At 44.2% G+C, this 72,089-nt stretch overlaps 4 long non-coding RNA genes and 1 other non-coding gene across 8 annotated transcripts; 2 read left to right on the forward strand and 3 right to left on the reverse strand.

Moving 5' to 3' along the window:
- The first annotated feature begins 4,851 nt into the window (after positions 1–4,851).
- Positions 4,852–7,608, forward strand: LOC120665883. Its single transcript, XR_005671413.1, has 5 exons — positions 4,852–5,394; positions 5,528–6,412; positions 6,506–6,537; positions 6,608–6,709; positions 7,342–7,608. It is a non-coding gene; the product is annotated as an uncharacterized LOC120665883 (long non-coding RNA).
- A 21,805-nt stretch (positions 7,609–29,413) lies between these two features.
- On the forward strand, positions 29,414–30,139 carry LOC120668150. The gene is made up of 2 exons (XR_005672259.1): positions 29,414–29,473; positions 29,847–30,139. It is a non-coding gene; the product is annotated as an uncharacterized LOC120668150 (long non-coding RNA).
- Positions 30,140–33,143: 3,004 nt separating this feature from the next.
- On the reverse strand, positions 33,144–33,250 carry LOC120668191. The gene has a single exon (XR_005672290.1). It is a non-coding gene; the product is annotated as a small nucleolar RNA R71 (small nucleolar RNA).
- Positions 33,251–36,834: 3,584 nt separating this feature from the next.
- On the reverse strand, positions 36,835–38,324 carry LOC120665885. The gene is made up of 2 exons (XR_005671418.1): positions 38,172–38,324; positions 36,835–37,178 (listed from the first exon to the last, which is right to left on the reverse strand). It is a non-coding gene; the product is annotated as an uncharacterized LOC120665885 (long non-coding RNA).
- A 67-nt stretch (positions 38,325–38,391) lies between these two features.
- LOC120665884 lies at positions 38,392–40,059 on the reverse strand. 4 transcript variants are annotated; one of them, XR_005671417.1, is made up of 5 exons: positions 39,905–40,059; positions 39,342–39,465; positions 39,158–39,272; positions 38,768–38,846; positions 38,392–38,476 (listed from the first exon to the last, which is right to left on the reverse strand). It is a non-coding gene; the product is annotated as an uncharacterized LOC120665884 (long non-coding RNA). The 4 variants fall into 4 exon arrangements; XR_005671415.1 differs by having other exon boundaries at positions 39,158–39,465; XR_005671416.1 differs by having other exon boundaries at positions 39,342–40,050.
- Between the last annotated feature and the right edge of the window lie 32,030 nt (positions 40,060–72,089).

The following is a 72,089-nucleotide window of genomic DNA, read 5'->3' on the forward strand; positions in this document are numbered from 1 at the left end:
GCCACCTTTTTCATCTTAAGCCCCAGCCAAGTTCAGCTAGATTAGATGTAGTTGGTGGGGCAGGGATTCAACTGTGGCAGAGGATGGATAGGGTTTACATCACTGATAAATTGTCACAAAAGGTAATCGACTGGAATCCAATATGGTTTTAAGTCAAAAATCATGGAAACAGCCTTCCACCCATCCTAGCTTGCCCTCCTGTACAACGAGCTGAATGGCTGAAGAAGCATCTTGATATGAGTCAAATTCCAGAACTTCTGGAAATGATTGCAAGTCTGAAGCAAAAAGGAATAAGTGGAGAGGCTGTGGCTTTTGACTAGATGAAGCGTAGAATTCAGCCTCTCCAAGCTCGAGTAACTTTTGGTTTCGAATATCGGGGGAAAATGATCTGTCACGGTGTTCAGAGGAAGAGATCTCCAACGGAGAAGCTCTTCATTGAGTACAATGACTATTCGAGAAGGTGGAACATGTTCCGCACCTTCTCAACACCTACTCAGTGTTGAATCCTCCTAAGGAGGTAAGTGATAAGTAGTCGATTTGTAATATCGAGTACTTGTTTTTATCACTAACAATTTTTCATTCCTTTAGTAGGATGATGTGAATGTGTATAGGAGTAGTCCTCCTCTTCCAGGCATATTTCGCCCATCCCATCTTTTTCCGAGTGCTCATGCTAAACTTTTTCCTGATTCTGAAGATTCGTCAGAAATTGAAGGATTTAGTTCTGATGATGAAATTACTGATGCAGAAGCTGGGGAATCACCCATGGATGATGACAGGGCACATAGTTGTTGGTGTTTCTTAACGTTCACAGAACAATCCGCAAGCGCACGGAAGATACCGTTGTAGCACTTTACTCGGAAGTATTCAGGGTATCGTAATTTCCACAGGGAACGGACGTGTAATGACCTTCTGGCTAGCTTAACCCAGGAGAACAAGAAGTAGGAGAGCTTTGGGTAGTGTGGTTTATCTAAAGATAAGGATCAAGGTAAGATAGACTTAGGCTTTCACTCGTTTACTTCGGGCACCGGTCTGACCCAGGTACTGTTAGGGACCTCCGGCTTGTTGCTCTATGCCGTACCCGGACAGGGGGGAGTGCACTAACCACGAAGCAGCTTCGTAGCGGACCGACAGTGCTGTCACCACCTACGGTCTACCCCGCAATATTATAGAGTATGAGGCAAACAAAGGCAATCTAGGGCCTAGACACCACGTCTAATCCTTCGATTACTACTCTAGCGGCGTACATGGTTACCCATATTTATCAGGGCCCTCTACCAGAGTATACATTACAAGAACATACAATGAACCCGTAAATGAATGAATAACTTAAGAATACTGAACCAAGAACTTAAGAGAAGATGAACTCCGGATACTTACTCAAGTGATTCGTACCCGTCGAGGTAGAACACGAAGAGAGGCTGACAAGTCCGGCTCTTCTCCGATCCTCCTCCTCGCACACTCCCTACTATAAAAATACAAGTGGAACACTACTACTACTTCTCCTCCTTGAAGTGTATGAGATTGGAATGTGAATGCCTTGAGAGGGTGTGTGGAGGCCCCTTTTATAGCTCCAAAGGTCGTTTCCCGCCATCTTCTAATATGGGAACATGCCAAACCGACATCAGGAGAATAAGATCAGCCTTCCCGCCAAATTTCACCGGGAAACACCTCCATGTTGGGTCGGCCGACTCCCTATGGCCGCGTCTGGCCACCGCCTTCATCTGGGTCTCTGCTTGGTGGGTCCTGATGTCAAATGGTCGGTGTCAGGGCTTGGTTGGTCGGTTTGGTCTGGTTTGTGGGCCTCCTTTTGCATGTGTGACGCAACGTTGGATATTTTGTTCAATTGTGTTGCGTCTTTTGTCTGTTTTTGCTCTATTCTGGGTATGGGTGCCTGCAATTCAAGAATCACAAAAACTCGTGGAAATGGTTAGAAATAAGCCCTATAACTACTTTTGGTGTTTGAAAGCTATGAAAAGATGCAGGAGTTGACGGCTTTATTTCTGACTTAAGGACCGTCAACAACACCCCCACACTTAGCCTTTGCTCGTCCTTGAGTAAAGAGGCGACGACTAAGGTGGATGCAACTCCTTTGATGTAACCTGTACACAAGTTATTCCAAGCTTCTCCCAGATTTGTGAACTTTTATGTGTCTACCATACTTATCATGGATTCATGGTAATTGAAACTTGGAATGACTTAAACTTTAGGTTTCTTAGTCTCCCTTGCTCAGAAACTTGGGTTTTATGAATTTTTAAAATCAAACATAGCCTAGCTCCTCAGTTTGTTCTCTCAGATCTCTCTTTTTGCTTTTTGGGTTCCTCACCAAGGCAAATTGTTGCCTTGTTTTTCTCCAACCTCTAGAAAGGCTTTTATGTGGAGCTCAGGGTAGGGAGAAAGTTGAAGGCATACTTCACTACAAGAAATCATTTAATTTGTGACAGATTTCCCGTGACATTTTTCAGAGAACGTCACAGATATGCTAATAGCCCATTCGTGCTTAGACTTTGGGCCCAGATTCTATGACAGACCTCTAATATCATCATAAAGTGAATACAAAAATCGTCACAGATTTAACATTATACTTAACTACAATAGTGATAGAAAATATCATCATAGTTCAACATTTTTGTGATCTCAGTCTGCTTCCCCCGCGGCGGTAGGGAAAAAACAAAAAAAAAATGATGGCCACTACCAGCGGCGGCAGGGGAAAAAATGGATGGCTGAGAAAAAGAAAAAAAGGGGGTAAAATTAAGGAACGAAGGGAATCGAACCCAAGTCTCCACAATAAAACGCGCCCACTTGACCACTACACTGCATCTTCTTTTTTGGTGATACCTGATTATACAGTTTATATACTAAAGTATCTGGTGTTTTAATTCGGACAAAAAGGAGGCATGTGGTGTAGCGAGCTTCGAACTCGGGTCACGGAGACAATACAGTGGAGCAATACCACTACAAAAAGGAGGCAAACCCATTCGGCCACAGAAAATTGAAAAGGAAAATTGGGGGGGGGGGGGGTGAGGATTCATAAAAATGTGAAAAATTGCGGAAAAGACAGGGTTCGAACCCTGCACATGAGGCTTAGAGTGGACAGCACCTACCACTAGACCACGGTTTTCTTCATACCAAGGCTTGTTATAATAATATTTGTACACATCACGTGGCTGAGTAATAAAACTAAAAATAGCTGAAAAATTGAAAAAAAAAACTGCCAAAAATTAAACTCGAACAGAGACCTTCACGGTAGGAAACATTGAAGCCTTACCACTGGGCTGATAGCGCACAAGTTGTTGATTAGCGCATTATTTATTTTAGTACACATTAAATAGTCGTTGAATTTCTAGAAAATAAAAACAAAACATGTGCTCCCAGGGAGTCAAACTCGCGACCTAGCTGAGGTAAAGATGGGGCATTACCACTGCACTACGTTCTCATTCCCTGATGGCATAATTTTTGCTCATTATTTTCAGGTTTTATTTTCCCTCCCGTTCAAAAAACATACACTAAAAAAGGAGCACAAAGCAGGAATCGAAATCACCACCTAACAGCTGAGAGGACGCAAACAATACCAGTTGAGCTAATACTATGATGGTGTTGAAATGAAGATGCCATCTTATATATACGAAATAGACATCTCGTGACCACGTGGCAGCACCCGGTTGGTTGGTCTGCTTCGCCACGGATCAAAGCCCCGAGCGGGCGTGATGACTCTGGCGCGTTGAGCCACGTGGCGCGCAAAGCTTGCTGCCCGCACCTTCTTTTTTTTTAATCTGTAATTATAATTTGTAATTGGTACTTCTTGATCATACAAACTTCAATTTGGAGATTTTTTTTGAATTTTTATAAAATCATGACCTTTCATGTAATATCATATGTTTTCATACTAGTTCCTAGTTTCTTCCCGTTTTCAAAATGCCTTATTTTCTTGCACCGAAAGAGAATTGATAAACCAAAGTTTTCTATAACAATTGGTTATCTAACTTCATATTCTCTAATGGTATGATAAGCATAAGGTTCTATCCAAGTTTGAGTTCCATATGAGTTCGAAAATGTAATGTTGTACTTAACTCTAGAAGTTTGACTTGAGAGTTACTAGAAACTATGTGAGGCATGTGTCTATTGTGAACAATATATGCTCCAACTATACCAAAATACTTTAAATTTAATTTAGGGTAGTTGATGAACCAAAATTATGTTACCACGTCAATTTTTAGAATTTTTGATCAAATTTGAAGATATTATTGTAATTATATATGGTAATTTGAAGATAGAGTTTGAATAGTCTAAAGAAGACAATGTAATTTTTTTTGTCGTATCTTCAAGACATGGCGTGCAGTGGAACATAAGAGGCTACAAAATATTTTCTTGAAAGTTTTTCGAAACTGTTTGAAGGTACATATATTTCTACTTGGGATTATTTTCCAAGATGTAGAAATTCAATTAAATGATATAAAATACAAAATCTACTAATAAATTCTTCAAACTCCTACCAGGTACATATATGTTGTCCAATACATGAGTAAAATGTATTCACGTATTTAAGATAGTTTATCTGACAATTTACTTCACAAACATGGCTTAATTTGTTAATTAGAAAAGAAGATGCTTCGGGAGTGGTATATGGTGTGTGGGCCAAATTCAATGGAGGGAACCTGTGCAAAGGCCTATCGACGGCAATCTAAAAAATTTACAGAGCATATTGACGCTCCTATCCATCTCCTCCAAACAATTTACCAGATTCTATACTGCATCCACCAAATTTTAAAGGGTACCTTGGTAAATATACTACTCGCATCCCACGCAAAGGCCTCAGATATCCTAAAAACCCTAGGTCAACTGCCGCACCCCCCATCTCCTCTAACCTCTCCACAGCCGCCACGCCTCCATCACCTCCACAGCCGCCGCACCCCCATCTGCCCCCACCGCTGCCGCGACCACATCTCCGACACCGCCGGCGGCCTTCGCGCACCCATCTCCTCCTCCGTATGGGGCGGCCAGCACGCCCCATCTCCTCCGCCTCCACCGGTCGACGCGCAGCCTTCTCCTGCACCTCCGACAGCCGGCGCGCCCCATCAATTGCACCTCCGACGGCCGGCGCGCCACATCTCCTTCTCCAGATCCGGCGCGTCCCATCTCCTTCTCCAGTTCTGGTTGCCGGCGTGCCCCATCTCCTCAACCTTCGACGGCTGGCGCGACCCATCTCCTCCACCACCGATGGCCGGCGCGCGCCATCTCCTCATGCGGCAGGCGCTAGCGCTAGTCCACGCGGAGCCCCGGGTGCGCCGGCCGCCGTGCCCTCGGACGCGCCATGAGGCTCCATGGCTTGCCTGCCCGCCGCTGCTTATGCACCCCCATGGGCCCTCCCCCGAGCGCCGCATTCACCGCATTGACCAGGTAAGAACCCGATCTGTTCTTAGAGCTAGGGTTAGGGTTCACCACAGTATGGGGATTTTCCTTATGCACTGAGTATTTCGGCTCCTCGCTCCCAAAGCCTGGCGGCGGTACTGACCCATGCTCGCGTGCGCAGCTGCAGGTGTTTGATGAGATGAAGCACCACCTCAAGGAGATGAAGGAGGCCGCCACGCTTCGTGAGATGCAGGCCAAGGTCACCCAGGAGATGCAAGGTTCGGGCCCCCTTCCCTCCCCCGTGTGCACTACTTTCCCCCTTGAAATTGACAATATCTGAAGAAGGGTGCGAATTAGCTGATTGGATTAGAACCTGGAAGCGATATGATGTGCTGGGTTGCTTATTTTTGTTGATGTGTGGAATGCAGGGTGGTTGGGAAATCAACTTGCATATGCTTATGGGTAGATGTGTTTTGGCTGATTGAGTTAGAAACTAGTAGTTATATGGTTGGTTAGGAATCTTGAATTAAATTGTATCCCACTATTTTATCATGGTCTCCCTATCACTTTAACAAAATTTTAAGATTCCTTTCTATTTGCACATAATAAACTGCCACGTGCATCTTGGATTGCCACTACCAACTTGGATTTGCTAATTTGTGCACCTTGCAGATAACTCCATGTTTGTGTAGATCAATAGCTAAGTAGTATATTGCTAAGGCTAATTTTCATCTGTACCTCACAACTAACCATGAAAGTATCTTTGATATTTTTTATCCTTGTATGTCAACTCTAAGTGTCTATTGCTTGAAAGCATGGATATATAGAATCTAATTTCTAAGCAGCGGTCCTGCATGTCAACTCGCTGTGGTAACTAGTACATTTCTCCCCTGTTTGCTTTGCCATTCATGCTCCATGGTTGAATTATTCTGGTTCTGGTACCTTTTAGTACTAGCTGTGTGGATGTGATGAGATAAAATTTGAAATCTGAGCATGTGTTTTCATCTTGTTGCGAGGCCAATGCTGCTCGTCTCCAAACCAGGGTGTCATGTGCCAACAAAGAGAGGTACTAGTTCTGCACTTTGACTGATTCACTTCTACCTTTCTGATTATTTTCTATGCTTCTGATTATTTCAGGGGTTGTTTTGGTGTTTTGCAGATGTGCAGCAACGGCTCAAGCTCTGATTTTAGGTGAGAAGCAATAGTTCAGCAAATTGATGTGCAGTTCTATATTCTTTTCTCTGTCATTCAATGCGTGCAGATAATCAACACAAGCAGTGAGGCTTTGGGCAGCTAGCCAGGGATGGTATCAGATTGCTGAGGTTCAGATCAACAAGAGCAATGCATCAGCTCAGCTTGTCAGGTTTGTTCAGAGATACATAGAGGTAGTTAACGGCATGAGCTAATTGTTTATTCCCTTGCAACAATCAAGTAATCACAATCTACTTGTTTTATATTTATATTCTGCTAGCACTAGTTTAATTGTAGTGTTTTCACGAGCTTTGGACAGCTGCAAGCTTCTAGCTTTCTTGTGCATCTCTGTTATTTGTATCCAGAAGCAAATTAGATAGATGGTCAAGCTCAGCTAATGTTAATTTTGTGAAAGGTCTTTTCTTGCAATAATGAAAGTACTGCTTGCTCAAGGATAACTTGTTTATCTTTTTGTTTGGTTCTCACGCATGATTAAGCAACTGGTTAGTCATTTCGTTGGCTCTGTTTACTTGACAAGCTCGGCACATTAACAATTTCTTTTGTGCGACTGCTTCATGATCCTGTTAGAGCTTCTGTAGAGCAAAGCATCTTATCTATTCATGTTTGAGCTTCTCTTTGGATAATAGCACTAATTTATGTGGATTGTCATACTTATTAGTAGTGTTGTGTTGCAGTACTATATGTTCTTTTGGTTCTGTCTAGTCTCAATTCTCCATGTCTCCTTTCTTTATTCACATATGTTCAGCATTTAATTTGTCTCCATGTTTTCTCTGGTTCATGCAGAGAGGGAGACAGTGAACAAGGTGAGAGGGAGGACAACACACCCCATTGCAAGAGATTGAAAATTTGAAGATGGCAACGAAGGGGTTGATCCATTACTTTTTTTTGTTACCTTCTAATTTATGATGAAATGCCACTGCATATTGTCTTGTATCTTGTGAAAATTGGTATTGTAATTCTGAAAATGGGTTTGTAATAGCTTATTGTGACTTCTGGATGGAACTTTTCTTTAATAAGTGGGCTGGAAAAATTGGTGGGCTGTTTTTTATATGGGCTGTGTATAAAATTGAATCTGGTTATAATAATGAATGTTGAGCTGAAATTAGGCCCACTCTGATGGGCCTTTCAAAACTGGGCTGCGAACGCCACATCACCTGCCAGCTGCCATGTTAGTCGCTACGTCATTAGCCACGTCAGCGCCACTACATTAGCCACATCAGCCGCCACGTCAATGTCCATGTCATTGATGGTTGAACACGTGGCATTATTTGTGACAACATATGTGACATTTATTTTTGTCATAGATATTGGGTTTGGGTTGGGCTAAGTGGGCTTCGGGTCGTTTTGTGACGGTTAAGAAACGTCATAGATCGTGTTAATCTGTGACGTTTATGCAAAAAGCATTGATCGATTGAATCTGTGACGCTCATTCCATGACGTTATTGAAAATCATCACAAAATCGTCATAGATATTGTTTTGCGACATTTTTTCAACAATCTGTGACAAATTTGTTTCGTCATGGATTAAATGATTTCTTGTAGTGCTTGTTCCCATATGTTGCAAAGTCAAAAACCGGATCCAAAGGAGAAACAAGTCATAAACCTTGATCAAGATGTGCATGTGTGTGAATATTTTTGTATGGATGGTTTGTGGACTCCTTTCATGAACTATCTCTCTCTCTTTCTTTCTTTGGACATGGGCTATCTTTCTCTCTCTCTCTCTCTTGAATACTTGGACCTTCATGTGTCCAACTCTCTTTCTTTATATATATATATATATATATATATATATATATATATATATATATATATATATATATATATATATATATATATACTTTGGACCTTCATGTGTCCAACTCTCTTTTTTCTTCATCATGCTTTCTTGAGCATGGCATTTATTTCTTTTTGCATAGCCCATGTCCTTCATCTTGAAATGATAACTTGGAGAGAGTAGTCATGAATAAAATGGAGTTTTATTTACTGGGATGATAATGGATGGATGGGTGAAATGTTCTCACACAACTTCCAGTGTAGAAGTTGGCAGAATATATGTGGAGTGTATGTGATCTTGATCATGGGAGTATGAAATGTATCTCACAAAGGGTCAAAACAATTTGACAAAGCTCAATGAGATAACAAGTTGCATATGTAGAGAGTTTTCAATTTTGAACAACATATGGCCTTGGATAGGAATTTCATAAACAAATGAGGAGCCATGCTATTGATTTTTTTAATTTTATAAAAGAAATCCCAAGTACTTTGCAAGGAAGAATTAGGTTCCATTCGTTTTAACCATATCTCAAAAGTCAATTATTAGATAGCATGGGTTCCCTATCATATTTTAGTTCACAAGAACAAGGTGAAAGTCAAGGAATAAAGAGTATGCAAGTTTATCATGAAGTGCATGGAGTGCATGAGATTAGCAAGGTTTGTTGAGTTCAATTTTAGTGATTAGCATTAAATTCAATTAAACTCAAAGACTTAGGGAGTATGAGGAGTGTTTTGCACAAACCATCGTTTGAAGAGGAAGAAGTGGAGATTGCGGGAAATCAGAGTTGGTTTGATCGAACCAGAGGTTCGGTCATCCTTCTCTGGATCCCATCTGTCCGGTTCTTCAGCTTGCTAGACCATCGATGTTGTGCAACATGTTGGGGGAGGGATCTCAAATGACTTTGTAAATGGTGTTTGAAAGATCTCCCCCACACTTATTCTTGTACCTGCTTTTTATTCAAAAGAAAAACAATACAAACAAGGACTCTGCCAGTTTTGGATCACCGGGAGTCAAATTTTTATTGAGGCAAGGTGCATGAAATGCTTAAGTGCCTATGTTTCTTTTTTTATTATTTTCATTATATGTATGTTTTTTACACTCTTTTTATGATGGCAAGCTAGGCATCATGGGTAACTTTGCAGGGTGAAGAAATGAACGAGGATGCACAAGGTATGTGGAATCTTTACCTGATGGAACTTACCAATCCCTGAACAAAGATGCAAGAGTTAAGCTCTATATTCACAAAGCCAAACCTTGCATTTTGTTCTGCTTGGCTCCTTGTGCGTATGTCTCCTTCTTGGACCAAGGAGGGCTGTCTGAGTGTTTATGTCTTCACACTACTCCTTAGTTGTTTTCTTTTCATTTCCCTGCAAAAGGTTAGTGGACAACAAATATTCGAGAAGGTCTAAAGATCTTTTGAAAGAATTTCATCTTCATTTTTTTTATTTGTTGTTCACATCCATGCTTAACTAAAATCAGAGTCCAAGGTTCAAATGGCATGGATCCCAGGCATGCTTGCCATTACTTTATTTTCAACAAATTTTTTTTCAAGAGTGATATTTTTTCTTTTTGTTTATCAAAAGGTGTTTATCTCTTTTTATTGTTGTTCACCAAATTTGTATTTTTTAAACAAGGCTGGGATAAAACTTGCACAAACATAAAGGAGCATTTTGATAATATACTCATAGTGCACCTTGGAAGGGTGATCTGTGCTTCCCTTGCATGTTGTGCAACTTTTGCTGACGTGCCTCCCACACCTTCATTTATCTCCGACATGAACTTGAGGACTTTCCCATCAAATTTTGAAAATTTCCTGCATGGGTTAGTCCACAAAAGATATGCATCCAATGTCTGTGATAGTATTAGCCCAACGTTCATTAACCAAACTCGACACCATGTCTAATTTGATTAAAGAAGGCTATTTTAACCTAAGCACCATGCTTAATTTAAAAAGCCTATGGATGTACCAATTGAATACATCCAAACTAGAGCATACGAGCATAAACAATGGAAGCATGAATTTCAAAGTTCAAGCTATGTTCAAATGGAGATTGGTGAACTCGGGGTTACATACCTGAGTGCACTTACCACCTGCATGTAGGATGGATGTCTTGATATTACTACAGAGGTGGCATGGTCATATTTGATTGTCGATGACTTTTCCATCTTTGATGTGAGCTGAAGCAAAGGAGGACACATAGACCATGCTGACTCAGGTGACTGCAAGGCTGGGTCACACACACAACTAGTGTGCACGAACCCTGGTCCTTGCTGGCAAGCTCCATTGGCACGATGATTGGAGGAACAAAATACGTCTCCTTTCATGTGTGCGAGTGAGTGCCAAATGGACTGGAGTAGCAAAGCCCCGTACCAGAAGAGGAGCATTCCTCTGGTGTGTGAGCTCGGGCTGCTAGAGTGGCACTTTGCAAAGCTAGAAGCGGATGAGGATTATAGCGAGGCTTTGTAAGCGTGCGCGAGAGCAAGGATGGGTGGAGCTAGGCAACAGAATGATTTTCTGTGTAAGGCCAAGGCTTAAAGGCAATGCACATGAAGCCTTTTGACTCGTGTGGATCTTACAGGTTCACTCTTACTCCCCTCCTTGCTCACTTCTCTCTCTTTTTTTTCTTTTCTTTTCTTGTCTTTTTTTTCTATATTTTTTTCTTCTTTTTTTCTTCTCTCTTTTTCTTTCCTTTTTTTAAGTAAACCAGAGCTGATCCTTCTGTTGACTAGGATACTCTTTGAATAGAACTTGCGGTGATTTGCTTACCAACTTCCCCCACACTTGGACTTTTGTGTGTCAGGACACCAAGAGTCAACTGCGTGGAGTTGGTGTTCCCTTCAGCATGTGTTCTATAACCAGTGAATACCCAGTGTATAGTTGGAGCAGTTCTCATGTTCTCGGGCATCTTAACCTAAAAGGGTTAGCGACAAAAAATACCCGAAGGTCCATACTATCCTAGAAACATGCTAAAGCTTATTATTATTTTTTAAGAAGGAATTATAAATATTCTTTTCTTTATATATCTCGGGCTATCTCCCGGTAGTGCTTTGTTTAAGGTCATAAGCTCGACCCTGGGGCTTCTTCCTGCAGCTATCAATTGGTGATGTAGCCCCCACCTTCACCACCATTCATCAATTGTGCTTAAGCTGTAGGGTTAGTGCGATAGTGCAACCACGAAATTTACAATGCTTATGATAAACAAAGGCGTCTACAACCAAGCTTCCAAACTTTTTGCTAGAGAGAGCTTTAAAGAGGTTGCAGCTCGCAAAGGCATTCATGGTGCAATGAGTGGCTGACTCTGGAGGGGTGCTAAAGGAGCATGGTGGTGATGTTTCGACGATGAAGCTACCATGCTCGTCTATAGAGTTATTTTCTTCGAACTCCAGAGTTAGTGCCTCACTGGATTCCCTAGCCCAAGAGTTATCTATCTCAAGAGGTCCATCATGGAAGATCATGGTTGTATCCCAATTGTGATTGAGAACAACACAATATGGGCTAGGACGAAGAGGCTCAAACTTGATCGAGGGTGATGAGGTTTGCTCATGCATTTCCTTGAGCGGTTTTTGTTTGGGACGAAGCTTCGCCAAAGGGTTCACTAAGCAAGGTGAGGCAGAAGTCATTTCCCCAAGCTTTTCATGAAGGCTCCCTAGAGGTGAATGATGAAAGTTCTCTAGGGGGTAGCCTATCAAGAGATCAAAATCGAGGATATCAAAGATGTGAAAGTCTAGGTTGACCTCGATTTTGTCTATTGTGACAGGCACGGCACTTACAATCCCCTGGCACTCAAGAATGTGTCTAAAGGGACAACTTTCAAAGAGCTTGCCGGATGGCTTCAGTGCAACACTACCCAAAAGGGTGTATGCTAAGTGCCATGGCATAATATTGCCCTTTATGTTGGGAATAAGTTGTACTTCTACGGCAATTCCCTGTATAGAACATGGAATGATCATGGAGGGCGTATTACTCCAAACTGCTTCGGAGAAGTGCCTTATTCCATCCGTCCATTCCTCCCTCATGTCCTCTTTGAGGGATGCTTTATTGAGAGGATCGGGAGGTGAAGCAGTGTTTGGGAAGACGAATGACGACTCCTATACCATCTCTTCAAGTGGGTTGCGGTCGAGATGATGCTTTACCATGGGAATTTTCGGGCAAGAGATAGGAGTGGCGCAAGCAGTTTTCCCGGAATCATGGTTGAAGCTCCCTTGCAAAGATTTTTCTCGGAGAAGGTTTTCTAAAGGGTAGCCTATGAGAATTTCAAAATCGAGAATCGGATAGATGTGAAAGTCTAATTTGACCTCGATTTTGTCTATCTTGACCAACACTGCCCACGCGATCCCTCGACATTCAAAGAATAGTCCCGAAGGACTTCGGAAGAGTATGTCGGTCGGGTCTAGAGGCATGCTTCCTATGAATGTCTCCATGAGGAATTCAGACATGATGCAAGCCTCGGCAGTGGAGTCATGAAGGGTGTCTACGGAATTTCCCCCTATAGAGCAATAGAATGTCGTGGATGATGAGCTAACTTGAATTGCCTTGGAGGAGCGTCTCACTTCCTTCAACCATTCTTCGGTCATGGATTTGCTAGAAGGATAAAGGGTGCCGTAGGTCTCCTATAACAAAGGTAATTCGAGGTGTTTCTAAGGTCTTCATAAGGATCATCCTCGAATTGGAAAGAGAACTTCGAAGGTTGAATTTCTTCTTCCTTCGATGTTCGTGGTTCGGGAGAGGGCTCAACAGACGAATCTTGGGATGTGCAAGGGTAGAATTCGGCTGATGAGGGACTCTCAAGGTGCGATTGGGACTCTTGTTGGGGTTCGCAAGGATAAGCAACAAAAGAAGAGTTTCCTAAGATGTGATCTAGGATTTCTCTTCCTTCTATTGGAGTTCTATGCACAAACGAACCACCAGCGGCGATGTCGAGATCGTCGGCCGAGTCCATGTCTAATCCCGTGTAAAAGATGTGCAAGGATATGTCATCGGGTATAGACCAGTCTGGGCTTGACGCTAAAAGGTGTGAGAATCTAGCCCAAGCTGCACCTATGGACTCCTTCTCTAATTGTTCAAATGCAATGATGTCACCTCGTCGAGATGCTTCGTCGGATAAGGAAGAGAACAAGAGACCATCTCGGAGCTCTTCCTAATCACCATTCGCATTCCCCACGTTGTGAGTGTACCATTGTTCCGCCTTCTCTACGAGAGAAAAGGGGAACAACTTCCACCTCAAGTTTTCCTATGACATGCTTGGGATTACCAAGTACGAACACAGTTCCTCGAACTCTAGCAAATGATGGTAGGGATCATCAATTCCTAGACCAAAGAAGGTTCGTCCTCGAACCATGGCGATGATGTCAGGATCAAGTTCATAGCCAAAAACCATGAAAGGTTTTGGAGAGGTTGATGGCTCTGAGAACTCATCCTCGGAAATAGAGAATTGGTGGATAGAGGGGTGTGACATGGTATAAGGATGAAATAGAAGAAGGGATAAAAGAAAAGAAAAGGTAAAAGAAAATTTACATGGGCAAACTAGGTTCGAAGATAACTACAGCAACCGTTCCCCGACAACAGCACCAGAAATGCTTGTTGGTATTTCTTAACGTTCACAGAATAATCCGTAAGCGCACAAAAGATACCGTTGTAGCACTTCACCCGGAAGTATTCAGGGTATCATAATTTCCACAGGGAACGGATGTGTAACGACCTTCTGGCTAGCTTAACCCAGGAAAACAAGAAGTAGGAGAGCTTTGGGTAGTGTGGTTTATCTAAAGATAAGGATCAAGGTAAGATAGACTTAGGCTTTCACTCGTTTACTTCAGGCACCGGTCTGACCCAAGTACTGTTAGGGACCTCCGGCTTGTTGCTCTACGCCGTACCCGGACAGGGGGGAGTGCACTAACCACGAAGCAGCTTCGTAGTGGACCAACAGGGCTGTCACCACCTGCGGTCTACCACGCAATACTGTAGAGTACGAGGCAAACAAAGGCAATCTAGGGCCTGGACACCACGTCTAATCCTTCGATTACTACTCTAGCGGCGTACAGGGTTACCCGTCTTTATCAGGGGCCCTCTACTAGAGTATACGTTACAAGAACGTATGATGAACCCGTAAACGAATGAATAACTTAAGAATACTAAACCAAGAACTTAAGAGAAGATGAACTCCGGATACTTACTCAAGTGATTCGTACCCGTCGAGGTACAAGACGAAGAGAGGCCGACAAGTCCGGCTCTTCTCCGATCCTCCTCCTCGCACACTCCCTAATCTAAAAATACAAGTGGAACACTACTACTACTTCTTCTCCTTGAAGTGTATGAGAATGGAATGGGAATGCCTTGAGAGGGTGTGTGGAGGCCCCTTTTATAGATCCAAAGGTCGGTTCCCGCCATCTTCTAATATGGGAACATGCCAAACCGACTTCAGGAGGATAAGATCAGCCTTCCTGCCAAATTTCACACGGAAACACCTCCATGTGGGGTCGGCCGACTCCCTATGGCCGCCACTGGCCACCGTCTTCGTCTGGGTCTCTGCTTGGTGGGTCCTGATGTCAGATGGTTGGTGCTGGAGCTTGGTTGGTCGGTTTGGTCTGGTTTGTGGGCCTCCTTTTGCATGTGTGACGCAACGCTAGATATTCTGTTCAATTGTGTTGCGTCTTTTGTCTGTTTTTGCTCTATTCCGGGTATGGGTGCCTATAATTCAAGAACCACCAAAACTTGTGGAAATGGTTAGAAATAAGCCCTATAACTACTTTTGGTGTTTGAAAGCTATGAAAAGATGCATGAGTTGACTGCTTTATTTCTGACTTAAGGACCGTCAACAATAGTCCCAGTCGAAGCGAGGATACCCGTGCGAGTCATCCAACGAGTACTCGCTCGACTTTGATGAAATGAAGCAGCTCCTCGCAGACTACTAGCAATAGGTAAGTAGCTAGTTATTTTACAATCGAGTACTTGTCTTCGATTCGCTGGTTTTGACTTGAGTTTTTCCTTTTTAAGTGCGGTGGCTAAAGTGCCGCGGACCTCAGTACCTAGGGATGATGCTGTGGTGGGACAATCCATCCCTTCCACCACAGTGGACCCCATCAAAGGGGACTAGAACTACTCTTCCGGCGAGTAGTTCCAATGTAGATAAAGTCGGTGATGCGGGTAAACAGGCCGTGATTGTGAGGCCTACCCATAAATTTGGCGTCAAGGCACTTGCCATCAAGAGGGCTCCTACGTAAGTTTATTGAAAACTTGTAGTTGTAGGATTAGCTTTTGTGCCGAGTAGCTAATTCGTCTTTTCAGTAACACAATCTTGGGGAAAGATGCTGAGGACACCTCAGCTCCCAAATCAACAATGGAGAAGCCCCCGGGTACTCCAGAGATGAGTGCCCGTGAGACTGAAGACATGGTGAATTCCATGCTTCGGGATTCTCCTTTGCCTGATACCGAGAGGAGCGATGAAAGGCTCCCGGAGGATGGTGGAAGCAACAAGCTTCTGGAGGAGAAGGATGGCGAGAAGCTTCCCGAAGGAGGCGACAAGAAACTGTCTGAGGAGGCTCCTGCAGGTAAACTTGTATCACCTTGTACTGAGGAAGTACTTTTCCTTGCTCTTAACTTAATTAAGTAGCGTATTTTCCATTAGATTCCTAAAATCCAGGGAATACTGTGGGGATGATTCAAGATGTGCCGGAGAAGGCTATCTCTGAGGTGCGGGCGATTATTTCATCAGGAAGTGTCTTGCCGCAAGAGAAGTTGAAACTCGCATTCAACCTGATGAGGGTAAGTAGTCGAACACTTCGGGTACTTGAGTATAGATCGAGTAGCATACTGATCCTTTTATTTTTTGCAGGAGGCACTAGGGCAGGAGGTTGGCCAAGCCCAGGACGATACAGAGCGGAATGCTCTGAGAGAGCGGGTGAAGACGCTATCGTCTGAAAAGGCTGCTCTCCAGGGAAAGCATAAGAAGCTCTCCCAAGCCAAGAAAGGTTAGTCTTTGGCATACAAGATGCAATCGACTAGTTGTTCTGCTTGGTGTTTATAAGATTTTCTTTGTATCGAGTACACAGCTTGCTTGAAATCATTAAAGATTGAGGAAAGCTTGGTACTGGATCTAAAGATTTTTATGTACCGAAATGCAGATGAAATTGAAAAGCTCAAGAAGATCAAGGCGGATTCTGACCAAGAGATGGTGGGAGCCATGAAGCAACTGAAAGAGCTATCAGAGTCCCGGGACTCGATGCAACAAGAGCTTGTCACGCTGCGGGAAGTCAGGGATGCTGCCCAAGAAGTGGCCGAGGTTATGGAGATCCCGGGAGGGAACAAAAATGAACCGATCTCGCTTGCGGGTAAACTTCGTAAAGTGCCCGAAGCCTTTGAAAGTTACGTCTCCACAACCACCCGTCAGTACGTGGGTCATGTACTCGGGTTGGTGAAATCTTACTGGCCAACTACTCCTCTTGATGCACTTGGGAAGGGCGCAAGGTTTGATTGTACTGATGATCAGTTCAGTTAATACTTGCGAGAGACCTCCGTGGTAGTAGACCAAATAGTGGAGTCTCTAAGCAAGCCCGAGTCCCCTTCAACTTTGAATGTAATATTTGTTTCGCGTGTGGCCATAAGTACTTTTTGAATAAATGTTGAATATTTGTGTAATGTTTATGTACTTGTTCTGTGTTAGGATTGTGGAATCCTTTGATGTGTCGAGTAGTTGTACTCGAAAATCCTAAGTTTTGGCAGCATCGTGCCTACTCAGTATTGATAGTAGATACGAAGAATTGTATCCGTGGGTGCCTTAGGGGGCAAAGTATTCTCGAATAGGATCGAGTTTGTATGGTTCTGAATCAGAACTCTAGTGCTGACCGGTTAGGATTGAATCCTGCAGGATTAACCAAGTGGGAAAAGCACTACAAGAATGTTTGAAAAGCCGTAGCTTAAAGAGATTTCCTTTTTAAAGGAAATGCTTTGTTAGAGCGAAGCTCGTATGGACTTTGTTGTCCAATCGGGGGGACAACTCTTATAGAGTATTTGGAGAGTTAGGAGCTTTAAGATATTCCTTGATAGATAGGTGGACAGGAGGCTCTCGACAACTACTCAGAATACTAAGGGAAAACAGAACTCTTTTTATATCTCGAGCAAGCGAGTAGCACCCGACAAATACTCGAGGCAAAAAGATTTTATAGTGAAGCTCCCTTGGTAGTCTAAGCAAGCAGGAGACTCGTGTCAACCTGTTTTAGAGTATCAAGAACTTGTTTATGCTCCTTGAGGGATTTTCGTAGTTGACCAGTTAGGGTAGACCTTGCTTGGTCACCCAAGTAGCGTACAACTATTTATGAAGGTATCCCAGACTACTCGATCTATCGAGTAGTATGTCCTATACCAGGACTGGATTGATTTCTTAGAATAGAACTGTTAGAATTGAACTCCGTCGAGTTAACCAAGATGTAAATATTCTGGAAATATCCCAAACTTACTCGAGCAAGGCGAGTAAGGTGTCCTACCCAAGAACTGGAGTAACTCTTAGGACAAGTATGTTAGGTACGAACCCCGTTGAGTTGTCCAAGACGAAAATGTCGAAAGAGTATCCAAAACCTACTCGAGCTAGCGAGTAGGGTGTCCTACCCAAGGACTGGAGTAACTCTTAAGACAAGTCTGTTAGGTACGAACCCCGTCGAGTTGCCCAAGACGAAAATGTCAAAAGAGTATCCAAAACCTACTCGAGCTAGCGAGTAGGGTGTCCTACCCAAGGACTAGAGTAACTCTTAAGACAAGTCTGTTAGGTACGAACCCCGTCGATTTGCCCAAGACGAAAATGTCGAAAAAGTATCCAAAACCTACTCGATCTAGCGAGTAGGGTGTCCTTAACCAAGGGCTGGAGTAATCCTTCAGACAGAACTTTTAGGTGTGAACCCTGTCGGGTTATCCAAGACGTAACTGCCGAAAGGATATCCAAAACTTACTCGAGCGAGGCAAGTAAGGTGTCTTCAACCGAGGACGAGTGATTCTTAGAACAGGTCTGTTAGGATGAACTCCATTGAGTTACCCAAGACGAAAATATCATAAGATCACTTGAAGTAAACTGTAAAAACTACTCAATTGCTGCTCCGAAGCAGCTACCTGAGTAGTGTTTGGGATGGGATGCTTGCCATATGAGCGAGAGCCAAGTAGTCGATTTGCGGAGGAAATCAACTTTTATTTTGGATTTGTCGAAATTACGGTAATTGTAAAATGACAGACTCTGACTCTTAAGACCTACCCCTTGCCCGTTAGGCGTGAACAATGGTTTACATAACTGAATAGTATTATTCGATGATAGAACTAGTCGATACAGTGGTCGACTAGATCTTAGGTAGAGTCTCCTTGAAGAGGGGTGCCCCAAGGGCCTTGCGGAGTGAGTCACACTCGAAGATGGTGTGAGAGCCCTTAGGGTGGATGAAGCACTGGAGTAGTGTAGCCTTGTTGATCCTGGCTCCACCAGTAGATGTTTCCCCATGATGCGGGGTGCGCGATTTACCCTGAGGACGGGTGCTTACCGGCTTGTACTTCTTGAAAGATGCGGAAGCTATTGGTGGGATGCGGTAGTTGGAAGAAGGGCTGTAAGTCTCTATTTCTTTGCGCTCCTTTCTCCTTGAGATGATGACATTGCGCGCGTCACGACCAACGTTGATCACATTGCAGAGGTCGCAATTGGAGTAGTCGTAGTTGTCGCCCTGCTGTTCCTGTTGACTGCTGGCGAGGCGCTGGCGCCTGAATGCCCTCTTCTGGTTAAGCAGGCGACGACGCTCGTAAAGACCTTCTACTGGGGGTTGTTCTTCCAATTGCACAGTGACTGTCACTGCTGGAGGAGGTGCAGGCGGATCTTGCTTGATAGTAGCTTGGGATTCTGTGATTGTGGGAGGAGTAGTTTCCATGTAGTCGGAAAGGTACTCGTCAAAATCATCAGAGTTGTAGTCGTCGAGGTTGAGACACTCCGTGGGATCACCCTCAGGTTCCTGGACTTCGGAGATGCAAACCATGAGGATTTCACGGCAAAGATCTTGAATCTCTTGGTCTTGTTTGCTTGAGGACGAGTCTAGAGGGGTGCTCTGCTGGAAGGGCACATCCATTGGTTGCGAGCCAGAGGTGTTGGGATCTTGTGTCTTCCTTAGGTGCACTGTCCGTCCATGCGGCGTTGCATATATGATAAAGTTAGGGAGGGAGTCCTGATCGGACTTGGGGTTCTTAGTCGAGTTGGACTCGACTTATTTGCTGTACTGGATTAGTTCATCTGGTTCGTCCTCCGGGTTGGAAGAGTACTCGGATTCGGAGTCAGCTAGTCCACCGATTTTGGAGTACGTGTGCTTTGGGTGAGCGAGAAGCGGAATGCCCATCTCTACACGGAGGGCGCTCTCGTTCATCCAGTGTAGCCATGATTGAGTGGAAGTCAGCCCTTCAGGCTCCTTGATCCAGGGTTTGTCGAAAATCGACTCGCTGGATTGTTCTGGAGTTTTGGCTTTTCCCTTTTTGAGTTTGGACAGTTCCCAAAGAGCATCAGCGCATTCGGGTGGATTGGCCATAGCGTCCATGAACAAGTCAACGTTGTCGGACCAGTCTTCAAGATCATCGAATGGTTCAAAGTTGTCGAGACTGTTCATGAATTAATCAAAGTCTTGATCGAACGAGGACTCGACTGGTTCAAGAGTCTGAATGTGAGCAGTTTTCGGTGAAGGGTTTTGAGGTATCCTGGTGATAGACGGTCCCATCTGAACAAGCCGGGGGTTTGTCTCACCAGCTCTCTCGCAGATTCCTCCTCCCGACTTCTGCTTTAAGTTTTGCAGAGTGTCCTCAGCCATCTTAATGCAGTCACCGATCTTGGAATCAATTCGATCGATCCCTGAGAGTATATCACCCGACCTTTTCTGTGGTGGGTTCAACACTTCTGGGTTCTGGTGTGATGTGGATGGACCAATGGCAGATTCTGCAAGTTTGATGCAGCCCTTTTATTGATCGTGAAACTCGATCTACTCCAACGAGTAGTTCTGAGTTGTTGATCTTAGGACGTTTGATTGTTTTTAAATCAGTCACATATTTTTCGAGAGTTTCAGAAAAGTGAGGTTTTTCGGAATCAGAATTTGTGCCGAACTTGACTGACCCAAGAGTTCGAGTTGGAGTTGACACATTTTCTGCGTTGTCCGAGTTGAGCCTGAGTAGAACTCTTTTTTCGTCGGGATCCGCAGATCTGCGGATGTCGACGAGTTGGGAGGTACTTTCGGTTTAGGCGAGTCGGGCGTAACAAGGTGGCTGGAGGAGCCGCTCGATCCGTCAGCCGTGCATGCCCATGAACCGAAAACAAGGGTTGTACCCTCGGGCACGTTGTTGGCGTCGCTTGATCCGGCCATCGAATTCGCCAATGAACTCGCTGAATCCCCTACCTGGCGCGCCAGCTGTCGGTGTTTACCGCCAAGCCTGCTCAGGGATACCCTTAGCAGTAAGGTTTGTAGGTAGGGATCGACTGCTCTGGAACTCGATGGTGCAAGGAACACAAAGATTTAGAAAGGTTCGGGCCGCGAGTTTGCATAATACCCTTCGTCCTGTGTGGTTGTTTGTATTGCCTTAGGTGTTGATGTGTTTTGAGGGGGTCCCTGCCTGCCCTTATATATCCGGGGGGACAGGGTTACATGGAAAGTCCTAGCTGAGTACAGTTGGAGTCCTACTACAACACAATTGGGTAGTTTCCTTTGTACTGCAGCTAGTTCTATGTCTATTCGGGTAGTTACAAAAGAGGTAAGGTACATCCATGATCTATCTCTTACTCTACAACATTCTATGCCTATAAGCAGTCCCGCTGCCCTGGGTCTGACACCAGGGCCTCACCGCGGCCGCCGCTTTCGCAAGCCACTGCCGCCGGCATGAGCCCGCGCGGCCGCTGGCGCGCCAAGCCCCCCACATCGTGGCCGCCAGGGGGCCCAGCGCCGCCGCGGGATCTATGCCGCTCTTGCCCACATGCCTCTAAGCAACCTCGTGTGCTTGCTGATGCGGAACTTGTTCCACTATAGGCCATCCTCGTCGCTCAGGTCAGGCATGTCTGTCTCCCTCCCTTTCCCTCTCCCTGGTTTCCTCAAATTGAGGTCATGATCTAGGGTTTGGGCCATGGAAGCTGGTGCTGGACTACAGGGATCCCCAACGACTGCTCAAGCAGTGAAGGTTAGTTTTGTTGGATTGATCTCTTTCCTAATAGACCCAACGGTCTATTGGGCCCTTGATTTGCGCCCTGATCGGGGGCGCCCAACCCTTAATGGTTGGTGGGCCCCCGCTGCACAGCGCTAAAATAAAAAGGGGTGAAGGGGCCGGGCACGCTTAACGAAGTTCATCGCGCCGCCAGTACCCTCTCCCACATACTAAACCCTAGCCGATCTAGAGGGGCACTGGAGCAGCGGGAATCCCCACCACTGCCATCGATGCTGGTTCACCGGCGTCGCCGTCACCGTTCTCGACTCCGACGCCACGTCCACGACGCCTCTGCACTGCTCGTCGCCGCCTTTGAGTGGATCTCCATCAACGAACCTGTGATGGCCGGGCCAAGTTCTTCTGCAGGCACCGAAGGTCCTCAATCTTGCTCCTCTCTCTCTCTTCTCTGTGTTATTGTTGTAGATCTAGGACTTTATTGTACTCAGATTAAGGACAGAAGAGAAATCCTACTCGATCTGTACACTGTTTGATCCTAGAAATTTAACAATTGTATCAGTCGCCTACACACGTGTAGATCGAGGTCAGGAAAGATAGTTTCGAGTGTGAATCGAAACAACAGTCAAAGAAAAGCAACTCGATCTCGGATCGAAAAGTTTCAAACCCTATCATTCGAACTCGAATCGATAGAATCAAAGCAAGAACAGATCGAATCGATGGCAAGTCGAACTCAACAGTCAAACCCTAACCCTAACCCTAGAGATCAAAGGGCGCATGACCTACCTGGTTCGCGCGCCACTGCCATCGCCGGTGCGTGTGACGCGCTTGCGCCACCGCTCGCCGGACTTTGCGGCACAGTGGAGCCGCTTGCTCCCTGCTCCGGGACGCCGGGGTCGCGTGTGCAGGGCTCGAAAGCGTGGCTCCGTCCACGGCCGGCTCGACGGTGGCGCGCTCACCCTCTAGCGAGCGCGCGCGCCGGCGAGCAAGCCGCGACGGCGCCGTCCCGCCCGCTCCGCCCGGCCACCATGGCCAGTGGCCGTCGCCGCTGCGTAGCGTGGAGAGAGAAGGGGGAGGAAAGAATGAACTAGGGTTTGGGACGCGGCGACATCGACGCGGTTTTGATCTGGCGAAAACCACGGACGACCGTCCGATCGTGATCAATGGCTGCGAGATCGTCTCGCCTCCTGGGCTGGCAGACGGCCCATGCGGGCGGGGGAGGGGACGCTGCGACGGGCCGATTCGGCGGCCCAGCCGTTGGCTGTCGGGCCTCGGGCCCAAGGAAAGGTGGCCGAGCAGGCCGCGGGCCGGTTTTGCTTCTGGGCCGCCTGAACAGTGCCTAGTTTTATTGTTTTTTCTATTTTTCCAGAAGCAATTTCAATAGTTTTTTGAATGGTTTTGATTATAGTTTGATCTCTATTCAATTTTGCACCAACATGTTTATTGTTTAGAGATAAAAGTTTATAGTTTTGCTTCTGGAAATAGAAATTCATACATGTTTCCGCTGCTAAGTTTATATAGTTGCTTTTATACTTTAATTCGAACTAACGAGACAATTAAAGTTTAAGAGCATGATTAAAAGGTTATTTTTGAGGATTATGGCATTGTTAATTTTCTGACCAACGTTGTTAATTACAATACTGTAATTTCATAGTTTTTGTGCATTTATTTCTATTTCTGCCCAATGGTGATATAGATTTAATTGCATAAACAGTTGTATGTTCTATTTTGACCAACGTTGGAATTTTACATGCAATTGTTGTTATTATGTTCTCACTATTTTTTGAAATTTTCAGCGGGGATGAACTTGATGGGATTCATCAGTCACATCCCGACTCTAAAAGGAGACAACTATGGCGAATGGATCAAGAAGGTTGATCTTGCTTTCGTCTGTGGAGAGGTGGATGAGATGATCACCACTCCGAAGCCCACTGAGCCACCTGCTCCAGTGAGAGGGGAATCTGATACTGATACTGAGTGGCAGGAAAAGCAAAGGGACTATGCTCCCATAAAGATGGCATATGATCTCCAAAAGATAAAGTGGAATAATGCCAACAAGAAATGTGCGGCAGTGATAAAGAACACAATTGATCCTAACATTCTGGGTTCAATTGGAGAGTGTGATTCAGCTGCAGAGTACCTTGAAAAGATAAAGAACCAATTTACTGGTTCTTCAAAGACATATGCCACACAGATCATAGAGCAGTTGGTGACAAAGAGGTACTATGGCAATGCCGGTACTATAAGAGATCATATCATGGGGATGTGCGCCTTGAACTCCAAGCTCAAACCAATGAACTTGGATCTCAAGGAAGAGTTTATGGTGCACCTGGTGTTCGCCTCTCTGCCAAAAGAGTTTGCAACATTCGTTGTAAACTATAACTCACAGCCAGAGAAGTGGAACATGGAAAAGGCAATCGCCATGTGTGCACAAGAGGAAGATAGACTCAAGAAACAGAATGGTGGGTCTGTCAATTTTGTGCATAATAACAAGAAAAGGCCTTTCCATGCTGCTTCTTCCTCTAAAGCTAAAGACAAAACCCATATGCCACAAAAGTATAAGCAACAGCGTCAGCAACAGTGCACTCCAGCACAAGATGAGTGCTTCCACTGCTTTGACAAGGGGCATCGTAAAGCAGATTGTCCCGCTTATTTAAAGATGATAATGGCAAAGAATGGTGAGAATGTAATTTCATTTGTTAATGAATCCCTGTATTTAAAGTTTTCTAAATCTACTTGGTGGATTGATTCTGGTGCAACTGTGCATGTTGCAAATTCTTTACAGGGATTCCATTCGACAAGGACTACGCAAAGAAGCAAAAGACACATTAAAGTCGCGAACGGAGTACAAGCAGATGTTGAAGCTGTTGGCGATATCTCCATCGAGCTAGTTAATGGTTTCATGCTTGTATTAAAAGATGTTTTATTTGTTCCTTCGCTTCAAAGAAACTTGATAAGTGTATCACGCTTAGACACAGATGGTTTTGGTTGTCATTTTGCGAATGGCAAATGTGAACTATGGTTTGATAATAATTGTATTGGTGATGCTGTCCTTTATAATGATCTTTATTTATTATATATGCGTGATAAAGTGCATTCTGTATGTAATGTGAATGTGAATGAATCCTTGTCAGAGAAAGAAACAAAGAAAAGAAAGAGAACTCAAGATACTTCATCGAAATTATGGCACTGTCGTTTAGGCCATATTTCGAGGGGGAGAATTGAAAGATTAGTGAAGAGTGAAATTCTTCCACAGTTAGAGTTCTCTGATCTTGAACAATGCGTCGAATGCATTAAAGGAAAATTTGTAAAGCAAATTAAAAAGGGTGCCAAACGAAGTGCAGGAATATTAGAAATAATTCACACTGATATATGTGGACCGTTTCCTGTGAAAAGTGTGGATGGCTATGATTCGTTCATAACATTCACAGACGATTACTCTCGCTATGGTTACATTTATTCAATTAAAGAAAGATCTGAAGCATTGGATAAATTTAAAATATTCAAAGCTGAAGTTGAAAATCAGCTTGACAAAAGAATTAAAATAGTAAGATCAGACCGTGGAGGGGAGTACTACGGTCGACATACCCCTTATGGACAAGTTCCTAGACCTTTTGTGAGGTTTTTACAGGAAAATGGTATAGTTGCCCAATACTCTACACCGGGGGAGCCTCAATAAAATGGAGTAGCTGAAAGGCACAACCGTACACTAATGGATATGGTGCGCAGTATGATGAGTTATTCCACATTGCCATTGAGTCTGTGGATGGAGGCGTTAAAAACCGCCATCCATATTCTCAACAGAGTGCCAAGCAAATCGGTGCCCAAAACACCGTATGAGCTATGGACAGGAAGAGAACCCTCACTGACTCACCTACGGGTCTGGGGGAGCCCAGCTGAGGCTAAAGTGTTTAATCCAAATATTGGAAAACTGGATCCCAAAACTGTAAGCTGCCATTTTATAGGCTATCCTGAAAAGTCGAAAGGTTTTCGTTTCTACTGCCCAGACAGACATATAAAGTTTGTAGAAACGAGACATGCTGTCTTTCTAGAAAGTGAAATAATCAGGTGGAGCATGGTACCTAGAGAAATAGACCTTGAGGAGAAGCGGGTGTATGTGCCTACTCCTATGATTCAAGAGCCATTTTTCTCACTACCTGTTGATGCTGCACCAAAAGTTCCTGAAATAGTGACGCCAATACCTTCTTCGGTTGTTGCTGCGCTAACTATTCCAGTTATTACGGTGTCAACACCTGTCGCAACTCCACCCATACCAACAGTGAGCGAAGGTTTGGAACCTGTCATCCAGGAACCGTCTGAGCCCGCGGTTGGACATGAGGAGGAGGAGCTACAGCCCCCTATGGAAAATGTGCCAGAAGTTGAGGCACAAAATGTGCCACAAGCAGTGGCCCTTAGAAGGTCACAAAGAGAAAGAAGGTCGGCTATTTCTAGTGATTATGAAATTTATAATACAGAAGAGGTTCATATGGAGGGTGATCCCACTTCATATGAAGAAGCCATGAGAAGTATTCACTCATCTAAATGGCTGGAAGCTATGAAGGATGAGATGAAATCAATGAGTTCCAATGGTGTTTGGGACTTAGAGGAAATTCCTAAAAGAGCCAAAACAGTAGGCTGTAAATGGGTTTACAAGATAAAACATGACTCCAAAGGGAATATAGAAATGTTCAAAGCACGACTCGTGGCAAAAGGCTTTACGCAAAGAGAAGGGATAGACTATAACGAAACCTTTTCTCCGGTTTCGTGTAAAGATTCCTTCAGAATTATAATGGCATTGGTGGCACATTATGACTTAGAGTTATATCAGATAGATGTAAAGACGGCATTCCTTAACGGGGATTTGTATGAAGATGTTTACATGGCACAACCAAAAGGTTTTGTCGTGAAAGGAAAAGAACATATGGGGTGTCGCTTAAAGAAATCCATTTATGGATTAAAGCAAGTCTCTAGGCAGTGGTATTTAAAGTTTGATAAAACCATAAGAAAATTTGGGTTTAAAGAAAATGTGGAGGACAATTGCATTTATGCAAAGTTCAGAAGTGGAAAATTTATTTTTCTGATCCTATATGTGGATGACATTCTACTTGCTAGTAGTGATGTTGGTCTGCTACTGGAGATAAAGAAATTCTTGTCCTCAAACTTTGATATGAAAGATCTCGGTGAAGCTTCATTTGTTTTGGGAATTGAAATTCACCGAGATAGAACAAAGGGGGTATTAGGACTGTCACAAAAGGCATACTTAGAAAAAGTTCTAAAGAAATACAGTATGCATATGTGCAAGCCTTCACCTGCTCCTATAGTCAAGGGCGATAGATTTGGGAAATTTCAATGTCCCAGGAACCAGTATGAGATCGATCAAATGAAAGCGGTTCCATATGCTTCAGCTGTCGGAAGCCTACAGTATGCTCAAGTTTGTACACGCCCTGACTTATCATTTGTTACCGGGATACTTGGCAGATATCAAAGTAATCCAGGACAGGCACACTGGATCATGGTAAAGAAAGCATTACGTTATGTGCAAGGCACAAAAGGCCTCATGCTAACATACAGAAAATCCGATTCCCTAGAGATACAAGGGTACTCAGATGTGGATTTTGCGGAGGACATTGATGACCGAAAGTCCACGTCCGGTTATGTGTTCACACTCGCAGGAGGAGCTATATCGTGGAAAAGATCCAAACAAAGCGTCACTGCATCATCGACGATGTACGCTGAATTTGTGGCATGTTATGAGGCCTCGAGGCAGGTTGAATGGTTAAAGAAGTTCATACCCGGTTTAAGAGTGGTAGACAGCATTCAAAGACCACTCAGAATGTACTGCGACAATGAACCAGCAGTGTTTTATGCTCACAACAATAAGTCAAGTGGTGCTGCCAAACACATTGACATAAAGTTTTATGTTGTGAAGGAGAAAATCCAGAATCACACTATTACACTCGAGCATATAAGTACAAAGAAAATGCTTGCGGATCCGCTCACTAAAGGCTTATCACCCAATGTGTTCATGGAACACATAGCCGGCATGGGTTTAAGGGAAAGCCTGTGATTTCTGGAAAACAAAAGGGCCCAAAAGACAAAGAATTTGTTTCAAAAACAGTGATGTGTGTGGTAGCTATTGAGTCTATCGGCCTTGGACCGTGATGATAAAGCATGCTCTATTCACTAATCTGTGATGGAACAACTAAAGGTAAAGTTTCAGGTAAAAGTATAAAGTTAAAGTACAAAGTGAGATCAAGGGGGAAAATATTGGATTGATCTCTTTCCTAATAGACCCAACGGTCTATTAGGCCCTTGATTTGCGCCCTGATCGGGGGCGCCCAACCCTTAATGGTTGGTGGGCCCCCGCTGCACAGCGCTAAAATAAAAAGGGGTGAAGGGGCCGGGGCACGCTTAACGAAGTTCGTCGCGCCGCCAGTACCCTCTCCCACATACTAAACCCTAGCCGATCTAGAGGGGCGCTGGAGCAGCGGGAATCCCCACCACTGCCATCGACGCTGGTTAATCGGCGTCGCCGTCACCGTTCTCGACTCCGACGCCACGTCCACGACGCCTCTGCACTGCTCGTCGCCGCCTTTAAGCGGATCTCCATCAACGAACCTGTGATGGCCGGGCCAAGTTCTTCTGCAGGCACCGAAGGTCCTCAATCTTGCTCCTCTCTCTTTTCTCTGTGTTATTGTTGTAGATCTAGGACTTTATTGTACTCAGATTAAGGAAAGAAGAGAAATCCTACTCGATCTGTACACTGTGTGATCCTAGAATTATAACAAGTTTTGATTCCCTTTCTCCCATTCCCTGATGCTCAACTTTTGAATTGAACTAGTACCAATTGAACTCCATCTGACACGCCATAAATGAAGTGCCAAACATTGCAAAGAGGGTATTTTAATATTAACCTAAAATTATGTTCTTGCTTTACAAATATATTGTCTCCTACTTGCAACTGCACCTAACTACAACGTCAATCATATGGCCTTATGTTCATAGTTGCTATGTCCCTGAACTAAAACCGGTCCAATAGCAAGTTGTAAGTAACTTGGTGGAATGGTAATAGCTAGAGATTGAACTTATTTTCATCCATCAATCTATGCCTGCTTATTTCTATTTTTCATTTTCCTATCATGCTTGCGACAGCTTTGTGGAGCTGTGTCCTTAAACATTCTATTGGCAGAAGGCTGATATGTTCAAGTGGTCACGGTCAAGAGCTTGAGTTGCCAAGTTATAAATTCTAGATGTTTTAAATGCTTTTTTATCCTTGTATGTCCTTTCTGAATATGAAATTACGTTTTTATGTAGCTATCATCCTTGACTTCACATTACATAAAATTAAGCAAGGGTAGAAATAACATTTTACATGGTTGCCTTGCATGCAGCTGCTAGATACTTTCCTGAAGACCTGCAAACTTGTTTCAGATTTAAGAAGTAAACAGAACGAAACATAAATGAAGGCAGCTTGGTGAGATGCCCCTTGGTGGCTATCGTTTTTTGTCGCTCCGTGGGCGTCGTCGACAACCGCGAGGTCGGCTTGCTCTGCCTCTTCTTGGCGTCGGCAGCCTCCTCCTGCTCTTAAGGTTTTCTTTTCAGTTCCTGTTGCTTATGATACATAACTATTCTAATGTTGGGCCTTTTGCTTGTGATATATAACTATTGTAATGTAGGTCCTTTTGCTTGTTATCTGCTACTTGCTGTCTTGCCTCCAAGATATATAAGAGAGCTGTAGGTTATTTTTCGCTTATGTTTTCTATAGGCCATCTGCTTTTAATTATGTGCTTCCTTGACACATGAATATTTTTGCTCTAGTACCATGTGCTGCCATTTTATGAGCTTCAGTTATCCATTAACTTGCAAGAATGTGTTATCAGGGAAGCATAAATGCCGAACTTGGAATCATGACTGAGGATGACTGGAGGTTGCGTGTGATGCCGACAGAACTAGACATGCTATGCGGCACGCACTATATGGTCAAGCAATGAAGCACGATGAAGGTAAGAACTTTTTTTAATTAATGCTATCAGTTTTCTTTTTACCTAGTAATTTACACTGCAAGACTGGGAGAGAAACCAGTGCTTCATCTGTATATAAATACTTTTAGCATGATTCAGAAGACAAACAATCACTTATTCTTGCATATTCATGATTAATCTCTTTGGTTAGTGTGATTTGGAGGCTACTTTTTTTTCTTGGCTACATACCATGTAGTGTCCTGTACCATATGGATGTGCTATTGTGTTTTTGCTATCTGGAGGTGATACGACTTTGCTTCGTAGAATGGACAGTTGTGATGGCTGTACAGAGCATTTTAGTATTTTTCATGTCAGTATTGTCAGCTATAAGTATTTGGTGATGTGCTCTTTTTAGGGAATGGATCAGATGTACCAAGGAACCAACAGTTAGAACAGATCAGTTGAGGATCCGATGCATCCAGTAACAAGCAGTTAGAAGAGATAGGAAATTTGAAGAAGGCAACAGAGGAGGCTGATGGTTTTGGTCTATCTATAACTCCTGTTCTTTACCATGATTAAATGGCTGTAATCTCTTATTTGGGTGTAATTTGTACCTTACATGTTCAGGATGATGTGTTGTAAATGTTTTGATGGTGATTAAAAATGGTTTGTGCCAATGAAAATAGGCCTGCAAAAAGTTATGTTTTATTGATGTGTTGGGTTATTTATTGTTTTGTACGAAACAAATTGTCACAAAGGGTCTGCCACGTCATCCTAATCATCGCCACGTCAGTAGATAATTTTTTGTGACGTTTTTTTATCCTACGTGGCACTTCCATAGTCAGCCATGATATAGATTTCGTGACGTTTTTCAGGTTTGGTAGTGACAAAAAGTGAGTGTCACAAATTAGTGACATCGTAAGGATCGTCACAAAATTTGTGACAAAAAAACATGTTTTCGTCACAGAATACATTTTATGACTCACATTAGGCGTCGATCGCATTTTCGTCACCCGAACATCACAAAATGCAAATTATAACGAAAATAATCATTTCTGTAACATAAATAGAACGTCACCTAATGTCAAATCTCTTGTAGTGAAAGTCTAGGTTGAGTACCTCTGAAAAGGCTCCGGTGGAATCAATTTGATTCCCACGTTAATTTATCTGAAAAGGCTAATTGTAGTTGTACTTGATAGGATTGGTTACTGAAAAAGCTATCTCGTACATCCTACTTACTAAACAGACTTCTGACTGAAAAGACATTGCATTGAGCAACTGAAAAGGCTATTTGTAGGATTTGATTCGTCACTGAAAAGGCTACAACAGTTCACTGAGCAACTGAAAAGCCTAGTCGTAGGATTTGATTCGTCACTGAAAAGGCTACAACAGTGCACTGATCAACTTAAAAGCCTAGTAAGCCAATTAATGTGCACTAAATAAAAAATTTATTAGTAAGCCAATTAATACCTCTAGATCGCCACGGTATGGCCGGTGTTGATGGCGATTGTCTCATGTTTTGAACATCAACTTCTCGGGAATAAATTGAGTTTAGTACTATGTTCCATGCATATTTTATTTGATTCTAATAAGTTCCACAAGTTTTGAATGAGTTGTGCCTGCAGGAATTCACTGTCCAAAGATGGTCGAAATCAGAGAAAACCCTAGCCGCCCGGCACATTCTGTGCCGACCGGCCTGACACCTCCACATACATGGGTCCAATAATTTCATTGGAGCAATATGACATGTTCATAAGGTTCCAGAACAAGGCGGACATTTCATATCCTGTCGGTGGACCCAGAAGGCACAAGGTTCAACTCAAAAGCCCACCTGCCAGTGCCAAGAGCGTCAAATGAGGAAAGCATCCAGTCCAGAGGCAATGTGGAGCGTTGATGTGCAATGTCAGTGAAACGGAGGACCGAGGAGTGCCAGAGTCCGGCCGCCCGGCCTAAGATTCTGGTATCCGAGGAAACCACCCGATCTACCGACCTCCTGGAGTGATCAGGAGCCGTCCACGCGAAGTCGGTGGACAGGTGGCAGCAGGACTAGGCCGGCCAGCCTAGGCTAGGCCGCCCGGCCCCACAAGTCGGCCACTAGAGCTCCCCTTTCTCGTGAAGTTCAAGCCAAGTCAAGGGTAGCGTAATCTTGCAGCGGTTACCTGATCACCGACCTTGAGCAGCTATAAATAGGCCCCCCATCCTCATTTGTAAACACACACTCAAGGAGCAATTCTCTCTTCTCAAGTCTAGAGTAGGTTAGTTGTTGGGAGTTAGAGTCGAGTCGAGCTTGTCTCGGGGATCCGGAGTCGTCATCGGAGTTCGGTAAAGCTCTTGTATCTTTTCCTTTGACTATTTTTAATATAAGTTATCTTCTTTATTTACTTGAGTCAGCTTTACTTTCTGCAAGTTTTATCTTCTCAAGTACTCGTACTTGTCTGCGGGAGTATGTTTTACTGCTAGTTCAATTTAAGTTACCTTCCTTGTTTGTCGGAGTTAGTCTTATGGGTTTTCTCGCCCGTACTAGTGTAACTCAAGTTAGTTCACTAGGTTGAGGGGGATTTCTCTTGAAGGCCTCAAGAGAAATCCTAGTACTGAGAGCAGACGTGGTGTTTTCATAGCAGTAGGATTGCCAAAAGTATGTTGGGCCCCTTCTCACCCTTGTCTGCACCCTTCGCTTTGGCCGCCGAAGTAAGCTCCTGGCTCCGACAGCAAGTTAGAAACTTAGATTAGTTCTAGTGAGACTAGCTCAGTAGTTTAGAAGTGTTTCAAGAGTCCTTTCTCGCTCGTTGTCCTCCCAGCTGCTACCTCTCTAAGATATAGAACCTCCTGTGTGTCGCACGGTCATAGCTTGGCCATTTACCTCATCAGTTATCTGGCTTACCCCTGCTGAATTAGTTGGTCGATAACTTCAGTAAGGATTGTCACTACAATTTATGATACACTTTACCATAGTGCTTCCCTGAGGATTTCAGGGTACACTGGAATACTCCAAGGTGAAGGGCTACACCGGTGAATTCTGTGCGCTTGCAGAATACCTATTCAGATTGAGCATAAGAGACACCAACAAGCATTTCTGGAGCCGTTGTCGGGGAAGCAATTGGCTAAAGTTAACGTATAATTGAGTGGAAAACCTTACTATTTTATCACCGCTAATTTTAGCGGGCTTACCATTGCTCTCTCTCTCTCTCTCTCTCGTTTATTCGATGCAGAGCAGTGCATGACCGGTTTTGATCTACCATCCAACTTCGATCCGAATCCTCAGAGAATTGGGCGAATTGTGAGACGCCGCGTCGTCCCACCCCAGAAGAAACCCACTTGGAATCCTCGTTTGTCAGTCTCAGCACCACCCATGGCCAAGACTCTCAGGCAGTACTCGGCCCCGTCCAGCAGCCACATTCCTACTGGACTGAACAATGACCAAGGCAATAATGGCTTTGAGCTCAAGTCAGTACTTGTGAACATGGTTCAAGCGAGTCCATTCTGTGGGAAGGCATCGGAGGATGCCAACGCTCACTTTCAAAATTTCTTGGAAGTGAGCAGCACCATCAACCCCAGAGGTACCACGATGGATAACGTCCGTCTTCGACTATTCCCATTCTCCTTGCTAGGCAAGGCAAAGACGTGGTTTTACACCAACAAAGCAGATTTCACCATATGGGAAGCTTGCTCCAATGCATTCCTGACAAAGTACTTCCCGGTGGGCAAAACCAACGCTCTCCGAGGCAAAATCTCTGGATTTCAATAGCTCCCGGATGAAGCCATTCCGGAAGCTTGGGAGAGATTCCAAGAGTACATTGTAGCATGCCCCTACCATGGCATGGAGGAATGGCTGATTATTCAGAGTTTCTTCAATGGCCTGAACACACCAGCTCAGAACCACATCAATGCAGCATCAGGTGGTTCCTTCCTTTCGCTCACCGTTGCTGCAGCAAAGGCGCTGGTAGAGAAAATTGCTTCCAACCAGAGTTGGAAAGGTGAAAGGCAACAACAGCCCCGCAAGGGAGTTCCTCATATCGACAGCATCGATATGCTCGCTGCCAAGATGGACCTTCTCATGAAAAGACTGGAGTCTCCGCACCAGGAGGCTAACCAAATTATGGATTCTTGCATGATATGCGAGATTTGTGGAGAAACTGGACACATGGGCAACTCTTGCCCGACCACTCAGGAGGAAGCTCACTTCATTGGAGCAAACAACTCCAACAACTCAGGCTTCCATCCTCAACAGGGTTGGAATTCCAAACCCAACCTCCCCTTCAGTCAGCAGCAAGGTATTAATTTTAATAACAATTTTCAACCTTCTTTAAAGGACCTAGTTTATGGCCAAAAACAAATTAATGACAACATTAGTAAGGAATTCCTTGCTAATGATAAAATTTTGGAGTCTTTGGCCGGACAACTAGAGGGCATAAACTCTGTTATTAAAAACCAGTTGAGCTTCAACAAAATGCTAGAAACTCAGGTTGCTCAACTAGCCTCATCTTGTCCTAACAATAATTCGCAAAAACTTCCTGGGCAACTAGAAGTTCCACCGAAAGAAAATGTTAGTGCGGTAACTACGCGGACAGGTAAGTCCATGCAAGAACCACCATACCATAAAGATGCAGGATCTCGGTGGAAAGCCATACCCGCCAGCAATACCTCGGCTGTAGACGAAGACCAGGAGGAGGCAGAAGAGTCCAACACAACTGCTGCCCAGGAGGAAACCGTGGAACCCCCGAGAACTTCACGGGAGTTTCATGACACTACTGCCTTACCGTTTTCGGAACGGTTAAGGAAGCTGGTGGCCGACGAGCAATTCGGCAAGTTCATCGAGGTAATACGGAAGTTGTATGTCAATATACCACTTCTTGACGCTATGCAGGTCCCAACCTACGCCAAGTACATCAAAGAAATACTTGGTAACAAGAGAAGCCTGCCCACCATCGAGGTCGTGCAACTCACAGAGGAGTGTAGCGCAGCTATACCCGATCCTCTCCTGGAGAGAAGAAGAAAGATCCAGGATGCCCCACAATCACATATTCAATCGGGAATCAGCATTTCTCACATGCTCTGTGTGATCTGGGAGCAAGCGTCAGCGTCATGCCGAAGGTAGTTTACGATAAACTAAACTATCATGAGCTTGCCCCTACTGCTATGTGCTTGCAGCTAGCAGACCAGACGGTCCGTTACCCCATGAGAATTGCAGAGAACGTTCCGGTTAAAATCCGGAACTTCTTTATTCCTGTTGACTTCGTCGTCCTCGATATGAAAGTTGACGCCAAGACGCCCCTCATTCTGGGAAGGCCGTTCTTGAGTACCGCAAATGCACACATTGACGTCGAAGCCGGAGAAATTCAACTCAACATCAATGGGCAGACAGAGAGGTTCGCCTTCCGACCAAAGGTCGAACAATGTTTCTAGGTCAAAGCATTCAACCGGAAGAAATCCGAGAAAGAGCAGGAGAAGCCATCAACACCCACCATCGATATCCTTGCCGAGCTCTTGGAACAACTAAGAATCGACAGGGAGATAAGAGTGCATAACTACAGGAACGCAAGACGGCAAATCCTTCGAAGAGATTTTGAGGAATCGGAGGCGAAAGCTATCAAAACAAAGCCCGCCACCAAGAAGAAATGGCGCAGAAAAGTGTCTTCGTCTGGAACTCCATCCGGCTATGACAACAGAACCCGAGGTATGGAGAGTCCCGCTCCGAACTCAAAACCCGAGCTATCGCCATGAGAACCATGGTACGTATCCATTCCTTGCATTTGCATACAGGATAGTTTTAAATTCCATGCATAAACTTTTATTCCTAAAGTCATGGCATGTTTACTTTTCCAAACTAAAATTTAAATTTTTGTTTTGCATCAAATTTTGTTTCTTTGCATAAAAAAAAGAATTGCCATGCTTTGAATAAATGTGTGGAAATCCGTGCAAACTCTTATCTTGGAAATGATGAATAGTTGCTCTGTTTGAGCTTTGCATGTGCCCCGTTTACAGTTTTTTACTCATCTAGTACTAGAGCTAGTTGGCACATAATAGACACAATTAATCTGTTTGTGTGGGAGCATTTGACATGATTTCTAAGTCTAAATTGTTGTGGGATTAGAGATGGCCTACATTGGAATTAAAATTGTCTACCTCAGTAAGGGAAATTCTCGGAATAATATTAAAATATGATAAAAGGTTTCCCTGTTGGTTTATATGTCCCATCCAGAGCCATAATGACATTTCATACATGAGCTACCATAGGCTATCTTGATTTACTTTGAGCTTGGTCGAATGGTGAGTTCGCTTGAGAAAAGGTACTTGTTATCTACCGGTCTTTCTCCTTTGCGTACCCATTTCATTGCTAGCCTCAAAATGTCTGGTCCGACAATCACCTATTCCGGGTATTGTCATCCACTTTCACCGGACAATTCCACCACAACTCAGCCCAAAATCTCCACTGTGTGCCTATCCACTTCCAAAAGGGTCAAAATTTCTTCAAAAGCTCCCTATGAAAAATGCTGAATTCAAGGACATGAGGTTATCTTCTTTAAAAAAAATGCAAAAGAAGAAAGAAAGAAGAAGTGCCCATGATCCTTAGCAAAAATAATGCAAAAGAGGAGTTCAATAAAATGACCCCAAAAACATTTCCAAAGTGTGAGTCCATTTCTCCTTCTCCCCTGAACATTTGTGATTCCATAAGATCGGAATTTGATCAAGTACCTACCTCTTGCGAACCACTCTTCGGCTCGGCAACACATGTAATCAAGTTATGTCACACTATTCCTACCCATAACTCCAGATAGCAGCCTTAGATTAGGAAGAAGTTGGTCAAGTTTCGACTTTGGTGAGGACCATACACCTTGAGCGATTGAGAGTACCTTTAGGGAACTTTAATCATATGCATACCTAAGAAATACTCCGAGAACGAACCTGAACAGGGAAAGCAGGAAAAACATTCCAGATGGTGTGGATTTGCCATTTAAGGCTCCATTTACCTCAAACTGTTGGATGAAGTTGTGCTATTTTAGTAGGAGAACATGATTATGAAATTATTTCGCCTCAATCTTTAAGTTTAGCATCATTGCCAATTAAATAGTTTTCTAGATCCATGGAGAAGAGAGAGAAAGAATTTTTCTATATATTTACACAAACTAGCAGATGCCCATGTGCACATGTTTTAAAAAATTCAGAAAATAAGAATTTCATATTTATAGTTCTATCTTGCTAGCACCTAAGAATAATCGTGCCCGCGCAGCACGCCCGTGCTAATAGTTACTTTGACATAATGGAACAACCTTTTTTTACCCTTAAAATATAAAAAAATTAATAACCTTATAGATTCAAAGAAACATGAGACATGCATATATAGATTCAAGATATGCATGCAAATGAAATAAATGCAAACACAAATATTTTCATAGCGGTACAAATGAAGTCATGGAAACAAACTTTGCTAAAAAAAATATCATGTAGTTAAACATACAATTTTTTTCCAACAGTCTAAAAACACCATACAAATTAACTCTGTACATAATCTCTTATTTCCTTTATTACAATGCATTTCAATTAATACCATACTGATATGCTAGACAGGTACAATTGGAATTTTGGTTTATTCCACACCAAACAAAGAAATTTTATCAATTGCATGTTGTTGATGAACAGCACGACTTTGCTTCCACTGTCCGGGTCACCTTTGTATTCAGCACATGTCCCTCTTTTGCTTTTGGAGAAGCACATGTCCCTCTTCTACCTTCATCTTCAGATCTGCAACCTTTATAAATGTAATCCAACATAAGTATAATCCCATAGTAATCCAACGTAAGTAGTGACATAATACAACAGCGTCTTCTGAAAAAAATTGTACAACAATAGAATAACTATTTATCTTATACTATTACAATATTCCATCATAAATCAGTTATGGTTACATCTCATAGTCTAAAGCAAGGTGGCCTGTGCGGCAGGAACGTGCTTTACGTTAATACGATACTAATGAAAACTCCAATATAATGACAGATGGATCGTACTGCCTCATATTGTGCCCTTGCTGGAACTTTGACCTGGCCGCGAACATACATTGTCGAGAGGTGTGAATAGTAAAGGGAATTTAACCATGTCATTGTTCAGTTTTCTTGCAAGACCTGCCTTTGGCACCTATTGTGCTATTTTGAAGCTAATTGACTGTTAATCAAATCTCTTTTAAAAATCCAGAAAAATACAATTCGTAACTTAATTGACATGAACAATGAAAGCAAATACTGTGCTTGAAATTACATATTACCCACCAATCAGATCATGAAAGACACCATTTTCACCAATAATAAGAGAACTAATTACACTATATGGTACATTCTCACACTGGCGGCGCTTCAAAGCCAACAGGAGTACAAAGATGAAGGATTCTGCATGCATGATATCTAAATAACTGTAGTCATAAACAACTCAACTATTTGAAGCATCAATTACATTGTGTGCTCACAGTTGATGGGAAAAAGCTTATCAGAAGTAATGCCGAAATTTCTATATTTCAATCAGTCACGTATACAGCTGACTGAATTTTAAGTTTGACAAATTTAAATGTTGACTGACTTCAGCAGCTTTGGAGGATCTCAAAATAGCAGAACAACAAGGCAATCAGAGTGTAACTATCAATGCTTAATGCTTTGGATACATTCTCCAAAAAATTTCACCATGTTCACAAATTACCTGCTAGAAATATTAAGAGAAAAAAAAAAGAAATAATATTGATGAATCCGAACATTACCTTATCATGAAGTTCCTCAATTTCAAATATGACTTTCCTGCTAGAATTTGCTGATTCAGATATGGGGGATATGGGGGCAATGCCATTTGTCCCAGCTTCGTTTATTTGTTGAAACAGGACACTTGATTTTAGACTTGCCTTGAGGGCATAAACCTAAACAAAAAAAGAATTGCTCAGCTAATTATAAGGAAATATGAAACAGTAGAGTGCTCATGGAGAAGCATGCCTGATTACTATAACGCCAATGTATCCTCCAAATGACACCAGAAAATTTTCTCCATTAATAGTGTGCATTAACTCAAGCCCTGTGACAAAGAAGCCCCTTAACATTAGTAGCAGTAAGAGTCCTTAACTAAAGTACTGCGAATAATGAAATTTGCTCCAGATGAGCTTCACCGCCATGAGAACCTATATATATATATATATATATATATATATATATATATATATGTGTGTGTGTGTGTGTGTGTGTGTGTGTGTGTGTGTGTGTGTGTGTGTGTGTGTGGTGACACCGATTCATTTGCAATTTCAACTTTGCAATCGAAGAAAGTTTTTCCCTCAAGTGGATAGAGTACTCAGAATATAAATGAGCTCACCTCACTTGTAGGGGGTGCACGGGCCTGACAACTGACAATTCATAAGTAGACATGTTAAGTACAAGAGTATCCGAGACACCTGGGAGCACGTGAGATGGAACTATTTTATGATACTTTGTAGAAAGCCAAATGATATTATTTAAAGAGCAGCTCCAAAAGAAAAAGAAGATAATTTGGCAAACTAAAGATAGACAAGTTGGCAGCTACATTCATCAGAAAATGCCTGATGTCTAAACCAAGGAAAACAGACTATGTACAGAAGAAGGTACATTTGTGTCATAAATCATTAATCATAATGCGTTATTTCCGTTCTCGTTAATGGAAATAGGGTAAAGCCTCGATTCGAAAAAAATCCCAATGCAATAAACATGTAAGATATCTCAATCTTACCTTTCCTACTATTTCCCCCACCAGTAATAAGCCAATATTCTCCAATAGTTACACCTGCATGCCCTGCTCTTGATTCTGGAGTAATACCTTGTTGCTCTGGTCTTGACTATTCCATCTGTAACAAAGTGAATGACTTGGACTCCCTAAATGATTACCAGCTTTAGAGAAAAGAATATATTCTCACTGTCTGGGTGTCGAGGACGTGTAGGTCACTGAAATATGTAGAATGAGATCCCTCACCAAATATCAGAAGATACCGCTCTGCAAAGCAAGCAGCAGCATGCTCTGACCTTGGGGAAGGAGTCCCTCTGGAGAGCAACAGCATAGTTTTACAAAGTCAGATATTTGTCCTTCACCTCAAAGCAGAGCAAGTATAATACAAGTTTGATTGCATATCCTACACCAAGTGTAATTACCAACTGCAAGCAAATTATGCAGTAGCATTGTCGTGTCACTATCAAGTTTGGATCTCCACTGTTTTATAAGACACCATTTCAACATGTACAGGAAGGCTGAGCGTTCATATCCAGTAGGGACCAGGAACATAAAAAAAAAAAGCTGATTACAACAGACAGATCAGCAAAAACTTGCGGAAATAAGAACGAAATCACAAGTTGCATCTCAGCGATCAGCACATGTGCCAATGCATCTTCTCTTCGCATTATTTGTCAGACGTCACAGCAATTGGATACGACAGGATTAGGTACCAAGGGTAATCGATTCGAAGGGGGAAAGAAGAAGAAGAACCTGCTCAAATCTGACGCTATTTCCTGACGCTTGAAGAACGCGCCGATCTTAGGCTGCATCCCCTCGCATTGCCTTCTCATGAGCTCTCGTTGTCTGCCCTCACCATTTGCTGACGACGCGTGGGGAATGCAGGAGTCGCGCGCGGGCTATTGGGAGCGGCGGTAGTCACGGCGGCGCACACGGAGTCGCGTGCGCCGCGCGTGGGGGATCCGCCGAGGGGACGGCGACCGCCGCAGCGTCAGGCGTCGCGTGCGTGGGTGGGGGGGAGGATCCGCGGCGGGGATGGCGGCCGCCGCAGCGGGACTCCTACCGATGCAGTCTCCACCGTGGATTCCCCACGCGCGCGGGGTGTCGAGAGCGGCGAGGATGGTAGTCGCGTCCGGAGTTGCGCGCGCCGCGCATGGGGTTCCGCGGAGGGGATGGCGACCGCCCATGGGGTCGAAGAGGGAGAGCTCGGCGATGAGGTCCCACGGCGAGCGGCTGAGTTCGCAGGCCTCCCCGGAGGCAGTCGCAAGGGAGCAGCGCGATGGCGAGGGGGAGGCGCGTCGCGAGGGAGGGAAGGGGCCGAGGTTGGTGGCGGCGGCGGAGGAAGATGATTGGCGCAGGGGCGGGGGAGCCAAGGGCGCAGGAGAGGAGGAGCGCGTGATTGGGTGCATCGCAGCGCATGCGGTGGGGAAGGATTTGGTGGGAGCGGCGTAATTGACGGGCGGGATTGACAGCGGGTAAGGTGGAAAGATGGTGCCGCGGTGTCAAAAAATTTGATGCCCAGGTGGGATGGGCAATTCTATTTATCGCGCGCGTGGGTGCCAGCCATCGCGTCGCATAAGCCGAGAAGCGCAGAAGTCGCTACGGAGTTCCATTGTGTTGTTCGGCTATTCCGTACGCTGGACGTGGCATCGATTTTTTCTTTCTTTTTATCCGGCTCATCTAATACTATTTCACTTTCTATTAGGTCGGTCCATATTAATTCAACACATGTTCTCGTATCAATTCGTCAGCTATTCAGTTCTCGATTTTCTACGCAGGATGTGATATGGAATTTGCAGGCCTCATTTTACTATTATTTTAATTTTGTTAATAGATTAGGATGGACCAATGACACGTACGATTCTCGTTTCTTTCTTCTAATCCTAATTTTACTTCTTTAATTTGATTTAGGAGTTGTTTGATTTCAGGGACTAAACTTTAGAGTATGTCACATCAAAAATAATCTTGATATTTATTAGTATTAAATGAAGTTTAATTGTAAAACTAACTGTAGAATTCTGGGCTAAACTGCGAGACGAATATAATGAGGTATATTAATTCATAATTAATGAATTATTACTGTAGCATTGCTGTAGCAAATCATAGATTAATTAGACTCATTAGATTCGTATAACAAATTAGCACTCATCTGTCAAAAAAAAATTTATAAACAAATTTTATTTGGTACTCCTAAACAGTAAGATTTCTTTTAATGTGATTGGGGCTAAAAAACTGATGGAAACAAACATAGTCTTAGCTTTTGCCTTCGTGCATTAGGTACGGGGCGCTTATTCATCGCGCGTGCTTTTTGCGCACCGCTACGTCGGTGGAGGCTTTCCCCCTATTCTATTGTACAATCTGTTTAGCGTCTTGAAGTGTTAAACAACATTTAGAATTCTGGAACATTTTAAAGTGTTTATAACATTTACTCGGAACTTTTTCAAATGGTCTAATGTTTCTGTACAATTCTGAAATGTTTTACAAACATATATGAAATGTTTTACAAACATATATGAAATGTTTCGAAACAATTTGAAATATTATCCAAACAAACCTGAAATATTTTTTAATCATTCAAAACATTATGAAGTGTTTAACACTATTTATTGGAAACTTTTCATGTTCCCAAACAAATCAGCATGTTCCGGAACACTCTGAAATGTTCCAAAAGAAAGTCCTCAATGTTTCAGAACTTTTTCCAAATGTTCTAATGTTCCAGTACAATTCTGAAATGTTTCTCCAAACATATATGCAATATTTTACAACCATATTTGAAATATTTTGAAACAATCTGAAATATTTCTAAACAAACCTAAAAATATTTTTTAATCATTCAAAACATTATAAAGTGTTTAACACTATTTATTGGATACTTTTCATGCAAACACTGACAGCCTGTTCAGTTGAGCTGAAATGGCTGGGCTGGAGATAACCAGCTCCAGCCAGGGCCAGACCGGCTGATTCTGCAACCATTCATCATCTTCTGCAGGCACACACAAGCTAAGCCAACCATTCATTCAGTAACACTTTTGAAAAAAAGTTCAGGAACATTTTTGAAAACTTTCCGGAACACTATAGAAATGTTCCGGAACTTTATGAATTGTTTCGGATTACTTTTGAAAATATTCTGACAGAATTTTTGAAAACCATATTAACGTTCCGGAACAATGTTCCAAAATACTTGTGACAATGAAACATTATAGAAATATTCCGAAACTCTTTTGAAAATAATGCAGAACACTTTTTGAATTGTTCCGGAACACAGTTTGAAATGTCCCGAAACACTTTTGAGAACCATCTTAATGTTTCAGAACAATGTTCCTGAGCACTTTTTTGAATTGTTCCGGAACACTTTTGAAAAATGTTTGGGAACACTTTTGAAAATATTCCAGAATTTTTTTGAAAATTGTCTTAATATTTCGAAACAATGTTCCAAAACACTTGTGACAATGTTCCGGAACACTATAGAAATGTTCCAGAATACTTTTGAAAATATTGCGAAACATTTTTAAAATTTTTTGAAACACTTTTGAAAATGTTTAGGAACACTTTTGAAAATGTTTAGGAACACTATAGAAATATTCCGGAACTTTTTGAATTGTTTCGGAACACTTTTGAAAATATTCCGAAACACTTTTTGAAAACCGTCTTAATGTTCCGGAACAATATTCCTGAGCACTTTTTTGAATTGTTCCGGAACACTTTTGAAAAACATTCGGGAACACTTTTGAAAATATTCCATAATATTTTTGAAAATCGTCTTAATGTTTCGGAACAATGTTCCGAAACACTATAAAAATGTTCCAGAATACTTTTTGGAAAATGTTTCCCAAAAGAGTTCCGGTCTTAATGTTCTTTCGGATCTCTTTTGAAAATACTGCGGAACACTTTTTGAAATATTTCGGAACACTTTTGAGAACCGTCTTAATGTTCCGGAATAATGTTCCTAAGCACTTTTTTGAATTGTTCCGGAACACTTTTGAAAATATTTCAGAACATTTTTGAAAATCGTCTTAATGTTTCCGAACAATGTTCCAAAACACTTGTGATAATGTTTCGGAACACTATAGAAATGTTCCCGAACACTATTGAAAATATTGCAAAATACTTTTGAAATACTTCAGAACACTTTTGAAAATGCTTAGGAACACTTTTGAAAATGTTCCGGAACACTAAAGAAATGTTCCGGAACTTTATGAATTGTTTCGGAACACTTTTGAAAATATTTCGGAACACTTTTTGAAAACCGTCTTAATGTTACGGAACAATATTCCGAAACACTTGTGACAATGTTCCGGAGCACACTTTTGAAAATGTTCCGGAACAATTTGGAATGTTCCGGAACAATTTGGAATGTTCCAGAACACTTTTTAAAATGTTTCGGAATACTTTTGAAATGTTTCCGGAACACTTTTGAAAAAGAAACACTTTTGAGAACTGTCTTAATGTTTTGGAATAATATAGAAATGTTCCGGAACTCTTTTGAAAATACTGCGGAACAATTTTTGAAATGTTCCGGAACACTTTTTGAAAAACCGCGGCATTATGAAAACAAATATATCTGTAAAGTATTAAACAATTAAAATTGTTTACAAAATACCCTTAAACAATTTCGCTTCATTGGATATAGTGCAATGAAGCGGTCAATTTGAAGCGCATCCGCATGCCAAAACAAAAGTATTTTGAACCGTGAAAACAACTCAGAAGTACCGAACATTTCCAAACAATTTTTATCAGAACATTTTCCAATAAATACCACTTCTGAAGCAAATGGCACGCCTAACATCCAATTAGCTTCCGTTGCCGCTCAGCTTCCGTTGCCGCTCGCGCCATGCTGACGCGCGCGGCGCGCGCCTGCCCGCTGCCCGCCTATGCTTCTGCGATGTTGTCGCCTGAAGTCGCTTAAAGCGACATATAGACGCCCCCGGTGGGATTGTATGGCGTGGGCGATGAAAATGGGTTGCCTCCGAGTTTCGTCAAACTTTTGAGCTACATGTGAGTTTTAAAGGGTGCTTTGTGAAGAGTAGAAATAGTTTAGTCTTGGTACAAGCTAATTTCAATTGTTTTGAATCCTTATAGTATAGATAGATACATAATACTTTTTCCAAATTTTAGTAGTACAATAATAGGCTGGGTTTCGGATAGTTTTATTTACTATATGTTGACTTTTTCCAGAATCAGCCCATATATAGAATAATATATATATATATATATATATGTATGTATATATAGCCATTTGGAGCTCCATTTGTCTTAACCTTTTGGATGAAGTTATATTATTTTAGTATTAGTAGGACAACAAGACTAAGTAATGCGAAGGGGCTCATGGTGCAGTGGCAAAGGCCATTGGTCGGGGGTGCTCCCTCCCAGGGTTCAAACCCTGGGTGCCGCACCTAATTAAGCTTTAGGGATTTTTCTTAAAGTATTTCTATCAAAAAAACAAGATTAAGTAATTATTTGGGCCCAATATTTATATTTTAGCTTCATTCGTAAGTAAACAATTTTCTAGATCCATGGCGGGGAGAAAAAAATTGATGTAATATTTTCTATATCTACACACATGCATGATAGTTTTTTTGTTAAGCTTTAGTGTTACAATAAAATGTTGGATTTTGATTTTTTTTAGTTAGTGCATGTTAAATTATCATTTTTCCTATATCTACTCTTATATAAAAGTATATTTATTTATCATTTATTTACCTAAATTACTGAATAAATTATTTTAATGAATTTAAATTTTTTTAGTGTTCAGAGATGGATAGGACATGGATGTAAAAAGTACGAAGGACATAGGCTTATTTCTTTGGAGAACTTAATAAATTCATTCAAGCTGCGTAGAACCATGCAATAAATGAGAAGACACGAAGGATACCTTGCCCATGCAAAATCGGCAAGAATATGAGAGTATTCAGTGATACAACTACTATCAGATCGCATCTGTTCGTGGGTGATTTTGTTGGGGAACTCCCCCACAGTTTTTCTTTAAAAAAAAGAGAATGCTCCCCTCCAACTGATAATCCACTCGATGAAATCATACAAGACGTCCAATCAAAGGATGATCCAAACTCTAGTGCCAACAAACGCTCGGGTTTTTCTTTGCCCCGCACTGACACGGAGCACAAACTTGATGTAGGGGTTGATCAAATTCAAGGCTTAGACGATTGTCCTGTAGAGTTTAAGTACGGTAAAGATTTTCTACCGGACTGGGCAATCGAGGGCGTTCCCAGTGAAATGTAAAGGATGCATAATTGGTACAAGAGGGGATGTAGACTTGGACTTAGAACTATACATGCTCCACATGATCTGGAGGTATTCGGACTTAAAGGGAATGATATCCATGATATCATGTTCGATTGTCTAGACATCCAAAACATGTTCCGCCTTAAAGAACTAGCATTGAAATGGTTAGACTCTGGTGCATGTAAGTGTCTCATCGATACTAATATCTTGTATATTATAGTATGTAGAACTATGTATGTATAAATATTTAATTATCATACATTATATTGTACAGGTTGCAAACAAGAGATGGCATTATTTTAAAGAAAAACATTAGGTACCAATTGACTCAGTAGTGGAAGGACGACGACGACATACTAAAGCCATATAAAACATTGACCATTTAGAGGGTTGCAGCCTACATATCGCTTATGATGCGATGATGGTAAGACACAGATTTCATATTTGTGTCATATACCATCTAATAAGTCTAACTTAGATCATTTCATAATAATAAACACTTGTTCTGATCCATGCCTAAAAATTATATATAATATTTTTGCAGGAATCACTGGATTGCTTTCATACTACCATCAATGTGAAAGAGTCCTTGTATTGGACTCCTTAGATTGGCCCAAGAGTAGATATAAAAAATTTACATTCATTCTTAAATTGTGAGCAAATTTCTTATCCCCCACATGTACATCATGCTACAAAAGTACACATATAAACTAACTTTTCATTTCTTTGTTTTTAAAACAAGGCTTACCAGCACTACGATGCCAGAAGAGGAGCTCATCCCACCGAGAGACCAAAAGAAATGACTATGCACAAAAACTTCTCGTGCCACAAGCAATCTTTAGGTTTTGTGGACTATGGATACTACATGTGCGAGCATGTGAGGGTGCTCAAGAGATATACTATTGATCCCAAACATGTAACAAGCTACTCTTTATTAGGGATAGATGCATATGTATTTTTTTTTTTACTCTAACTAACACTTGATTAATTTTTACGAGGATTCAATAATTGCATATTCACTGGAAAAGCACAAGACGCAACTCCATGAGAAACAACTTCTAAATATAGTTGATGATTTGTGATGTTTCATTATGCAAGAAATGGTCAACGTAAGGGAAAATATTTTTACGATGCAGAGGAATTAGCAACAAACCCTAATATGTGCTCTGAGAATGGGAGAATCAAGAGCATTGTGCCGCCTCTAGTAGCATTCGTAGCGAATAGGGCAAAATATGTATTCAACATGAACTTTAATGATGTACCCTAATGATGCTCTATAATGATGTTTTATTTCCATATGATTTAATGTTGTATGTGTAGGTATTGATATTATCAAATATATTCCATGTCTTGTGATATTCGATAGCGAACTAGCTTGCTAGATCAAATTGGCGGGAATCCAAATTTTAAAAAATAGAGGGAAATAGAATCGTATATTTCAAAATTGAATTGGTGAATTTTTCGGTGGACTGGGAAGGATACTTAATGCGTTAGCTACAACACTGTATGGGTCGAATCGCACGACACCTAGTATCCATCGTTTACATCTTGGACTACTAGGGTCTCTAATCCCATTCACTCCCATATTCGTCACTCAGTGTCAATGTCGGCACAGAATAGTGCTTTCGCCTTTGGTGTTCTTTCCGATCTCAATGTGTTTCACTGCTCCACCACTTGCAGGAGGACAGCTGCCTCAACGGCCTCTGCTTGCATGTGGGCATCGGTGACAAGGTGCTGCACACAAGCATGTGTGTCTTCACTGGTTCGCTCATCATTGTGGGTGTGGCGTCACTACTGTTGAAGTATTAGGCAATTGCATGATTAAATTCCAAAATAAATAAATCATAAACATGACTAGATCTAGCATTCACAACTCTATCATACAAGCAATAAGACACAACATGATCATGATCTCAGAAAGCATGTTTAAGAGCTGGATTAAATAACAGTGTACGTATAGAGTCTTTGCCTTCGGGAAGATGAATGGCACTGACCGGACGAAGATGGTCTTGCAAACGGAGTGCAGCAGACGGTGTCGCAAACGAGGATTCGCCACAGCGCCTAACTTGGATGGAGGATGAACCGTGATGAAGATCATTGAGCAATCACGCTCAACGCTTCCCAAAAACCTTATTCGCCCTCTCCCAATGCAGGATCACAAGAGCAAAAGGTTTCGAAGATCTGCACTCCCATTTGCCTGTACACGCTGGCTCGGGATGGGGCAGACTACGAAGGCGGCACATCAGCGAGAAAAGACAAAAACTCGAACTCAGATTAGATTGATTTTTGGAGAGCCCATGACCTTGTGTCGTGAATGGAGAGCCGATGACCTTGCGTCATGAATGGATCATAATCTTATTAGGAAACTAATTAGACCTTCCATATCTCAAAACTGAACAGCCAAGTAACCAAGAAATAAAACAGCAAAAGGAAGTTGCACCCCCGCAAGGTGCGGAGTTGGATTTCAGCGGACCTTTCATGCGGACGTCCTGCGCCCGCGCCTTACGCCATGCCATGCCACACCCAGCCCGGCTTGGCCTAGCCCAGCCCGGCGAGGCGAGGCAAGCGATCGTGTGAGTGTGGAGCTTCTCTTCTCTCCCACACAAATAGATTGGAGAGGTGAAAACAACTCCCATATTTATGGTGGTCACCCTCCACTTCAACTAGCAAAGTAGGAGTAAAGGATTACACCACTAGCTCACTTCCTCATGCATGTTGACACTCGAAAACGACCCATTTTAAGCATCATTTTGAGCCATAATCATGACAATTAAAATCTCATGCCTACATATTTTATCTAAAAAGGGCCAATTCTGCATGTCCACTAGAAAATATTGCTATATCGGAATTTGTGCAGAAATCCAGGAAATGCATGCTCCAAGCTCCAAGTCACAAAACCCGACCAGTCAGAGCACGCCGGTTAGCATCCCATGGATCTGAGAAGGCCATCAGCTCCTGCATGAGCGCATAAAAGACGAATATCAACATTAGTGGTAGGAGTTATTACTACCAGATTCCACAAAGTGTTGGTGATTATTTGAATGTAGGTTGCTTAAGCTTAGAGAGGGAAGGAAACACATCATCAATCCAAGGGAAAATCCTCTCGGTGAATAAAGTGCGAGCATGAGGATCCATGTACCTACTAGAGCTACCAAACTGACATAGGACAGGCCTAATCATCTAGAACCGACATGGGGATCCGCATGGCAGCCTACTGGACAAAATTGGGGTCGGTTGGCAACCAAAACTGGTCGCCCAAACACCTAGGTCGCCCTATCTGGTTTTGGCGCCACCACCTTATCACATGCATATGTCACCTCCTCATTGGATGCCAAAGTCAGTTCAAAGAGGCTCGAGCTCCAACTTGCAGCAAATAAGGCCATGGCCCCTCCTATAATTTTGAGAGGATGGGGGTGAGAAATGGGACATCTCACACTTCAAATCCCTTCTCACTTTTGGAGTTAGCTCTCCTTAGAGGCTTAGTGCTGGTTAGCTAGTGCTAGAAAAATATGGAGAAAGTGAGGGAGAGTCGGGGAGGTACCGAGTTTGCGCTACTAGCACGCTCCTCCAGCTTGTACCCCGATGGATGCTTATCAATCATAGTAAGTGTTCGTGATTTCCTTTTTTGCTTTCATTTAAGTCAGTGCTAGTTCCCTAGTTGTTTACGGGACCATTGTTTACTAGTTTGGTGAATGCCTCTAGAGTAGGACTCCTGATAAAGATGGATGCGCTCTTGATCAACTCTAGAGTTAGTAGAAGACGGTGTATCGGTTGTGGTATAGCCACATGGTTTGTAGAGTTAGCATGTAGGTGGTGACATCCCTATTTTGTGCCAGGAAAATCCTCCATGTTCAGGTATACTATAAGTAGCAGTATTACTAGAACTCGCTAGTTTATCCAGGGGAAGCTAGTAGCCTGAAGTAAACAACTAGTTAGCCCTACCTTACCTTTCATTCTTAGTCCCATAAATCCTCTCTGCCTCTTACCTCTTCGGTAGTGTGGTGTCCTTGCATGAATTCGAGCCTCATATAATACACTCACATTCCTCAGTGGATACGATACCCTGGAATAGTCTACGGTGAAAGCTACGACGATATCTGTGTGCTTGCATATTCTATTCGTGACGCTACAAAACGTCAATAAGCTTTCTAACGCCATTGCCGGGGAACGACAACTATATTATCTTGGGACCTTGTTCATCCCTATATCTTTTTTGTTTTCTTTGATTCAACCCCTACCTCTGCTACCCATGGAGTAGCCATCCTTTGCACAGCTCTCTAACCCTAAGGGCTAGTTCTGGAAGCCACCATCCTCATCAAATCCATTTCTTTCAAGAAGCAGTGAACCCCACCCTACCTTCAAAGCCATGGTTCAAAATCGACCCTCCTCTAGAGCAATCAATGAAGATCCTTATGATCATTTGGAAGTGTTCAAGGAACTGTGTTCGAGCTTGGTAATCCCAGGCATCACACAAGAAGCCTTGTGGTGGAAATTGTTCCCATTCTCTCTCACGTAGAGAGCGGAACAATGGTACACCCGCACGATAGAAAGTATGAGCTATGATTGGGAAGAACTTTGAGTTGACTTTTATTACTCGTTGTTGGCACTCCTTAGCCTAAACGAATTACTCCGCAAGCGCATAGAGATCGATCTAGCTTTCACCTTGGAGTATTTCATGGTATCGAATCCACGGGGAACGATAAAAAACAACCAGACATAGAAATAGTTCAACCGGACCCACCAGGGGAAGAGAGGTAAGTGGGCAGAGGGTCTAACATCGGTTAGCCAACTCATTACCCAGAAGACTTGCAACTAAACTATCTTGATCTGCTTCGGCGGCCTAAGAGAAGGACTCAGACTGGGGTGAGAAGGGAGTCCAACATCCATCGGCAACTACTACTATGAAAGCACCCAAACGTGGTGGACTACAAAGGATGGACAGAGCTGTCACCATCTATTGCCTACCACTGCGGTACCATGGGGTGGAACACAACTCGAGGTAACTAACCAAGTCTAGGCACCACGCCTAACACTATCGAGTTACGTACTCCTGCCCCCCGACAAGACAGAAAGCACTCTCAAATAAGCAGAACTTGCTACTTACGCAGACTAGGGATGCCGCAGATCAAAGACAGAAACTAAACAAGTAACTGAAGTAAAGAGAAAGACTAGCGAGATACCGACGAGAGATGAGGAATTTCATAAAATGGAGTAAGGTCAAGAGAACTCAGTGTTGACGCTATTTTTTGGCACGCGTCAAAAAGATACAGAAGGATGGAGATGACGGTTTAAGGAATGGCGGTGGTACACAGAGGAAGGGGATCAGTCATGATTTGGTACCGATCGGATGTCTCAGCGGTCGATGGACAGATAAGATCTGAGGCGGTCTCAGTTTGAAAGGTGGTATTTTTGTTTATTAGAGTAGTTTCTTAAAGATTGTGTTTTGCCATAATCAACTAGGACTTTGTTAGCGTGGGGTATAAATATGAGACCCTGGCCATTGTATAAGATAGATACACATCCACCAAACAAAACTTTACTCTACTTGCAATTTACTTTCTATCAGCGACTTCGCCATCTTTTTTTCGCGAGTTCTTTCGAGCTGATCAAGGACTCCACACAGTCGAGTGACTTGATTTGCTGGTAAGTTTTTGTTTACCGAGTAAATCTGAGCTTTAGCTTCAGGGCGCATCGCTGTGGCTTCGTTCAGATCTATTCAAAAGTTATCGAATTTATCTAAGCTTTGATCTCGGGCGCATCGCTGTTTTCTCCTTTAGATCTATTCACAATTTACACGGCTTAGCAATCTCTTTGATCGGCTATAAGCTCTCTGGTTATCACGATAAACCTTGTAAAGCTGATTAGATCGGTTGTAAGCTTAGCTTTGTTTAGATCCATACATTTGTGGGTTTGCGCACTGTTATCTGGCACGTGTCGGTTTTAGATCTAGCCGTCTAGTTGCATATCGGTATCAGCAGCTCTTTGCCGATTCCTTGTAGATCACTTGTAATACGCGCTTTTTATACCCGATCTGCTGTCGTTTTCTGTATCGACAGAGCCTTGCCGATACACTGCGTAAGAGTTATTCGGAAATCTAGCTGATACATTCTTGTATTTGACGGTTTGCTGTTTCCTTGTCAATTTACAGGTCAAATTGACTGGCACGCCTTGGTTTGAATCAAGTGTAGTCCAAGCTTGGCTTACGGGGCCCTCGAGCTTTGGTGTGTGATCGTTTCGCATCAACACATCTTTTGGCACGCTTGGTGGGACGAGAAGAATCAAGATGTCTGAGGAGAAGGACAAGGTTTCAACAGGCAACCAGATCGCGATCGTCAAGGACAAGCTAAAGGAAGAGCATAAAGCAGAACTCAAGGCAGCTACTGAAGCTTTCGAGCAGCGGTGCCTTTGTTGACGGCTGTTAAGTCCAAAATATATGCCGTCAACTCCTGCATAAAGACATGAAAAATGAACATCAACAGTAGTGGTAGGAGTTATTACTAACGAATTCCACGAGTGTTGGTGAATTGTTGATTGCAGGGACACAAGTCGGGAATAACATGAAAACACGTAGAAGACATAAAGAGATACAAAACATCGCTGCTGCGTTACACATCCAAAAGAGGCCCATTTGACATAGAAAATTGACGTACAAAGCCCCGGCACCGACATACACAAGTTGGGAGCCCACCTGGCAGTGTCCAAGATGAAAGGCGGCGCAAGGGGCGGCACCCGTGGGCCGGCCGAACCACAAGGTCGGCTGGCCCCACTTTGGCGCCGACCGACCTCAACTTTGGCGGGAAGATCGCCACCGCCATCCCAACGTAGGTTCCTAGTGTTCCCATATTTAATTCTCACGGGAACCGACCTATTAGGACTATAAAAGGGGGCCTCCCTCACCCCTCACAACACACACCAGCAAGGGACCTCTTCCTCCTTCACTTGAAGATATAGTGCTCCAATGCTAAGGCGAGGCCCTGCCTAGGCTAGTGCTTAGAGTAGGAGAAGAGTAAGGAGTAGTTCGGGGAAGTGCCGGGCCTGTCGGCGGTCATCTCCGGTCTTGTACCTCTACGGATGCTGGCTTCCTCTGGTATGAGTAAGTTAGTATTTATGATTCTTGTATTGCATAGTACTTTTGTTTGAGTGAGATCAGTTCTCTTACTCGCGGGTTCGTTGCTTCGTATTTATACGGAGTGCTATAGTTTGCTACGGGTTAACAGATGTAGTTAGATTGCAGTAGTAATTAGTAGCATAGACGTGGTGTCTGGGTTAAGGGTTACCTTCGTTTGGCTTATATCCCACGGTCTGTGAGGTAGGCCTCAGGTGGTGACAGCCATGTCGGTCCTTCGTAGTCCTCCACGTTCGGATATAGCGTAGAGCTGTTGGCCGGAGTCTCTTGACCATTTCAGGGGTAAGCCGGTGCCCGAAGCTAGTATTCTGCCTGAGAGTTCGACCTTTAATTCATCTTTAGCGCTACCGCAGGAATCTTCTCCATCCTCGCCGCATATCCTGGTGTGTCCTTGGACTGACTAAGTTAGGAGTTAGTGCACACACGTTCCCTGTGGATACGATACCCTTGAATACTCACGGGTGAAAGCAACAACGGTATCCGTGCGCTTGCGGATTTATTTCGCATCGTTAAAATACCCAACAAGCTTTCTAGCGCCATTGCTGGGGAATGGTCTGAATCTCTCTTCGAACCTAGTTGGTCCTTGTATCTTTTCTTTTTCAAAATAAAAAAAAATCTTATTTTTTTCTCTTTCCTTACCTCTACCTTGATCCATGCCATACTCGTCATCATCTTATCTTTTTGCTTTTTTTTATCTCTACCTCCACCCCCGTTACCCATGGAAGGTTATCCTCATACACACCTTCCGACCCTTTGGGGTGAGTCATTAGAGCCATACTCTCAGGACCTAGTTACCCGGCTACGAGATTCATCCCTGAAATGTTCCCGTGTCAAGGCAATCTCCAAGGTGTTTTCACCGAGGAATATGCCTCGACATTGACCACCATGCTGTAAGTCCGTAGGACTCATCTTTCAGTCAAGGGATCATAGGGACTTACCAATCGAATCAAGTGAAATGAATTTACATTCAAATCCTCGATTTCCGATCGGTGCCAATCAAATCAAGTGATTCAAAATTCACATCTTGTTCCTTGATTTTGATGATGCTCAATAGAAGTTATGTTCACCCTTCATTTCAAATGAACGTCTATTGAAAGCTTAGGATGGATTGCTTTGTCTCCATGCAAGGCTTTCATCCTAATGAGGGGTTGAGATGAAAAATACTCATTCCCCTTATGATCCGAACTTAGAATCGTTCCAATGGCCCATAGAGTTACACATCCTCTTTCATTATGGGGTCATGAACATTCTTGAGTTGCTCTATCTGGAGATCAAGCCACTCACTCCATGAGCATGAAGTTTCGTTCTGATTGTTCACAAAAGTCATGCTCACCCTTGATATCTCCGAGATCTTTCATCCGGTGTGCCAAGTCACTGCGAGTCTTACGATCATCTCAGGGTTCCCCATCATAGACGCCCTTTAGGATGGCTATGTTTGGTTCTACTTCTACCTATCATAATATCTATGCAGGGCTCGTTGTTGCTTTTGTGCACTAACCTTGCAGCTTGAACAATGATAAATCAACAAATGGTGGTAAAGCTACGGACTACATCACCATTGATAACTGCAGGAGGAATCCCCATGGTCGAGCTTGCGACCATAAACAAAGCACTCCCGGAGATAGCCCGGAGCATCTTTAGAAAAAAAAATCCTTCTCCTTAAAAAAAGCAAGAACATGTTTTTAAGCATAATATGCACCTTCGGGTATTCTTGGTCCTAACCATTTCAGCTGACGATTAAGAAGAACAAGAGACATACGATGCCCGAGAACATGAAGTTTGCATCAGCTGAACACTTTGATGCTCTTTGGAGTTGGAACACACTTGAAAGGAGACACCAACATTGCACACTTGACTTTCACAAAAAAGTCCAAGTGTGGGCGAAATCACTTAGCGTCTCGCTGTAAAGTTCTAAACATCCAAAGGAGTATCCTTATTTCAAGAAGGTGTCAGACCTAGCTTTCTCAAAAAAAAATAAAAAAAGAGAGGAAAAGAAAGAAAAAAAAGGGAGAGAGATAAAAAAAAGAAGAAAAAAAGGGAGAGAGATAAAAAAAGGAAGAGAGAGAAAAGAAAAAGAGAGAAAGGAAGAAGGAAAGAGTGAGGGAGAGCCATGGCTCCACACACTCAAGCAGCTCATGCACACAAACAATCAAGAACCCTGCTCCTCTTCCTTTCCAAGCCTTTGCTACTCCACTCAGATTGGCACTTGCTCACATGCACAAAGGGAGACGTACCTTGCGTCCCCAATCATAAAGCATTGTGCCAACGGATCATGCCTCTAATGAACATGGTTCGCACACATGAGGCAAGAGTATCACACACCATCGCTCCAACAATTTCGAGACATCCATTTGGCGGTAAGTATACTCTAGTAAGCAAAGGTATGGTTCACACCAATCCTTTATTCATATTTATCTTCATAGAACTTGATCATGCAAATTCTTCCTTCCTTTGTATATGTTCGTTTGCTCTGGTTTGGATGTATTTGTACGGTACATCCATAGGCTTTTTAAATTAAGCATGGTGCTTGGGTTAAATAGCCTTCTTTAATCAAAATGAGACATGGTGTCAAATTTTTTGTTAATGAACTTTTGAGTAATACTACCGTAAACTTTGGATGCATATCTTTTTGGACAAACCGCTGCAAGAAACATTTCAAATTTGTTGGGAAAAGTCCTCAAGTTTGTGCTGGAGATAAGGCAAGGCCCTGAAGCGCTTCAAATAATAAAATTTGCTGAACTTTCAAAGGAGGCACTTTTTAGCTTTCAAGAATTCAAAATGAGTATTATGTGAAAATGCATCTATTGTTTCGTTCAGTTTAATCTTGGCTTTGTTTCAGTTTTGCTAAAATGATAAAAATTTGGTGAACAATGAATATAAGAACAAGAAACCCTTTTTTTAAAAAAAGGAGAAAAGAAGAAGACTCTCTCTCGAAAAAAATGAAATAAAATGATGGCAACCATTTTGGGATCCATGCTCATTGCATCTTTGAACTTGATTTTTCCTTGAAGCATGGATGTGAACAACAAATAAAAAAATCATTTCGAAAATCCTTTCAATATTCCTAGAGTATTTGTTGTCCACTAATTCTTTGTAGGGAAGAAAATAAACAAACCAGGAGCAGCGTACAGTAACTCCATCATCCACACAACGCTCCTTGATCCCATGGGAAGAAAGATGCATGAGGAACCAAGCTGAACAAATGCAAAGCTTTGCTTCATGTATATGAAGCTTAACTTTAGCATTTTGTTCCAGGCTCGACGAGCTCTTTCAGGTAAGTATCCCACACACCTCGTGCACCTTTTCCTCATGTCTCCACCCTGCTAAGTTACCCATCTTGTTCGGCTTGCTAAGAATAAAATAAAAAACAAATTAATAAAAAAAGAAAAAAATGATACTAGATAAAATAAAAATAAACAGTATGAGTAAAATTAAAAAAAATTAGTGCTTTAAAAAAATAAATAAACTTCTCATTCTTTCACTCAATAAAATTTAGACTCCCTGGTGTTCAAAACCGGTAGAGTCCTTTTTTTCCACTTTTGTTTTCTTTGAATAAAGACAAGTACAAGAATAAGTGTGGGAGAGATCTCTTAGAATCACCAAATGCAAACTTAGTTCAAGATCTCTCACCCATACCTGCTGCACAACATCGACGACCCAGCATGCTGAAGACCAGGACAGATGGAACTAAGAGAAGGATGGCCAAAACTCTAGTTCAGCTAGACCACCTCTGAGTTCCCTCAGCTCCGTCTTCTTCCTCTACAAGCGATGGTATGTGCAACACATCCCTCACAAACTCCCTCAAACTCCCTAAGTTCTTGAGTTTAAATGAATCTCATTGTTGATCACAAAAACTAAACTCAAAGAACATTGCCAACCCACCTTATGCACTCCATGCGCTTTCATGAGTAAACTTGCATGCTCTTTATTCCTTGCATTCTTTCTAGTTCTTGTGAACATTTATTTTCATAGGGACCCCATGCTCTCTAAGTGATTGAATAATGTGATATGATTAGATGAATGGAACCATGCTCTTCCTTGCAAAGTACTTGGAATTTCTTTTCAAAAAAAATCATCAATAGCTTGTCTCCTCAAATTAATGAAAACTCCTACCAAAGCCAAAGTTAGATTTTCATGCTCAAACCTTCATATGCAGTTTGACTTTGCTTTGAGTTTTGTCAAATTCTTTGACCCTTGTTAGAGACTTGTCATACTCTCATGATCAAGATCACGTACACGTCCACTCACATGCTATACTTCTACACTGGAAGATAGCAAACATTGTCATCCACCCATAAAATAAAACTCTATGAGATACCATGACTCTTTCTCTCTAAAGTGACCATCGAGGATGTGGACTACAAAAAAAATGATGAAATAAAAGATGCATACCCAAAGAAGGTATGCCACATGCCCACAAGGCATGTCAAAAGGAAAAAAAGGGGAATATAGTCCACATCCAAGGAAAATAAAGAAGAGAGATGGATGATGCAAAGGAGTTCGTCCACCCTCTGCTAAAAAAATCCACACACATGCACATCTTAAATAGATTGTATGACTCGTTTCTGCTTGGATCTAGTCTTTGACTTTTGTAACACCCGGTTTATAAAAGAACATAAACCGAGCAATCATATACGTGCCAGGATCAAGTCACACGTATATACAACAGAATGAACAGTATATCATAGCACATATCAAGTAAAAAGATATAATAAAGCGAATACGAATGTTATTTATTACAATAATGACATAAATGTCTGATACAGCGGAAGCGAAGTACAAAATACGATAAAGCTCTCCGAAGCTAAAGCAGGGCGCCACAGGGACGTCGACTGGGAGACGAAGCACCTAGAAGTCCTCGTAGTCCTGGTAGCGCTGGACGAACTCCCTCGTGTCAGCAGGAACTGAGCAGCAGTAGCGTAGCCAAGAGGAAAAAGTAGAGAAGAGGCAAGAGTGAGTACACAACTTGTACTCAACAAGTATAACACAAACTATGAGGCGCTAGGCTGGCTAACTCAACTGCATTAGCTTTTAAGTGTTGGCAAAATTTTATTAAAGCTATTTACTATGAGTTGATGAATTACCATTGACCCAGTTACATAGTAATTAATCAAGTTTAATCATGTCACTACTGAAAAACCAAACCAAAACCAAGCCACCAAGGTAACCCCGAGAAGCACCTCCCTCGTCGGAAGGAGATAACTTCACTAATCAAAAGGAGGATCTGGGCCGCTCATAACCGTGAGCACGGCTAGTATACCAGTTTTACACTCTGCAGAGGTTGCACATCTTTACCCACAAGTCGTGAGCTACGCCAGTTGTTCATCACACTTCCTTAGGTGAGATGGCCAGCGACTCACTACGAGGCCTTTAAAAAGAATCTCGTTGGTAAGGCGTAACCGCGAGAGTTAGGTCGGCGACGATGGGGCCCACCTCCGGGGGTACAAGCACAGGAGCGCAATCCAAGCACAGACCAAGCCGGAGGAGCAGGGACCATTGAAGCTTACTACTCTTGCCCCGCAGGTAAGTTACTCCAAACCAAAAAGATCTAATTATTACGCCAAGTCTATCCCATTCTAGCCTTGTGGTAGCGCTGTTGTCCCAGGTTGTCGCTCTATGAACCGGTCCTTATGGAGAGTGGCCAACCATGCACTAAGCACCGTGCTGGCCCCCTAAACCATGTTTCTACAAAAACATCTTTTAACGAGACGTGAGCCACTCATCCACACAGAGGGCCACTCTCAGAATTAAGTTCAAGTAAACCATTAATCAAATTAATTAAAAAAGACCAGAGTGTGTTGTAGCGCAGCAACCTAGCACAACTAACCAAAATGCAACCCAAAGGTATATATAAAAGATATAAAGTGGCTAGGAAATCCTTATAGGCATACAATATTAAAATGCAGTATGAAATTGTATTTAAAGATGATAGGTTGTTCATGTTATACTTGCCTTCCTCGTACTGCTCTGGCTGCTGCTCAAAGTGCTCGGAAGACGGCTGCTCCGGGTACTGGTACTGGGGCTCCTCAGATGGATAAACGTCTACTCACGAACACATGGCCAAAACAATGCACAGAAATAAGCATACAAGCAAACACTAACAAAAAGCTAAGAAACAGTACATCAATACATAAAAACAGCGCACTAAACTACTCTAATACTGTTCTACGCGTTACAATGATCGCGTGGATATAAAGAACGCTAAAATCGGAGCTAAAACGCATAAACTAGGCCTAAAACAAGGTTCAGGGGCTTATTTGAAAGAAAACTGAAGTTCCAGGGACTTTTCTGCTAAAACCGAGGGCTAAAACGTAATTAAACTAAAGATCTAGGGTCCAACGTGCAAAAATTACAACTATGGACCGCGGGTTCGATTTCTAAGAAGGCCAGGGGCTTAAGCGTTAAAAACGGGACCTATTTGGAAATACTTTTGAATGGCACAGGACTGCGGGTTGAATCTCGGAAAACTAAAGGGCTCTTTAGCAAAAAGTACCGGCCGAACCGGTATCTTTGATTCTGGGCCGTCAGATCGCGATCTGGCGGATCAGATCGGATCGGCCCACCTTCTAATCGGGGCCGTTGATTCGGGATCTAGCGGCTCAGGGCGAAAGGGGGCGACGGCGGCGGCGCTGACCGCCGGAACAGACGTTCCGCGGCGGCGGCTCGCCGGCGCAAGCCAAACTCGGCCTTCCCGTGGCCGGTTTGGACAGCGGCTTGGCCCTGGGGCTTGCACGTGGCATGCATAGTCCACTGGGGCTCCGAGCGGGGCTCGATAGGGGTTCTACCGTGCTGCCGAGGACCCGCCGCGGCGGAGCAGCGTGTGCGGCGGCGGAGCTCCGGCGCATGGCGTTCCAGTCACCGGAGTGTCCTATGTGCCACAATTCTAGCGCAAAAAGAGAGAGGAAGACGGGCTGGTGCTCACCGTGCAAGGAACCGGGATGGAGAGGTGTCGCAGGGAAGCCGGCGACGAGGTTGCGCGGCGGAGGTGGGGCGGAGCTCGCGGAGGAGTCGATGCAGGGCGTCTCCGGTCCTGCTGATCCCTCGATCTGGTTCGGGCGTGGCCTGTGAAGGTTTACCACGGGTCAGGGCAAGCTAAGGGCCACCGGCGGGGAGGAATCACGGTGGCGGACAAGTTTACCCAGGGCGGCGTCCGGGCAAAATTCCGCCGCTGCAGGGACTGGGGTTGGGGAAGGAGACCTCGGGGAGACTCCTGGAATCGAGGCAAAGCTCCTTCGGCGGTCGGTGAAGGCTTGGAGGCGGTGGAGCGGCGGTGCACGGCGGTGCAGGGGCTCGGCGCGGCGGAGCTGCGCGAGCGGGCGGAGCTAGGGCTTCGTGCGGCGGCTGTGAGGCGAGGTGGGGGGAAGGGGTCCGCGGGGGCGCTACTTATAGGGCGGCGGCCAACTTGGGCGTGCGTGCCCGGTTTGGAAGGCCGGCGAGATCCCAGGCGGGGGTCGCGGGCGGGCGTTGCGGGAGGAAGGTGACGAGTCTGGCAAGTAGGGTCGGCCTGTCAGTCGCAGGCGAGCGCGACGTGGCTGGTGAGGTGGGGAGGGGACTGGGCTGCAGCTGGGCTTCAGCGCTGGCGCGAGCGCGCGCGTTGGGCCGAGGTGAGGGCCGGGGTTGCTGGGCCCGCGGGGAGAGGCTGGGCCGCCTTGGGCTGGGCTCGGGAAAAAGGGAAGGGGGAAGTGATGGGCCGGACTGGGTTGGGTTTTGGTTTCGGGTTGGGCTGGGTTTTGGGTTTGGGTCCGGGTTAGGTTTTCTATTTTTCTCTTTCTATTTCTTTTCTTTTCTAAATCTAAATCAAACAAAGTTTGAATTCAAATACAAATTTGAATTCAAACCACACTCAAATATTTAAAACCATGCACCAGCATGAATGCAACACAAAATTTTAAACTTAGGATAAATTTTAATTACTTAAGGAACAAAAATTAGATTAAATGCCAACTAAACACAATAAACCTTAGAAATTTAAATAAAACCAATTAAATTTATTAATAAATGCTGAAATTTAAATTAGGGTGTTACAGACCCTACCCCCTTAAAGAAATCTCGTTCCCGAGATTTAGCTGGGCTGGCTAGCAAAGAGATCTGGATATGTCTTTTTCAACTTATCTTCTCGCTCCCAAGTAGCCTCAGCTTCACTGTGATGACTCCACTGAACCCTGCACATCTTGATGCGCTTGTTCCGAGTAACCCTCTCTGATGTCTCCAGAATCTTCACCGGATGCTCAGTATAAGTCAGATCTTCCTGCACATCGACTCCATCCAGGGGTGCCTGCTCCTCGGGTACTCGCAAACATCTCTTCAGCTGAGATATATGGAAAACATCATGAACTCCTGAGAGGCTGAGAGGTAACTCCAGGCGATAAGCAACTTCGCCTTTCCGCTCTAGCACCTTGAATGGCCCCACATAACGAGGTGCTAACTTCCCTTTGACATTAAATCTGCGGATTCCTCTCATCGGAGACACCTTCAGATACACATAATCACCGACACTGAAAGTCAGGTCTCTCCGTTTGCCATCTGCATAGCTCTTCTGTCTGCTCTGTGCAATCCTCAGATTTTCTCGCACAGCCTGAACCATCTGCTCTGCATCATCTATGATCTCAGGGCCAAAGAGCTGCTTTTCACCAATCTGATCCCAATAGAGAGGAGTCCTGCACTTTCTGCCATACAATGCCTCAAAGGGAGACTTCTTCAGACTGGCCTGGTAGCTGTTGTTATATGAAAACTCAGCATAAGACAGGCACTTATCCCAACTAGTACCGTACTGAATAGCACAAGCTCTCAGCATATCCTCCAACACTTGGTTGGTTCTCTCTGTCTGCCCATCGGTCTGAGGGTGATAAGCCGTACTGAAACGCAGCTTCGTATCCAACGAATCGTGAAGCTGCTCCCAGAACCGAGAAGTGAACTGAGACCCTCTGTCAGATATAATCTTCTTCGGCACACCATGCAAGCAGACAATCCGAGAGATGTACAACTCCGCAAGTCTGGCACCGGAGTAAGTAGTGTTCACTGGAATGAAGTGAGCAACCTTCGTCAATCGATCCACTACTACCCAAATGGAGTTGTACCCTTTCTGAGTACGAGGCAATCCAACAATGAAGTCCATAGTGATTTCCTCCCATTTCCACTCTGGAATCTTCAAAGGCTGCAATAGACCTGCTGGCCTCTGATGCTCGGCCTTGACACACTGACAGGTGTCACAAATAGCCACGTACTCTGCCACTGAACGTTTCATCCCATACCACCAGAAACGTTCCTTCAGATCATAATACATCTTCGTGCTGCCCGGATGAATAGAGTATGCTGTATCATGGGCCTCACTCAGAATCAACTTCCGGAGATCCTTCACATCAGGCACACAGATCCGGTTCTTGTACCACAAAGTACCCTGATCATCCTCTCTAAAATGTGGGGCCTTGCCCTTCTTGAGCAACTCATGAATCTCCTGCAGCTTCTCATCATCTTTCTGATGCTGCCTGATCTCTGCCTCTAGCGTCGGTACTGCCTCAAACGCTGCACTCGAAGTATGATGCAAGAAGCCCAGACTCAACTGCTCGAACTCCTCGCATAACTCTGGAGGCATCTGGAAAGCCACGGCCATGTTGACATAACTTCTCCTGCTCAGAGCATCTGCTACAACATTGGCCTTGCCCGGATGATAGTGAATCTCCAGATCATAGTCCTTGACTAACTCTAGCCATCTTCTCTGCCGCATGTTCAGCTCATTCTGCGTGAAAATGTACTTGAGGCTCTTGTGATCAGTGTAGATATCACACCGCTGCCCATACAAGTAATGCCTCCAAATCTTCAGAGCATGCACAACTGCGGCTAACTCAAGATCATGAGTAGGATAGTTCAGCTCATGCCGACGTAACTGCCGTGAAGCATAAGCAATCACTCTGCCCTCCTGCATCAGAACACACCCAAGACCATCCTTCGAAGCATCACAATACACCGTGAACCTCTTCGTCTGGTCTGGCAGAGTCAGGACTGGCGCAGTAGTCAACCTTTTCTTCAGCTCATCAAAGGCCCTCTAACGCTCTTCAGTCCACACGAAAGCCACATTCTTCTCTAGCAAAGAAGTCAAAGGCTTTGCGATCTTGGAGAAATTCTCAATGAACCTCCGATAATATCCAGCTAAGCCCAAGAAAGACCTGACTTCCTTCACTGTCTGCGGTGTCTCCCACTCGAGCACATCCTTCACTTTGCTCGGATCAACAGCAATGCCTCCCTGAGAGATAACATGACCGAGGAATGGCACCTCGTCAATCCAGAACTCGCACTTGCTAAACTTAGCATATAGCTGATGCTCTCTCAATCTCTGCAATATGAGTCTCAGATGCTCCTCATGCTCTTCTTCTGTCTTGGAAAAGATCAGAATATCATCAATGAAAATCACCACGAAGACATCCAGATAGTCCATGAAAACCATGTAAATCAGATGCATGAAGAAAGCCGGGGCATTAGTCAAGACGAAGGACATGACTGTATACTCATATAGCCCGTACTTGCAGGTGAATGCCGTCTTCGGAATATCCCCAGGACGGATCCTCAGCTGAAAATAACCCGAACGAAGATCAATCTTCGAGAATATACGAGCACCTCGAAGCAAATCGAAGAGATCCTCAATACGGGGCAGTGGATGCTTGTTCTTGATAGTGACTGCATTCAGCTCACGATAATCCACACACATCCTCTTCGAGCCATCCTTCTTATCTACTAGCAGCAATGGAAAAGCCCAAGGAGAGAAGCTGCGACGGATATAGCCCTTGGCTAGCAACTCATCAATAGTCTTCTTGACTTCTTCATGCTCTATAGACGCCATACGGTAGGGCCGCTTTGCAATAGGAGCTGTGCCAGGCAAGAGATCAATACAAAACTCAATGGCGCGTTCAGGCGGCATACCTGGCAGATCATCCGGAAAGACATCCGGGAATTCAGACACCACGCGAATACCGTCCGTGGGTCTAGCCTCCATCTGATGAAGAAATCCAGAAGGCTCTACTGCACTGATAACAACCTCTTGGCCACTGGAAGCTGATAGCAAGACTGTCCTCTGAGCACAATCTATCCGAACTCCCCATTTGGCCAGAGTCTCCATTCCCAGAATGACATCAATGCCCTTGGTGTCTAGCACCATCAGATCAGTACAGAACTCTACTCCCCTCAAAGAAACACTGACTCTCGGGCAGTAAGTGTGAGACCTCAACTGTCCTCCCGGTGAAGATACTAACAGGCACCTCTTTAATGTGCTAGTATGAATACCATGATGCTCGACAAAAGACTGAGTAATGAAGGAATGCGTAGCACCAGTATCAAAAAGCACTGTAGCTGGATATGAATTAACCATGAACGTACCAATAACCACGTTGGGAGCCTCGACCGCTGACTCGGCCGTCACGTGGTTCACCCTGCCCTGTGCTGGCGCCCTGGGCTGAGCTGGGCGCCCCTGCTGTCCCGCCTGCGCCTTCCGGGGGCAAGCGTTGGCGTAGTACCCCGGCTGGCCGCAGTGAAAGCAGGTGCGAGGAGGTCCCTGAGCCTGCTGTCCGGTAGGAGCTGCCGGACGTGGAGCCTGCGGTGCCGGTGGAGCTGGTAGAGCAGTACGAGCCGGAGGTGCCGGTAACCTCTGGCCCTGACCTGCCTGCTGCTGTCGAGGCGGGTACTGCTGCGGTGGCCTCTGCTGGTACTGCTGAGGAGGCCGGTACTGCTGCTGGTACTGCTGGGGCTGCTGGAGTCGAGGACGAGTGTTGCTGCCGGAAGCAACGGGGACAACCTTCCTCTTCTTGTCCTCCATCTCCAGGTGCTTGTGCTCGGTATTGAGCGCGCTGTCAACCAGATGGTTGAAGTCGTCGAAGCGAAGGTTGAGCAGCGCGTACTGGAGGTAGTCCTCAAGACCCTCCATGAAGTGCTCCTGCTTCTTGCGGTCATCCGCAACCTCGGCAGGGGCGTAGCGAGCCAGCTGAAGAAAGCGATCACGATACTCCGTGACCGACATAGTCCCCTGAATTCACAAAGACAGATAGATATCGGAAGATTAACTCAAGATTCATAAGGATAGAACAAGGGGGCATTAGCTCAAAAGAAAACGCTGAATGATTATACTTAAGATTACCTGCTTCAGTGCAAGGAACTCCTTCTGTTTCATCTTCATAACGCCCGCTGGGACATTATGGCTGCGAAAACGCTCCCTGAACTGGAGCCAAGTAAGAGACTCGCGGTCGTGAACTGGGTGGGACTCCCACCAGTCCAAAGCTGCCCCTCGCAGCTGTCCTGCTGCGTACAGAACTCTCTCCCGATCATCGCACTGGGCGATGTCCAGCTGTCGCTCCACTGCACGGAGCCAGTCGTCGGCCTGAAGAGGGTCGGACGTGTGAGAGAACGTCGGCGGGTGACCCCTCAGGAACTCAGCACGCCTGTCGCGAGGCTGCGGCGGTGGAGGAGGCGGAGGCTGAGTGTGAGCCTGCTGAAGAGCCTGAACAGTGTTGTTCAGGGTAGCCATCATCTGCATCTGGAGCTGGAAGTACTGCTCCGGAGTCAAAGGCGGAGGCATCGGGATCCCGGTACCCTGGTTGTTCTGACCCTGCTGCTGGCCAGAACCGGAACCGGTGCTCCTGGTGTTCACCATCTGATTTGAACAAAAGATTTCACGAGTAAGGATATTGCAGGAGTAAATTCAAATGGATATGATAACTCTTTGCGGAAAAAGACTCAGCCATGATAAAGTAGACAGGATAGAGTTGACTGTTTTACCCCCAACGATCTAACTCATTTTATTAATTAGTTAACTTTAACATCAGGGTGATTTACTTTAAACAAATTCAAGCTACTAAGCTATGCAATCAGTCAAAAATCCAAATCAAACATGTAGCATAATAACAAGCAGACAATTTTCACAACTTAGCCGAGTTTAGCAAAAGACTCGACTAACACAACGCGTCGCAGAATGTGCTATCGTATTATTATAAAAGGGTCACCTAGCTAATACTCATGGTGGTCAGATGAATGATTCAGGCCAAAATCTACGAAACTATTCTTCAGAGAGCGAAATCAAGGCAAGAAGGGTAAAAAGTCAAAGAAGTCAAGGGGTATAATAGTAAAATAGTTTCAGCAGACAAGGATTAGAGAGAAGAAGTCCTAAAACTCGACCAGTTCTATCTAGGCTTCGTCCTACAGTCGATACGGCTCTGATACCACTCTGTAACACCCGGTTTATAAAACAACATAAACCGAGCAATCATATACGTGCCAGGATCAAGTCACACGTATATACAACAGAATGAACAGTATATCATAGCACATATCAAGTAAAAAGATATAATAAAGCGAATACGAATGTTATTTATTACAATAATGACATAAATGTCTGATACAGCGGAAGCGAAGTACAAAATACGATAAAGCTCTCCGAAGCTGAAGCAGGGCGCCAAAGGGACGTCGACTGGGAGATGAAGCACCTAGAAGTCCTCGTAGTCCTGGTAGCGCTGGACGAACTCCCTCGTGTCGGCAGGAACTGAGCAGCAGTAGCGTAGCCAAGAGGAAAAAGTAGAGAAGAGGCAAGAGTGAGTACACAACTTGTACTCAACAAGTATAACACAAACTATGAGGCGCTAGGCTGGCTAACTCAACTGCATTAGCTTTTAAGTGTTGGCAAAATTTTATTAAAGCTATTTACTATGAGTTGATGAATTACCATTGACCCAGTTACATAGTAATTAATCAAGTTTAATCATGTCACTACTGAAAAACCAAACCAAAACCAAGCCACCAAGGTAACCCCGAGAAGCACCTCCCTCGTCGGAAGGAGATAACTTCACTAATCAAAAGGAGGATCTGGGCCGCTCATAACCGTGAGCACGGCTAGTATACCAGTTTTACACTCTGCAGAGGTTGCACATCTTTACCCACAAGTCGTGAGCTACGCCAGTTGTTCATCACACTTCCTTAGGTGAGATGGCCAGCGACTCACTACGAGGCCTTTAAAAAGAATCTCGTTGGTAAGGCGTAACAGCGAGAGTTAGGTCGGCGACGATGGGGCCCACCTCCGGGGGTACAAGCACAGGAGCGCAATCCAAGCACAGACCAAGCCGGAGGAGCAGGGACCATTGAAGCTTACTACTCTTGCCCCGCAGGTAAGTTACTCCAAACCAAAAAGATCTAATTATTACGCCAAGTCTATCCCATTCTAGCCTTGTGGTAGCGCTGTTGTCCCAAGTTGTCGCTCTATGAACCGGTCCTTATGGAGAGTGGCCAACCAAGCACTAAGCACCGTGCTGGCCCCCTAAACCATGTTTCTACAAAAACATCTTTTAACGAGACGTGAGCCACTCATCCACACAGAGGGCCACTCTCAGAATTAAGTTCAAGTAAACCATTAATCAAATTAATTAAAAAGGACCAGAGTGTGTTGTAGCGCAGCAACCTAGCACAACTAACCAAAATGCAACCCAAAGGTATATATAAAGGATATAAAGTGGCTAGGAAATCCTTATAGGCATACAGTATTAAAATGCAGTATGAAATTGTATTTAAAGATGATAGGTTGTTCATGTTATACTTGCCTTCCTCGTACTGCTCTGGCTGCTGCTCAAAGTGCTCGAAAGACGGCTGCTCCGGGTACTGGTACTGGGGCTCCTCAGATGGATCAACGTCTACTCATGAACACATGGCCAAAACAATGCACAGAAATAAGCATACAAGCAAACACTAACAAAAAGCTAAGAAACAGTACATCAATACATAAAAACAGCGCACTAAACTATTCTAATACTGTTCTACGCGTTACAATGATCGCGTGGATATAAAGAATGCTAAAATCGGAGCTAAAACGCATAAACTAGGCCTAAAACAAGGTTCAGGGGCTTATTTGTAAGAAAACTGAAGTTCTAGGGACTTTTCTGCTAAAACCAAGGGCTAAAACGTAATTAAACTAAAGATCTAGGGTCCAACGTGCAAAAATTACAACTATGGACCGCGGGTTCGATTTCTAAGAAGGCCAGGGGCTTAAGCGTTAAAAACGGGACCTATTTGGAAATACTTTTGAATGGCACAGGACTGCGGGTTGAATCTCGGAAAACTAAAGGGCTCTTTAGCAAAAAGTACCGGTCGAACCGGTATCTTTGATTCTGGGCCGTCAGATCGCGATCTGGCGGATCAGATCGGATCGGCCCACCTTCTAATCGGGGCCGTTGATTCGGGATCTAGCGGCTCAGGGCGAAAGGGGGCGACGGCGGCGGCGCTGACCGCCGGAACAGGCGTTCCGCGGCGGCGGCTCGCTGGCGCAAGCCAAACTCGGCCTTCCCGTGGCCGGTTTGGACAGCGGCTTGGCCCTGGGGCTTGCACGTGGCATGCGTAGTCCACTGGGGCTCCGAGCGGGGCTCGATAGGGGTTCTACCGTGCTGCCGAGGACCCGCCGCGGCGGAGCAGTGGCGTGTGCGGTGGCGGAGCTCCGGCGCACGGCGTTCCAGTCACCGGAGTGTCCTATGTGCCACAATTCTAGCGCAAAAAGAGAGAGGAAGACGGGCTGGTGCTCACCGTGCAAGGAACCGGGATTGAGAGGTGTCGCAGGGAAGCCGGCGACGAGGTTGCGAGGCGGAGGTGGGGCGGAGCTCGCGGAGGAGTCGATGCAGGGCGTCTCCGGTCCTGCTAATCCCTCGATCTGGTTCGGGCGTGGCCTGTGAAGGTTTACCACGGGTCAGGGCAAGCTAAGGGCCACCGGCGGGGAGGAATCACGGTGGCGGACAAGTTTACCCAGGGCGGCGTCCGGGCAAAATTCCGCCGCTGCAGGGACTGGGGTTGGGGAAGGAGACCTCGGGGAGACTCCTGGAATCGAGGCGAAGCTCCTTCGGCGGTCGGTGAAGGCTTGGAGGCGGTGGAGCGGCGGTGCACGGCGGTACAGGGGCTCGGCGCGGCGGAGCTGCGCGAGCGGGCGGAGCTAGGGCTTCGTGCGGCGGCTGTGAGGCGAGGTGGGGGGAAGGGGTCCGCGGGGGCGCTACTTATAGGGCGGCGGCCAACTTGGGCGTGCGTGCCCGGTTTGGAAGGCCGGCGAGATCCCAGGCGGGGGTCGCGGGCGGGCGTTGCGGGAGGAAGGTGACGAGTCTGGCAAGTGGGGTCGGCCTGTCAGTCGCAGGCGAGCGCGACGTGGCTGGTGAGGCGGGGAGGGGACTGGGCTGCAGCTGGGCTTCAGCGCTGGCGCGAGCGCGCGCGTTGGGCCGAGGTGAGGGCCGGGGTTGCTGGGCCCGCGGGGAGAGGCTGGGCCGCCTTGGGCTGGGCTCGGGAAAAAGGGAAGGGGGAAGTGATGGGCCGGACTGGGTTGGGTTTTGGTTTCGGGTTGGGCTGGGTTTTGGGTTTGGGTCCGGGTTAGGTTTTCTATTTTTCTCTTTCTATTTCTTTTCTTTTCTAAATCTAAATCAAACAAAGTTTGAATTCAAATACAAATTTGAATTCAAACCACACTCAAATATTTAAAACCATGCACCAGCATGAATGCAACACAAAATTTTAAACTTAGGATAAATTTTAATTACTTAAGGAACAAAAATTAGATTAAATGCCAACTAAACACAATAAACCTTAGAAATTTAAATAAAACCAATTAAATTTATTAATAAATGCTGAAATTTAAATTAGGGTGTTACAACTTTGCAACATAAGCAAAGCAAACATGCCTCTTTTACTCCTACCCTGAGTTCCACATAAGCCTGATTAGATTATAGAAGAAAAAGAAGGTAGCAACTTTGCCTTGGTGAGGACCTAAAGTACAAAGAGTGATTCGAGAGAATAATTTGATGAACAAGACTATTCTTTTGTTTCAAAATTTTAAAACCCAAGTTTCTAAACAAGAAGAGCTAGGAACCCGAAGTCTTTATTGTTCTATTCTACAATTACTCAAGAAAGCATGGTAGCCACTCAACAAGTTTCACAAGAATTGGAAGGAACTTGGAATAACTTGTATGCAGGATTTATCAAGGGAGATGCATCCAATCTTTACTCGAGGACGAGCAAAGGTCTAAGTGTGGGGGTGTTGTTGACGGTTGTTAAGTCCAAAATATATGCCGTCAACTCCTGCATAAAGACATGAAAAATGAACACAACAGTAGTGGTAGGATTTTTTACTAACGAATTCCACTGAGTGTTGGTGAATTGTTGATTGCAGGGACACAAGTCGGGAATAACATGAAAACACACAGAAGACACAACAGAGATACACAAAACATCGCTGCTGCGTTACACATTCAAAAGAGGCCCATTTGACATAGAAAACTGGTGTACAAAGCCCCGTCACCGACATACACAAGTTGGGGGCCCACCTGGCAGTGTCCAGGACGAAAGGCGGCGCGAGGGGCGGCATCCATGGGCCGGACAAACCACAGGGTCGGCCGGCCCCACTTTGGCACCAACCGACCTCAACTTTGGCGGGAAGATCGCCACCGCCATCCCAACGTCGGTTCGTAGTGTTCCCATATTTAATTCTCACGGGAACCGACCTATTAGGACTATAAAAGGGGGCCTCCCTCACCCCTCACAACACACACCACCAAGGGACCTCTTCCTCCTTCACTTAAAGATGTAGTGCTCCAATGCTAAGGCGAAGCCCTGCCTAGGCTAGTGCTTAGAGTAGGAGAAGAGTGAGGAGTAGTTCAGGGAAGTGCCGAGCCTGTCGGCGGTCATCTCCGGTCTTGTACCTCTACGGATGCTGGCTTCCTCTGGTATGAGTAAGTTAGTATTTATGATTCTTGTATTGCATAGTACTTTTGTTTGAGTGAGATCAGTTCTCTTACTCGCGGGTTCGTCGCTTCGTATTTATACGGAGTGTTGTAGTTTGCTACTGGTTAACAGATGTAATTAGACTGCAGTAGTAATCAGTAGCGCAGACGTGGTGTCTGGGTTATGGGTTACCTTCGTTTGCCTTATATCCCACAGTCTGTGAGGTAGGCCGCAGGTGGTGACAGCCCTGTCGGTCCTTTGTAGTCCTCCACGTTCGGATATAGTGTAGAGCTGTTGGCCGGAGTCTCCTGACCATTTCTGGGGTAAGTCGGTGCCCGAAGCGAGTATTCTGCTCGAGAGTTCAACCTTTAACTCATCTTTAGTGCTACCGCATGAATCCTCTCCATTCTCGCCACATATCCTGGTCTGTCCTTGGACCGACTAAGTTAGGAGTTAGTGCACACATGTTCCCTATGGATACGATACCCTTGAATACTCACGGGTGAAAGCTACGATGGTATCCATGCGCTTGCGGATTTATTTCGCATCGTTAAAATACCCAACAGCCTTCTATCCTTCATTACAAATAGGAGTGGAGAGGTAATCAAGATGTATGATTTTCCTACTCTTCCACCCTATGATGAAGCATAGAAAGAGGATGGGATGGTGCATATGGTGAATCAAGCGGTCGGGCAGGCTTTCATAAACCATGCCATGATCATGGCCAATTCTATAAACAATGTTGTGCTCAAGATGCTGCAACAAAGGGGATCGCTTGGCTTCGTGGGACCAGCTTATCAGCAGGCTAGTCAGATGGTTTTCGCCCCTGCCGGATCGGCTACTGCAACACCTTCGATTGACCCTCAGGCTCAGGCAGAAGGGGATATTGGGGCCGCACAGCCGATTGGTACGACAACGTCGTCTAAGTTCGCTCCTATGTATACCAACTCCACGCCAATGGCTACACATGCACAGGGAAGCTTCATGACGGGGTTCCCAGTTGGATGGAATCCTGCTACTGGCTATGGTATGCCTCAAGAGTACATGATGTCATCTGCAGCAGGGCAACCAAGCTCATCGGCTTCTCAGCCGATGAATCAACAAGCTAATGCGTCGGCTCCACAGCCGACCCAGTCTCAAGATGCCGCGCCGGGTCCACAGCCGTCAATTACAACTGCGTCAGCACCATCGCCAGCAAATTCAGGCAACGTGTCGACTTCTCTGGGCCAACACCTTAACAACCGAATTTGGCGATGATGATACAACCCAAGTCTCCTACAGAGGTCCTTGTGTCCAGACTTCCTCACGCTAATGTAGTTACTTGGATATTCCATGATCCTGCGACCAGCTACGTGCGTCATGTGAATGTGCCCAACACACCTCCTATGGCACAATAACAACCTAATCAGAAGTCAGCGCAGGTTAATCATGGCAATGAGATGGTTCTCTATCAACCACCATCCAATCAGGGTACTCAGCATGTCGCATAGACAGCATCGGCTATGGCTACACCCAGTCCACAGCTAGCATCGGTAGCCTTGCCGATAGCTTCACTAGCGGCACAATCAACATCATCCACTGGTCAGCAGATTGATTGGGCATCCAAGATTGCTGAATTAATGAGAGATCAGTTTGGCTTAAGGCCAAAGCAGCAGAATTTGACGTACAAAACTCCATATCTAGCTGCGTATGATCAACTTCCTCTGCCCCATAAATACAAGCTTCTAGATTTCACCAAGTTTTCTGGACAGGGGGAGGTCTCCACAGTAGAACACATCAACAGATTCATTATGTAGTGTGGAGAAGCAACACAAAACAACGTGTTGGAAGTGCGTCTATTCTCAATGTCTCTCTCAAGAT

Source organism: Panicum virgatum, chromosome 3N, assembly GCF_016808335.1.
Source record: "Panicum virgatum strain AP13 chromosome 3N, P.virgatum_v5, whole genome shotgun sequence".
NCBI classification, from domain to species: domain Eukaryota; kingdom Viridiplantae; phylum Streptophyta; class Magnoliopsida; order Poales; family Poaceae; genus Panicum; species Panicum virgatum.